Genomic DNA, 72,089 nt, shown 5'->3' with positions numbered 1-72,089 from the left:
GTTTTCTATGTGATTTTGATGTATTCAAGAGTTCATTTTATCATTATAATTTTTTAACGCCCTTAAGGTTGGGACTTGGAGTAATGTCGATAACACTGTTTCGGATCAAGGTAATTTTGTCCTACATCCGCAAATTCTCAATTGATTCGATTGATTAATTTTGTCCGAAACCATTCGATAAAACAGACTTATGATGTGATGGAGACAAAAGGATATGACAATTTCTATGAAAGTTTCAAGGTAATGAAGAGTTGAAACTTAACACAAGTACAAGAAAATATTGTCTAGGATGATGGAAGAATCGGCCTTTCATCGATATTCATTCAGCGACATATAGTAAAAAACTGTGTGATCAGTGCTCTTTTGTTTATAATTCATGCTCAAATGTGTATCCAAATGCTTGCACAAATTTAAATAAATATATATCTGTATGCTTTTATGATGATTGCAATTACTATTTACATTGTAGGAACTCATTTTCAACCTATGTAGAAACAATTCACATTCGGTCTCAGTCAAACCTACAACTGTAGTTGACTGAGAGAGACACAATCATGCAGCAACTCAAGTTGAACCTGTCCAAATCTACAGCCTTCGCGAAGAAATTTGCTGATAAGAGAAGGCAGTTATTAGAAATTGGTGAATGGTCCTTGTTAAGCTCCAACCTTACCGCCAACATTCAGTGTAACTCCGAAAGAATCATAAATTGGAAGTAATTTGGGCCTTTTTCTGTTGAGGTCAGGATTGGATGTGTGGCTTACTAGCTTCAAGGGTGATCATTTTACTTCCTATCTATCAGCAGAATGAGCATGGACGACTGTTTGTGCCTATATTCATTTTGCAGCAATGCACAGTCCCTAGCGACGGTCGGTTGATCAAGCAAGTCCTTCTGCAGTGTAATGGACTCACGAAGGCAGAGGCTACATGGGACAACTGGTTGACATTACAAGTTGATTCTCCATCTCTTAATTGGGAAGGTTATGTGAAGTATGCAAACGGTATCATACACAAAAAGCCAACTTTTATTATGTTTCAAAGACAGATGGCAGAAAATCTGAATGATCTGAAAAGGAGAGTATATGCCTATGAGATAGTTAGACATTGATTGGTTTATCTCACTTTCTCACCCTCTGCAACTCCTGCCGTCTAATTGTGTCTTCGCCTCTGATTGTGATCCTTCAATTCAACCAGCTTTATTCACTATCACTGCTTGTTTTCCAGTCCTCCTGTACACAAATTCTACTAACTTCTCAGTGTCAAGTATTCCCTTCACTGTCACTAGTGAGTTCTTCAAATCCGGCTCTACTAATGCAATGTTTCTTTTAAAATGAGAGTGATTAAAGTTACACATAAGTTGAATTCTTGCATGCAATTGCAACCATATTTTGTTTTGAGTAAATAAGAGCCAGTTCATGAAAATTCGTCATGAAAATCACTTAAGCAAGACTGACGAACCAGTCACTGAACTATAATTATTTGATCTTATTCATTTGAGACAAAAAATGTGCCATCAATACAATTGCAGCCATATATGTGACTCTTTTTTACTGTGAATTAATGAATTAAATATCCAATGTGAGACTATTAGTATATCTCAATGTTTTCAATACCTCTGTATTCCATTAACATCTCCATGATTTAAATCCCTCTCATATTGCTTATAATCACCATGGCCAGGTTCTACAAATTCATACCTCTTTTTTTCTCGTGTACAAAAGGCAAATGGCATCATTCATTCTTCTTGCAAGCATTGATTTGTTGAAGAGATCACAAAATATGTTTGTTAACCTTGGGCTTGAGGGTAATAGAGTTATGAATTAAACCAACCCTCACAACCCGAGTTTTGGTTAAAAAGGACAATCATTAACCCTCATAGCGTACCTATGTATAACCTCACACATACCGAATTCTTCAAGAGTTGCAAACCGCGTCCCCAAATTTGTACCACGTACCGAAGCGAAATACGAACCGTTGCCTAATTGTATAAGAAAATTTACAAATTTTAACCAATGAATTGAAAGAAACTACAAAAACTCCAGAATTTTATCATCTAGTTGTATCCAAAATTATTGAGAAAATATGCGGAGGAGAAGAATAGTGGCAGCTACACACTTTATTCAAAGTGAAAGATTAATTTGCACTTAACAGCAAATGTATTGATTTGTGCTCGACACACTTCAATCTTTACACAAACATTAATGGCATTCATTCATAAGATATATACATAAGTTGATGAAGGAAAAAAAGTTGCTGGTTTTCCCAGCCTCCATCACATGTAAAGTTGCTGATTCTGTACAAAATCATGATACCTTCCAAATATATTTGAGACATCAACATCACAACAATCATACTTGACAAAAATAAAAATGGAGAATTTTTAATTAAGCCTGGTCTAAAATTTGATAACTAAATAATGAAGGAGAATGGTATTGTAAAGCTGGAAAATGACCATTGTTGAAAAGGGTTTAAGCTCAAAATTAGTTTTCTTACTTTATAAAATAAATAAACCGATACGAAACTTATGATTTCTCATTCAAACTATTTCTTCTATCATCATTTAATAAAAACTTAACGTTAATATCATATGACTGGAATAGTCATGATTAAAGAGGAAGGAAGAGGTATAAGTATAGTTCAACAAAAGTCCCACATCGAAAGTGTGTAGACAATATAGACATGGATGTACGTATAAAAGAGTATTGTGCATACCATTGTTTACCTTACCGCACATTCGGGGACCCAGCTTTATAGCTGAGTTGTCCCATGAATATTTGTAGTATATACTGGTCATTGTTCGGACGATAGTCTTGGAGATTTTAAGTGGATGCATTTCTTGAATGCCTTAATTGCATCATCACATAAAATCTTCTTCAACTATTGTTGCCGAATAATGATGGTGTATATTAAAATCATTTATAAATCATTATAAATAAAAACTTCATAGTGTCCCTGTGAGTTTAGTTGGTAGGGATATTGTATAATTTATGCAGGGGCTGGGAGGTACTCCCTCTGGTCCTTATTATAAGAAAAAGTTGAATTTTTAGGTTCATAGAATAATTAATGTATCTTATTGTAAATATAGACTAGATACATCACTTATACAATGAATCCAAAAAGTCAATTGTTTCTTATAATGACCTGAGAGAGTATATCTTATGAATGAATGCCATTAATGGTTTGTGTAAAGATTGAAGTGTGTCGAGCACAAATCAATCTATTACTCCTCCATCATCAATTAAAAAGAGAGTGTTCTATTATTCCTCCATCATCAGAGACACAAATGGATAGGACCTAAACAATTGTAGCAATTGAAGATAATTTTTTTTTTTAATTTTACATATTTATCCATCTATTTAAGTATTTTTTTTCAACAATTTTTTCTGTAGAAAGAAAATGCATTTGCATTTTAAATTTAAACAGTCTTGCTAACAAGTGTCCTGTTAAGGATTCAAATATATAAATAATTGATAAGTTTTATGTAGAAAAAAATTACTTTTTAAAGTTTCAATACATTGAATGTATCATTCTCAAGACAAAGTTTCTTTTTAAACTTCTAAACAAATGTCTTCAGTACACTTGTTAGCATTTCTCAAATTTAAATATGGGTTTTTATAAACAAAGAGTTAATGTTTTTGAAATTTTATAGAGGGTTATTTATTTAGGGACAAAGTATTGATTGTAAAGAATTTTAAAGTAAATCGTGAATGCAGTAATATCTTTACAACCCAATTAGAGGTAACGCTTTTATTTAATATAATTCTTTGTATTGATAAAAAAAATGACATGATTTAAATGAAGACGGTTACACGAAAAGTACTACACTACCTGCGTTTTTAAATATAAAACCCCCTTAGTAAATCACAAATTAAACTAGTTGGCTGTGGTATTAAATTGTTAACAAACATCATACAAATTATAGTCACGATCTGTGATTTATTATACGCATACATATAATATCAATGATTAAATTATATGTTAATCAGTGGCGGAGCTATACATATGCTGGGGACGGGTTTCAAACCTTGGACAACCCACTTTTTCACGTTTAAAATGTGAGCTTCAGTTATCAGGCTACTTGACAAAAAAAATCATAATATATTTCTTGTGTTACAAGTGATTCATTTGTAATAAAATTTTGTTTCAAAATAAATTATAATTTCAATTTTTAATGCAATCTTAATTACTTTTTCTTATTGTACATTAATAGTTGCACTATTCTCAAGTATAGGTGGAAATAGGTCAGACCGGCCTACAACTTAACCTACATCAGGTCAGGCCAGACTTTTTTGTTTAACAGAGAAGGCCAAAACTTTTTTAGAACCCTTTTACCAAAAAAAGGTCAAGCTACGGTCAGAGAAAATGTCTCTTAGGCCTACATGACCAACCTACTAAGTACATACAAATAACCTGTAAAGTCGAGCTCATACCTGCCTATTCCACTTTGTATTTATATAACTGTAAATATGTTAATATTTGATAAGAGTAATTTGACAACATTACTTCTGAAAAAAATGGTTTGAAACAATTAACATGGTTAAAACCAATGGCCAAAAATTGGAATCAAGTGCTCAAGTATTCATAAACTTCTTTAGTAATAAGTTACAGACATAGAATGCACATATTCTAGAGTAATTACAATTTTTACCTTTTAAACAAAAAAAAAATGAATTATACTTCCAATGTTGATTTGGAAAGATGTGGCTATGGACGTCATCGCAAGCATGCCACTTTCACATCGCTTTATTGTCAATTTTGTAGTTATTGACCGTTTGTTGAAATATGCACATTTCACGGATTTGAAGTCTTATTATACTAGCTCTCAGGTTGCGGTTGTTGAATCCTTCATGCATTCTGCGGAGAAATTTCATGGTATTCCTCAAAGTATCATTGTCAATCACGACACGGTGTTTGCAAGTTGTTTTTTGTAACAACTTTTTTAGTTAAGCGGCACAACTTTGGCAATGGGCACCTCTTATCATCCTCAAACGAATGCTTAGTCAAAAACGCTTGAAAAATATTTAGAATTATACTTATGTTGCTTCACATGGTCTGACACCAAGTCCTTGTCTCGGCTGTTGTCTTGGGCCTAATATTGGTATAATATGTCGTTCTAGAGTAGTATTTCTATGACACCGTTCAACGATGCCTACGGAAGGTACCCACTGGTCTTACCAGTTATGTACCAATGCCTTGAACGCCCCCAAACCTGCAACTGTTGTTGACTAAGAGAGACAAAATCCTGCAGCAACTCAAGTTGAACCTGTCTAAAGCTCAAGCCTTCGGATAAGAGAAGGCAAACTACGTAGTGTAACTTCTAGAAAACAAGTGGAATTATTGTATTTGGTTTTGTCTCGACAAAAATTAATTTTAAATTAAGGTGAAATGATTTAGATATATTTATGTAAACGTGAATTAATAATAAATTTGTGCGTTACAATCAATTTTAGAATCAAAAGTTTCATTAGGGTTTAGGGTTTCAGCCCAGAAATCATGGAGAAGCTGAATAGTCTTCTTTTTCACTTCCGCTGTTGTAATTTTAGATTGGTGAATGGTCCTTGTTAAGCTCCAACCTATTGTCAACATTCGGTCATATCAGTTGCAAGAAGGAATTGAGCAAATGCGATAGTTACTGTTATATGAAAACATAAGTTGAATTCTTGTATGCAATTGCAGCCATATTTTGTTTTAAGAAAATATGCACTAAGTTAAAATGTATATGAAAATTTACAAATTTCAATCTATGAATTGAAAGAAACTACGAGAACTCCAGAATTTCATCATCTAGTTGCCTAAGAGTAATTTATACTTTACAACTTTATGGTTCCTTTTCTCACTATAAGATACTTGTATGGCATGTGATGGCTACATTAATATAAGGTGAGGATAATTTGGTCACATAAGGAGAAGAATAGTGTCAACTACACTCTTTATTCAAAGTGAAAGATTAATTAGCATATGGATATTTCTTAAGCCTGGTCTAATACTTAGATAACTAGTTAATGAAAATGGCCATCGTAAAAATGGAGAAAAATTCAAAATCAGTTTTCCGTATTGTAAAAAAACTAGATTAAAATTAAAAAATTCCGATATTAATTCTAGTGGTATATAACTAGTCATTGTTGGGCGATATTGTTGGAGATTCTACGTGGATGCATTTATTAATGTCTTGATTTTCTTGTTACCTTGAATCTCCATCAAGAGCAATGCTATATATCTAGAAAAACAACATCAAGAATTCTTCAAGAATAAAGAGCAGTCAATCACAATGCATTATTTGCCACAATTCAAGGAGGTGTGGCTGAAAAATAGGAAGTGAACAAATAAATCATGCAATTAAAACTTGCCAACTGTGTCTTGAAAAATTCTTGATGCTATTTTTCTAGAGAAATAGCATTTTCCCTCCATCAATATCTTGTTTAATAATGAAAGAATATATTAAAACCATTTTAAGTCATTGCAACAAAAAAATAAATGGTCTTATTATTTGTAAGTTTTTGTATCGTTAGCAAATTGCCCTTGAATTGAGAGTAAAGTGAGGAATATCAACTAAAGGTTTATTTGTTTTTAACTTGCTTAATTTTTTTTAATTGTTTAAGGGGTCTTATTTGTATTTTTCCTCTATCATATGGTCTTTTTATTCACTCATATAATATTTTCCTCTATCAAGGTTGTTTTAATTCATTTGCCCTTATTTTAATTTCCTGGACATGTGTGTTTGAACTTTAGTAGAGTCATATTTCATTTGTCTTGATGCTTCTTTTGTTTTGTGTCCTTGACTTTTGGGGTGGATTAATTTCTCCTTGCTGTTTTATTCTTCTATTCTTCTGTCCTTTTTTTCCAATCAATTTGATGACAAATATTTTCCTAATGCATGTTTTAGTTGAGAATAAGAAAATAACAAATACTATTATGATAAGAATATGACAGAGGTTAACGAGATCCCTCTTCAAATATCCATTTCAATGAGGTGAAAACTCATATGAGGGTGTCCTTCATGGTCAAGAAAAGTTTATGTTTCGTCCTCAATATGAGGTTGGGACTTGGAGTAATGCCGGGACTTGGAGTAAATTTCGATAACACTGTTTCCGAACTTCTGAGCCCACATCCGCATACAAACTCTGCCTTGCATATTGAGCAAATCTTTGTCCCAAAACATTCAATAAAACAGACTTGCATAGTGATGTGAAAAAGATGTGACCATCTGGGACGATATGGCCACCCATCTATCTTTAACCATTTTGTCCACCACTACGACCACCGTCAATCACTACTTTGACCACCGTTGATCTCCATTCTCCACTTAGATAGCCGTCTATAGCCACATCCGACCATATCTTTCAACCACTACCATTAATATTTAATTAACTTAAATTTCTTTTTTATTGTGTTTAATCAGAGGTAGTGTGATTCACAGGTCAGAGAAACCATGAGTATTGTCAAAATAGCCTTCTTCTTAATAGTTGCCCGACTATAGTTCACGCGACGTGCTTGCAAGTTTATGGTGTCGATTTGTTCCTTTCTCGAATAAACATCACTTCACTGTAATTTGTCCACAAAAACACCTCTATTTAATCTTTAAAACATTCTCATAATTACAAAAATCCATTTAAACTAAACACAAACAAAATAGCTGAAAGGCCAAATTGGCCTCCATTGACTTGTGCTAATGCACACATCCACGAACTTTCAAAGTAAAAAAAAAGGGGAGGAACAAAAAATCTGAATGCTGAGAATGAATACTACAATTTTAAAGCCTCCTTGAAACGAATGCTGAAGTTATTTTCTAGACCTTTCTTACCAACCATGGGAATATTTCCTTTCTGCATCATAGCTGCAAACTCGTTATAATCTATGCGCCCGTCCTGCACAAAATAATGTGTGGTTGATATTAATCATAAATGTGAAGAACAATATCATATTTTTGTTTTAAGGTGTTTAAATTTTTGCAGAAACATTGAATATTAAACACTCCGTTCTTTTACTGTTCTTTTACTTTATCTGGATAAACCCTTAATTAATTGTTTATAGCATAAGCGCTTCTCATATAAGTGCTTGTGTATTACCTATTTCTAAAACAAAAGATAAAGTCAAATTGTTCTCATATAATCTATATGCTATTTTCATAAACATATTATAAATTGTTCTGGAGAGCTTACAGAAATAAGTTGGGAACAGTTCATTAACATGTAATAAATTGTTTCCATAAGTCCTCTCATGCACTTTATGTTAGTAGATAAGCTCAAATAAGTCAATTTAAGTTTACTCCTAGTTCTAGGCCCAAATTTTAAGACTTGTCACGTTAGCAGAACCAATTTAAGAAAAGGCTGCAAATAGATGATCTTCTCTTTCAATCTTGTTAAGATGCAATGTTGCCGCAATGAACTCACCACTGTTATCTACATCAGCCTACAATTTCAAGGTATAATGATATGTTAGAGATTTGAGTTAGCCTGTTAAATAGAACACATTAACTTATCATTTGTTCCTTTCTACTTTATAACGAGTCCTTTATAAGATACTTACCGCTTGCATTCAATCATAAATTTCAGATTAGCACCAACTTTTTTCAAACCATTTTAAGTTCTTCAAAAGTGATTTGGCCACTGTTATCTGTATCTATCATCTTGAACATTTCTTTTAATCTTGGTCAACGTTAATGTCCTCTGTCTGCAATAGTTATGATTTGTTATCCAATGACTATTTGGAGCGATTAAAGAGGAAGGAAGAGGCATGTATACTCCATTACAGTAGTTCAGAAGTCCCACATCGAAGGTTTGTAAACAACATAGACAACCATGTACCTATAAAAGAAGGGTGTGTGCCATACTTCAAAACACATTCGGTGACCCATGTTTTATACTTGAGTTGTCCCATGAGTTCTATTAGTATATAATTTGTCAATGTTGGGCGATGTTGTTGGAGATTCTATATGGATACATTTTTTAATGTCTTGATTTCTTGTCATTTAGAATCCCTGCAAACATCGTTGACAACAATGATAAAATATATTAAAATCAATTTAAATCATTACAAAAACTATAATAACTCATTTTTATAAATTTATCCAATAAAAGAGTGAATGTTGAATTAAAAAAAAAAAAGTAAGAAAAGGCTATGGTTCGGTTCGGTTCGGTTTGGATAACTGTGGTTATCAATGGTTCTGTTCGGTTAATTAACTGTTATCAAAATAATGGTTCAGTTCAAAAATTTGTGAAATGGTTCAGTTAATTTTGATATGGTTCGGTTCGGTTCGGTTTTTGGTTATTTTTGCCCACCCCTAGTCCTTAGGGTACTTGTTAAGGATTCAAAAATACAAAATAACTGATAAGTTTTATGTAGAAAAAATTACTTTTTAAAGTTTGAATACATTGAATATATCATTCTCAAGACAAAGTTTCTTTTTTAAACTTCTAAACAAATGCCTTCAGGACACTTGTTAGCATATCCCAAATTTAAATATGGGTGTTTTTGTAAACAAATAGTTAATGTTTTTGAAATTCTATAGAGGGTTATTTATTTAGGGACAAAGTATTGATTGTAAAAAATCTTATAGTAAATCGCGGATGAACTAATTTTTTTACAACCCAATTAAAGGTAACGCTTTTATTTAATATAATTCTTTGTTTTGTTAAAAAAAATGACATGATTTAAATGAAGACGGTTGCACAAAAAGTGTTACACTACCTCCGTTTTATAAATATAAAACCCTCTTGAGTAAATCACAAAAATTAAATTAGTTGGTTGTGGTATTAAATTGTTAATAAACAACATCATACAAATTATAGTCACGACATGTGATTTATTATTCACATACATATAATATCAATGATTGATTTATGTGTTAATAATACTGATCACTTTACTCTCTTACTTTATGAGATGATTTAAGCACTTTAGAAGAACCAGATAACTGGTCCATAGTATTAACTTTTTTTTTTTTGAGAGAGGTCCATGGTATGTATTTCAATTAATTTGGACCAATCACATTTTAAGATTTATTTTGTTCACTTCCAGCATTGCTACTTTCACCAAAAAATTAGTTGAATACCAAAACCAAAAATTGTGCATTGAAAACTGGCTATGTTTTCAAACACTATGCAGAGGAAGAATAAGAGAATGGAAAACCTCAAAGGTTAATGGCAAGAAAACATAACTTAAACCACCATTACATTAAAACAAACCAATTACATGATGCATGTGAGATTAGAAATTTGTGTAAAATTTGTACACGTGGGACCCATTTAAGTATCTTAAAATGGGTTCTCCAATGTGGTTGCTCTAATGCTTCATTTGTCTTGCGTCCTTGAATTTTGGGTAGGTTAATTTCTCCTTGCAGTTTTATTCTTCTGTCCTTTTTTTGCCAATCAATTTGATGACAAGTATTTTCCTAATACACGTTTTTGTTGCGGGAATAAGAAAATAACAAATACTATTATGATAAGATAACAATATGACGAAGATTAACGAGATAAGAATATGATAAGAATAAGAAAATTACAATTATTTAACTTTTAAACAAAAAATAGAAAGAAAGAAAGAAAAAGAATTATACGCCTGCTCATCGCGCGGGTTTGAGACTAGTTCCAATGTAGATTTGGGAAGATGTGGCTATGGACATCATCACAAGCATGCCACTTTCACATGGTTTTATTGTCAATTTTGTAGTTATTGACCTTTTGTTGAAATATGCACATTTCACGGATTTGAAGTCTTATTATACTAGCTCTCTGGTTGCGGTTGTTAAATCCTTCATGCATTCTACGTTGAAATTTCATGGTATTCCTCAAAGCATCGTTGTCGATAGTGACAATGACAAGGTGTTTGCAAGTCGTTTTTTGCAACAACTTTTTTAGTTAAGCGGCACAACTTTGGCCATGGGCACCTCTTATCATCCTCAAACGGATGGTTAGTCAAAAGCGTGTGGAAAATATTTAGAATTATACATATATTGCTTCACATGGTTGGACACCAAGTCCTTGTCTCGGCTGTTGTCTTGGGCCTAATATTGGTATAATTTGTCGTTCTAGAGTAGTATTTCTATGACACTGTTCAACGATGCCTACGGAAGGGACCCCACTGGTCTTACCCGTTATGTACCAATGCCTTGAACGCCCCCAAACTTGCAACTTGGATAAACCCTTAATCAATTGTTTATAGCATAAGCGCTTGTCATATAAGTGCTTGTGTATTACTATTTTTAAAACAAAAGATAAAATAAAGTCAAATTGTTCTCATATAAGTTATATGCTATTTTCATAAGTTATCCTAGAGAGCTTACAAAAATAAGTTGAGAACAGTTTATAAACATGTCATAAATTGTTTCCATAAGTTCCCCCAAACAGTTTATGTTAGTAGATAAGCTCAAATAAGTCAATCCGTACACACTACTAGTTCTAAGCCCACTTGATGCCTCACTTGGTAATTATTTTAACTCAAACCATATATTTGAATGAATATCAGAACCACTGTCAACCACGACGAATTTCTATTAATGAAGAAATCAGATGTAAGGAGAAAAAATTTGTATCAAGAAATGTAAATACAATTCTATTGAACTATATAGGCCTAACTAGGGATGGGAATAGGCTAGACCGAGCTAGGCTTTGCAAGGCCTGCCATATTTTTTTTAAAGCCTAAGTCTGGCCTGCGGCCTGTCATATGCCTACTTTTTAGGCCTGAGCCTGGCCTTTTGAAAGCCTGATACGGCCTACAAGCCTGTTTAAAAGCCTATATCTTATGAACATATTTAAATAAGCAATGTGATCCAAGTTTAAATGGACTAGCGAACTAATAGTTCAATTATATTAAACTCTCTCTTGATAATCAACACGAGGTTTTAGGGAATTCGACTATATATTGTATCATATTTCTATTCTAGTTTATAATAATACATTTATACATGCAAAAAATTAATGTATGCTGATAAAGCTTAAATTATTAAAAAAGTTTACAAATTTATATTTTAATTCAAAGCACAAAATATAATATAACAATAAATAATATTATTCATATTACTTAAATAGGCCAGCCTAATATGCTTAAGAGGCTTTTTGAGAGACCTGTGGTCTGGCCTTTTAAGCTAAATAGGCTTAAAAAAAAGCCTACGCCTTCTCCATTTAATAAAAAAGATTGGCCTGGCCTGGCCTATTCCTATCCCCTGGCCTAACACTTGAATTTGAAAGTGTGGCCGGCGTCCGACAAATGTCTTTGTCTGACACAGACACAACACCGATACATGTGGTTAGGTTCAATCACTTCCACTTTCTCAAATAATTATGGTGTCTATGTGTCAGTGTTAGTGTCGTAATGTGTCAGTGTTAGTGTCGTAAACTACAAATATTGAAGAGAAGGATGACAAAGTCAACAAGTTAAGACCACTTACATTATCTTCATCGATTTCTTTGATTATCTCTTCCAAACGAACATCTTTAATGCCAAACTCATCGCAAGCATGTTGAAGTTCTTCTTGAGTAATATAGCCACTTCCATCTTTATCAAAGTAAGAAAAGGCTGCAAATAGATGATCTTCTCTTTCAATCTTGTTAAGATGCAATGTTGCCGCAATGAACTCACCACTGTTATCTACATCAGCCTACAATTTCAAGGTATAATGATATGTTAGAGATTTGAGTTAGCCTGTTAAATAGAACACATTAACTTATCATTTGTTCCTTTCTACTTTATAACGAGTCCTTTATAAGATACTTACCGCTTGCATTCAATCATAAATTTCAGATTAGCACCAACTTTTTTCAAACCAACTTTAAGTTCTTCAAAAGTGATTTGGCCACTGTTATCTGTATCTATCATCTTGAACATTTCTTTTAATCTTGGCCAACGTTAATGTCCTCTGTCTGCAATAGTTATGATTTGTTATCCAATGACTATTTGGAGCGATTAAAGAGGAAGGAAGAGGCATGTATATTCCATTACAGTATTTTAGAAGTCCCACATCGAAGCTTTGTAAACAATGTAGACAACCATGTACCTATAAAAGAAGGGTGTGTGCCATACTTCAAAACACATTCGGTGACCCATGTTTTATACTTGAGTTGTCCCATGAGTTCTATTAGTATATAATTTGTCAATGTTGGACGATGATGTTGGAGATTCTATATGGATACATTTTTTAATGTCTTGATTTCTTGTCATCTAGAATCCCCATCAACATTTTGTCCAACAATGACAAAATATATTAAAATCAATTTAAATCATTACAAAAAAAGTATGTGTACAATGTAATACTTTCATGAACTATAATAACTCATTTTTATAAGTTTATCCAATAAAAGAGTGAATGCTGAATTAAAAAAAAAAAAAAAAGTGTTCCAATATCATAGGTTTATTATCTGTATTTTTTGTTTTGTTAGCAAAGTGTCCTTGGATTGAAGATCAATTTTCGTTAGTTTAAAATATTTATCCATCTATATAATTATTTCTCAAACAATTTTTCTTAAGACAGAAGATTCATTTAGTTTATCTTGATACTTCTTTAACATACAATATACAACTTGTATATTTTAAACTAATCAATTTAAACAGACAACATTCATTAACATACAATATACAGCTTGATACTTCATTAACAACTCAAATAATTTGGGACGAGGAAGACGAGGCATTGGTGTTTGGTCTAATAGCTGGCCGGTCGTTGATGGGGACAGACTAGGAGTGTTCGTATATAGAGAAGTAAAATCAAAACCAGAATTTAAACCTTAATATTCTACAGGTTATAATATCAAAACCTAAAACTGCAAAAATCCACGGTTGCAGTTCCTAGAATTAGGGGTGTTCAAATTCAAACCAATCCAAATTAAAACCGCAAACCGATCCAAAAAACCGAAAACCGCACAAAACTCAATAAAATTGAATGTGTTTGGATAATATTTTATGAAAACAGCTCGGATTGGATCAGATTTTAGATTGATTTTTCAAAACCGAACCAAACCAAACTGAACCGCATAGATACATTTTAATATATATTTCCATTTTTATAAGTATAGTATTAGGGGTGTAAGCGGTTCGGACTAAACCAACGAAACCGATAGTCCAAACCGAAAAAATATCCGACCTTGTTTGGTTCGGTTTAAAACCGATCCGAACCAATTGAAACTGATCTAGTTTGGTTTGGTTCATGGCTTTTCATTTTGAGATCCGTGAAACCGGTGAACCAATCCAATGATAACCACACTCCTTATTTTACTAATATTATCCTACCTCAAACAAACTTATGGTTAGGCTCAAAATTAAAGTCCAACATAAAATACTTTTTAATACATTCACTTACTCCCATCTTGGATTTAGTTTGGATGTTATTATTTAATTTCATGGAGACCATAATTTCATGATGTTTAAATTTCAGGATGTTTTAATTTCAGTTTGCATTAATTTGTTATTTTGACTATGTTTTAATTTTGGGATGTTCTTTTTGGAATTTTTGTGTTTGTTGATGAATGACGCATGTATGGATCATGGATGATTGAAATATTTGAGTTTGATGAAGTTGTTTTTAAAGAATGATTGATGAATGAATCTTGGATCATATGTATGAAACATTGAGTAAGGTTATTTATAAAAAGTTGTTTGAAAAATAGAGAATGAAAAAACAAAATATGAAATACATTTGTACAAAGTTGTATGAAATATTTTCTAATAATATGAATTTTTTTTAATTGTATTTTTTAACAAACCGATCAACCGTACCAATCCAAACCGAACCAAATAGATTAGTTTGGTTCGGTTTCTTTTTTGAAAAACGGTGGAAAACGAACCAAACCAAACCGATGAAGGTTTCATCGGTTCAGACATTTTTTTGACTGAAAACCAATCCAAACCGAACCGTTACACCCCTTTATAGTATATTATATTCTTTTTTTTTTTTGAAGGAATAGTATATTATATTCTATTAAGCTATTATTATTTTTCTTTATAATTTTTTTAATACTACATATGATTTGAATTTAATCAATTTTGTTTCTATTTCATATGCTGCAAAGATAATCAATCATCTTTATTTCGTACTATTAATATTTTTGATAAATCATATGTTATATTTTCTTTCAAACCAATTATTTTATCATATTTTTATAAAATTGTTACTAATAAAAAAGTTACAATTTATAATTTGCATATCCAAAAACCGATCTAAATTAAACCACATTAAACTGGATCGGTTCGGATCAGTTTTATAGTTGAGTTGTCCCATGTATTTTTTGTGGTATATCATTAGTCTTGCGTCACCTTTATTTGTAATCCTTCAATTCAACCACCTTGGTTCACTATCACAGCTTATTTTCCATTCCTCTGCACACCCATTCCACTAACTTCTCAGTATCAATAGTTCTTAAGATATGAGACCAAGATATGCCAAACTTTTGTGTCACACTTCATGCTAATAATCATTTAACTAAGTAATGGTTCTTAAGATTTTGTTAAGTTGGATGACTTTATAATATCCAAGTTAAATAAATATTTAGTATAACCAATCTTTGATCAAAGAAATGTTGGTACTTGGTAAGGGTTAACCATTTTTTCAATAGTGATAATGATGTTTAGCTAACTGAGTCACACATTTCAATAGTTAACCATATTTTTTAATACTATGGCTTGTTTCTTTTAAAATGAGAGGTGATTAAAGTCACACATTAAAGAAAATATTTAACTAGAATCATATTTTAATGCTAACAAGGTATGTTTTTTTGGGATAACAAACTTGTCTTTATAAGAGTCATAAACTTATATCTTTATAATATGTTGAATTCTTCAAACAGAAAAAAATAACATAAGGTCATGAACTAAGTTTGTGTATTTCAGTTGCAATAGTTTACTGTTATATGAAAAACACAAGTTGAATTCTTGTATGCAATTGGAGCCATATTTTGTTTTAAGAACATAAAAGAGTCGCACAATTCAGTGAAAACGCAAATAGGTTCGCAAGTACCAGTTCATGAAAATTCGTCATGAAAATCACTTAAGCAAGAACTTACAAACCAATCACTGAACTAAAATTAAAACGACAATTCGCATAAACAAGAATTCAACAAACATCATATATTTCAATTGATCGGCTCACCTTATATTATTAACATGTTTAATTCAAATGTTAAAAATGAAAAATATAATAATAATCAACTAGATATAACATCAAATGGATAGTAAAAAGATTCATCTATCTTGTCAATGATAGCCACAGCAAACCAGTAGCTGAAACTGTACTGCATAGTGCATTCATGGTATAATTTCAACGTGCAAAATCTTAGGCATATCTGCGCTGTGTTCTTAGGAACTTATCACAATTATCAAAGTTATGATTGTGAAATACCTCCTCCCAAAATTCCAAAACCTTTCATGAGAGCGACTAGCAATGAAGGCACCTCGAATCTTATTATAATACTCTGACATTATGGTAGCCGAAAGCGGGTAGTTTCCACCAATACCGAACCAATTGCCATGAAAGATTTTGCATTGTGCCAAAAAGAAATGACATAACCAATTGAGCAGATTATGATCTTTGTTTAAAATGAATGCAAATTTAAGCATAACACATCAAAATCAGGATGGTATCTAATGAAATCAAACCCATCATATAGATCATATTAATTACATTATGCATGATCCATTACCTAGAAAATTCACAATAACTTGAAACTTTATGAAATGATCGATCATCACTTCAATGATCCGACGGAGTGGGACTATCACAACACTGCAACACCTTCATTGTTTTTTAGTTCAATTCAAGCCTTCCTTGAATACAAGTTAGCATTAATAAATCATGGTTCTGCCACTAAACACTAACTTTTTTTACTTAATGATACACTGACTTTAATTGAAGTTGATTCCATCACATATAATCAGCCATACAAATACAGACCAAATGTTCAAACCACAAAAACAGAACCAAAAAAAAATATTATATGGGAAAAATAATGTTCTGATCAGCAACAAGGACAACATTCAGCTCTAGCCTCATGTCAAAATGTTCCTGCGAGTACGGTTTAAGACAATGGCAGGCGGTAGTACTTGGATGATGCAAGTACAGGCGTTAGTAATTTTGTATCCATATTAACATTCATTACACTACTCAGAGTGCAATGATTCAAGTATTTTTTTCAATCTCAAACTGCTAATAAGGGATAGCTTTTGCGAAAAAATAACTAATCAACTGTTCAACTGCTAAAATTATTCATAATGCCTGACAAAATGGTTTGAAACAATTCACAATGCCTTGGACACTCTAAAGCTACAAATGTTCAAAACTCATGAAGAAATTTGCTGATGAGAGAAGGCGGATGGAATCAAAATGGTCAGGATTAGATGCGTGGCTGACTAGCTTCAATTGCCCTCGGGTGCTAAGATAATAATTCTATTCCCTATTCTTCACCTTGTAAAGGTCATCATTCTATTAATTCTTTCCTATTTTGATATAATTTAATTGTAAATCATAAAAACTTAACGTTAATATCATATGGCTGCAATAGTTATGATTTGGTATCCTGATTTGTTATCCAATGGCTGTTTGGAGCAATTAAAGAGGAAGGAAAAGGTATGTATGTATTCCATTACTGTAGTCCCACATCAAAAGTTTGTAAACAACATAGACAAACATGTACTTATAAAAGAGTATTGTGCATACCATTGTTTACCACACAATCAGGGACCCATGCTTTATAGTTGTGTTGTCTCATGAATTTTTGTAATATATACTAGTCATTGCACGGATGACAATGTTGGGGATTTTAAGTGAATGTCTTAATTGCATCATCACGTAGAATCTCCGTCTTTGTCTGATGGAGTAATGATGGTGTATATTAAAACCAAAATCATGATAAATAAAAACTTTTATGTTAATTTTTCATGAAAAATGTTAACCATACTCTCTTTCTCACAATTAATTAATTTTCATTTTTGTCAGAAGTGAAGTGTTGTTAAGTGTTAGAAAGAGAACGTTCTATTATTCCTCCATCTTCGGAGACACACGAATGGATAGGACCTAAACAATTGTAACTTTTTTTTTTTTGTTAGCAAAGAGTTGTATTGAAGATAATTTTGTTAGTTTTACATCCATCTATATAAGTTTTTTTTTTTTCAACAAATTTTCTGTAGAAAGAAAATGCATTTGCGTTTTAAATTTAAAGGGTCTTGATAACAAGTGTCCTTAGTAGGGGTGGGCATGATTCGATTAACCATATTAACCGAACCGAAGCGTTGAAATGGTACGGAATAACTGAACCGAATCATTTAAGGTTTGGAACTAACCGAACTGAACCAAAGTTATTGTTTGGTTAACCGTTTGTTTGCCTATTAACCGAACCGAACCGAACCGAAACCAAAATTTTGAATCGAAATGTATTTTTTTTATCTTGCTATAAAAATAGCCTACATATAATCAGTTGTTGTTTATCTTGCTTTAAAAATAGCTTACATATAAGCACTTGTATGATCACATGAATATTATGTATAGTAAAAAATGTGAGGATGGCAACTTGGGACTATATATAGCCAAGAGAAAAACAAATACAAGTCAACCAGCAAGTTTTTACTGCCTATATTTTATAGCTTAAGGGAAACATTTGATTATTCAAGTAAACTAATAACACTTCCTGTTAATCAATTTCCAAACACTATTGTGCAAGCTAAAGCTCCACGCACAATCAAAGCAATGGACATTAGTTTTATCCCTCTTCTGGTGTATAGTGCAATTCATTAAAACTGGTTAGAAAAGTGGCGAATCATGACAGAGGAGGTGCATGATGCTTTAGATTCTCCAATAGTGAATCCTCATTCTATTATTCGAACACTATCGAGTTCATACACTGTCAAGAAAGCTAAACATCAAGAACCAACTACCAAAGCAATAATTATAAAATCTATCATCTAACTACTACACCTCAACTTTAATATTCCTACATAGTAGTGTTAAAATGTTAAATTAAACCTACACTAAAAAAAACACTTAAAATATTAAATTGATGCTTTAGGGTTCATCAATTTGGGAATATGTTCATCGATTTAGGGTTTGCAAGGTTTTTTCATTTGGTTTCATTTGGTTCTCTGAAAAATAAGAGGTGTTGTGTAATTGTGTTATATGGCTATGGTTCGGTTCGGTTCGGTTTGGATAACTGTGGTTATCAATGGTTCTGTTCGGTTAATTAACTGTTATCAAAATAATGGTTCAGTTCAAAAATTTGTGAAATGGTTCAGTTAATTTTGATATGGTTCGGTTCGGTTCGGTTTTTGGTTATTTTTGCCCACCCCTAGTCCTTAGGGTACTTGTTAAGGATTCAAAAATACAAAATAACTGATAAGTTTTATGTAGAAAAAATTACTTTTTAAAGTTTGAATACATTGAATATATCATTCTCAAGACAAAGTTTCTTTTTTAAACTTCTAAACAAATGCCTTCAGGACACTTGTTAGCATATCCCAAATTTAAATATGGGTGTTTTTGTAAACAAATAGTTAATGTTTTTGAAATTCTATAGAGGGTTATTTATTTAGGGACAAAGTATTGATTGTAAAAAATCTTATAGTAAATCGCGGATGAACTAATTTTTTTACAACCCAATTAAAGGTAACGCTTTTATTTAATATAATTCTTTGTTTTGTTAAAAAAAATGACATGATTTAAATGAAGACGGTTGCACAAAAAGTGTTACACTACCTCCGTTTTATAAATATAAAACCCTCTTGAGTAAATCACAAAAATTAAATTAGTTGGTTGTGGTATTAAATTGTTAATAAACAACATCATACAAATTATAGTCACGACATGTGATTTATTATTCACATACATATAATATCAATGATTGATTTATGTGTTAATAATACTGATCACTTTACTCTCTTACTTTATGAGATGATTTAAGCACTTTAGAAGAACCAGATAACTGGTCCATAGTATTAACTTTTTTTTTTTGAGAGAGGTCCATGGTATGTATTTCAATTAATTTGGACCAATCACATTTTAAGATTTATTTTGTTCACTTCCAGCATTGCTACTTTCACCAAAAAATTAGTTGAATACCAAAACCAAAAATTGTGCATTGAAAACTGGCTATGTTTTCAAACACTATGCAGAGGAAGAATAAGAGAATGGAAAACCTCAAAGGTTAATGGCAAGAAAACATAACTTAAACCACCATTACATTAAAACAAACCAATTACATGATGCATGTGAGATTAGAAATTTGTGTAAAATTTGTACACGTGGGACCCATTTAAGTATCTTAAAATGGGTTCTCCAATGTGGTTGCTCTAATGCTTCATTTGTCTTGCGTCCTTGAATTTTGGGTAGGTTAATTTCTCCTTGCAGTTTTATTCTTCTGTCCTTTTTTTGCCAATCAATTTGATGACAAGTATTTTCCTAATACACGTTTTTGTTGCGGGAATAAGAAAATAACAAATACTATTATGATAAGATAACAATATGACGAAGATTAACGAGATAAGAATATGATAAGAATAAGAAAATTACAATTATTTAACTTTTAAACAAAAAATAGAAAGAAAGAAAGAAAAAGAATTATACGCCTGCTCATCGCGCGGGTTTGAGACTAGTTCCAATGTAGATTTGGGAAGATGTGGCTATGGACATCATCACAAGCATGCCACTTTCACATGGTTTTATTGTCAATTTTGTAGTTATTGACCTTTTGTTGAAATATGCACATTTCACGGATTTGAAGTCTTATTATACTAGCTCTCTGGTTGCGGTTGTTAAATCCTTCATGCATTCTACGTTGAAATTTCATGGTATTCCTCAAAGCATCGTTGTCGATAGTGACAATGACAAGGTGTTTGCAAGTCGTTTTTTGCAACAACTTTTTTAGTTAAGCGGCACAACTTTGGCCATGGGCACCTCTTATCATCCTCAAACGGATGGTTAGTCAAAAGCGTGTGGAAAATATTTAGAATTATACATATATTGCTTCACATGGTTGGACACCAAGTCCTTGTCTCGGCTGTTGTCTTGGGCCTAATATTGGTATAATTTGTCGTTCTAGAGTAGTATTTCTATGACACTGTTCAACGATGCCTACGGAAGGGACCCCACTGGTCTTACCCGTTATGTACCAATGCCTTGAACGCCCCCAAACTTGCAACTTGGATAAACCCTTAATCAATTGTTTATAGCATAAGCGCTTGTCATATAAGTGCTTGTGTATTACTATTTTTAAAACAAAAGATAAAATAAAGTCAAATTGTTCTCATATAAGTTATATGCTATTTTCATAAGTTATCCTAGAGAGCTTACAAAAATAAGTTGAGAACAGTTTATAAACATGTCATAAATTGTTTCCATAAGTTCCCCCAAACAGTTTATGTTAGTAGATAAGCTCAAATAAGTCAATCCGTACACACTACTAGTTCTAAGCCCACTTGATGCCTCACTTGGTAATTATTTTAACTCAAACCATATATTTGAATGAATATCAGAACCACTGTCAACCACGACGAATTTCTATTAATGAAGAAATCAGATGTAAGGAGAAAAAATTTGTATCAAGAAATGTAAATACAATTCTATTGAACTATATAGGCCTAACTAGGGATGGGAATAGGCTAGACCGAGCTAGGCTTTGCAAGGCCTGCCATATTTTTTTTAAAGCCTAAGTCTGGCCTGCGGCCTGTCATATGCCTACTTTTTAGGCCTGAGCCTGGCCTTTTGAAAGCCTGATACGGCCTACAAGCCTGTTTAAAAGCCTATATCTTATGAACATATTTAAATAAGCAATGTGATCCAAGTTTAAATGGACTAGCGAACTAATAGTTCAATTATATTAAACTCTCTCTTGATAATCAACACGAGGTTTTAGGGAATTCGACTATATATTGTATCATATTTCTATTCTAGTTTATAATAATACATTTATACATGCAAAAAATTAATGTATGCTGATAAAGCTTAAATTATTAAAAAAGTTTACAAATTTATATTTTAATTCAAAGCACAAAATATAATATAACAATAAATAATATTATTCATATTACTTAAATAGGCCAGCCTAATATGCTTAAGAGGCTTTTTGAGAGACCTGTGGTCTGGCCTTTTAAGCTAAATAGGCTTAAAAAAAAGCCTACGCCTTCTCCATTTAATAAAAAAGGTTGGCCTGGCCTGGCCTATTCCTATCCCCTGGCCTAACACTTGAATTTGAAAGTGTGGCCGGCGTCCGACAAATGTCTTTGTCTGACACAGACACAACACCGATACATGTGGTTAGGTTCAATCACTTCCACTTTCTCAAATAATTATGGTGTCTATGTGTCAGTGTTAGTGTCGTAATGTGTCAGTGTTAGTGTCGTAAACTACAAATATTGAAGAGAAGGATGACAAAGTCAACAAGTTAAGACCACTTACATTATCTTCATCGATTTCTTTGATTATCTCTTCCAAACGAACATCTTTAATGCCAAACTCATCGCAAGCTTGTTGAAGTTCTTCTTGAGTAATATAGCCACTTCCATCTTTATCAAAGTAAGAAAAGGCTGCAAATAGATGATCTTCTCTTTCAATCTTGTTAAGATGCAATGTTGCCGCAATGAACTCACCACTGTTATCTACATCAGCCTACAATTTCAAGGTATAATGATATGTTAGAGATTTGAGTTAGCCTGTTAAATAGAACACATTAACTTATCATTTGTTCCTTTCTACTTTATAACGAGTCCTTTATAAGATACTTACCGCTTGCATTCAATCATAAATTTCAGATTAGCACCAACTTTTTTCAAACCAACTTTAAGTTCTTCAAAAGTGATTTGGCCACTGTTATCTGTATCTATCATCTTGAACATTTCTTTTAATCTTGGCCAACGTTAATGTCCTCTGTCTGCAATAGTTATGATTTGTTATCCAATGACTATTTGGAGCGATTAAAGAGGAAGGAAGAGGCATGTATACTCCATTACAGTAGTTCAGAAGTCCCACATCGAAGGTTTGTAAACAACATAGACAACCATGTACCTATAAAAGAAGGGTGTGTGCCATACTTCAAAACACATTCGGTGACCTGTGTTTTATACTTGAGGTGTCCCATGAGTTCTATTAGTATATAATTTGTCAATGTTGGGCGATGTTGTTGGAGATTCTATATGGATACATTTTTTAATGTCTTGATTTCTTGTCATTTAGAATCCCCTGCAACATCGTTGTCAACAATGATAAAATATATTAAAATCAATTTAAATCATTACAAAAAACTATAATAATTCATTTTTATAAATTTATCCAATAAAAGAGTGAATGAATTTAAAAAAAAAAAAAGTGTTCCAATATCATAGGCTCTTATTATGTGTATTTTTTGTTTTGTTAGCAAAGTCTCCTTGGATTGAAGAAAAATTTTCGTTAGTTTAAAATATTTATCCATCTATATAATTATTTCTCAAACAATTTTTCTTAAGACAGAAGATTCATTTAGTTTATCAATAAATTAATGTATATGAAATTTTGTAAAGGATCGAAAATATTCAAGAGACAGAACAAAACAAGAAGATGGAACACATGACAAAAAAATTTAAACTTTGTTATTCAATAACTCAAGGATAAGTTTTTGTCTCACATGCATTATATATCTATTTTTTGGGTACTCGGTATCCAACCAAATGAACAGTTAATCCGGAGAACCGATCCCACCATCCATCAATGGATGGTTCAATTGAAGTAATAGCAAAGTCATGTATGAACTAGTACATAAATTGTTGACATTTGGAGAGGATTCAAATCTAAGACTTAGAGACACATCATCATGAAAAAATTAAAGTAAATGATTCCAATATGTGTTCTGATACTTGGAGATCTTTATTTCTCTTGACTTTAATTTCCCAAATTGTGAATCATTTACCAAATTAAGCTCTCATGTCATCAAGCAGTTTGACTAAAAAGAGTGAATCTTGATACTTCATTAACATACAATATACAACTTGTGGTGTATATTTTAAACTAATCAATTTAAACATGACAACATTCATTAACATACAATATACAGCTTGATACTTCATTAACAACTGAAATAATTTGGAACGAGGAAGACGAGGCATTGGTGTTTGGTCTAATAGCTGGCCGGTCGTTGATGGGGACAGACTAGGAATGTTCGTATATAGAGAAGTAAAATCTCAAAACCAGAATTAAAACCTTAATATTCTACAGGTTATAATATCAAAACCTAAAACTGCATAAATCCACGGTTGCAGTTCCTAGAAGGGGTGTTCAAATTCAAACCGATCCAAATTAAAACTGCAAACCGATCCAAAAAACCGAAAACCGCACAAAATTGAATAAAATTGAATGTGTTTGCATAATATTTTATGAAAACAGCTCGGAATGGATTGGATTTTGGATTGATTTTTCAAAACCGAACCAAACCAAACTGAACCGCATAGATACATTTTAATATATGTTTCCATTTTTATAAGTATAGTATATTATATTATATTAAGCTATTATTATTTTTCTTTATAATTTTTTTAATGCCACATATGATTTTAATTTAATCAATTTTGTTTCTATTTCATATGCTTCAAAGATAATCAATCATTTTTATTTCGTACTATTAATATTTTTGATAAATCGTATGTTATATTTTCTTTCAAACCAATTATTTTATCATATTTTTATAAGATTATTACTAATAAAAAAGTTACAATTTATAATTTGGATATCCAAAAACCGATCTAAATTAAACCACATTAAATTGGATCGGTTCGGATCAGTTTTATAGTTGAGTTGTCCCATGTATTTTTTGTAGTATATCATTAGTCTTGCGTCACCTTTATTTGTAATCCTTCAATTCAACCACCTTGGTTCACTATCACAGCTTATTTTCCATTCCTCTATACACCCATTCCACTAACTTCTCAGTATCAATAGTTCTTAAGATTTGAGACCAAAGATATGCCAAACTTTTGTGTCACACTTCATGCTAATAATCATTTAACTATGTAATGGTTCTTAAGATTTTGTTAAGTTGGATGACTTGATAGTATCCAAGTTAAATAAATATTTAGTATAACCAATCTTTGATCAAAGAAATGTTGGTATTTGGTAAGGGTTAACCATATTTTTCAATAGTGATAATGATGTTTAGCTAACTGAGTCACACATTTCAATAGTTAACCATATATTTTAATACTCTAGCTTGTCTCTTTTAAAATGAGAGTGATTAAAGTCATACATTAAAGAAAATATTTAACTAGAATCATATTTTAATGCCAACAAGGTATGTTTTTTTGGATAACAAACTTGTCTTTATAAGAGTCATAAACTTATATCTTTATAATATGATGAATTCTTCAAACAAAAACAATAGCATAAGATCATGAACTAAGTTTGTGTATTTCAGTTGCAATAGTTTACTGTTATATGAAAAACACAAGTTGAATTCTTGTATGCAATTGGAGCCATATTTTGTTTTAAGAACATAAAAGAGTCGCACAATTCAGTGAAAACGCAAATAGGTTCGCAAGTACCAGTTCATGAAAATTCGTCATGAAAATCACTTAAGCAAGAACTGACAAACCAATCACTGAACTAAAATTAAAACGACAATTCGCATAAACAAGAATTCAACAAACATCATATATTTCAATTGATCGGCTCACCTTATATTATTAACATGTTTAATTCAAATGTTAAAAATGAAAAATATAATAATAATCAACTAGATATAACATCAAATGGATAGTAAAAAGATTCATCTATCTTGTCAATGATAGCCACAGTAAACTAGCAGCTTGAAACTGTACTGCATAGAGCCGAACCAATTGCGCATTCATGGAATTCTCCTTAAGTGCATTCATGGTTTGTGCAGGATGTACCCAACCAATTGCGCTCTAAATATTGTCCAACATCACAATTATCAAAGTTATGATTGTGAAATACCTCCTCCCAAAATTCCAAAACCTTTCATGAGAGCGACTAGCAATGAAGGCACCTTGAATCTTATTATAATACTCTGACATTATGGTAGCCGAAAGCGGGTAGTTTCCACCAATACCGAACCAATTGCCATGAAAGATTTTGCATTGTGCCAAAAAGAAATGACATAACCAATTAAGCAGATTATGATCTTTGTTTACAATGAATGCAAATTTAAGCATAACACATCAAAATCAGGATGTTAACTAATGAAATCAAACCCATCATATAGATCATATTAATTACATTATGCATGATCCATTACCTAGAAAATTCACAATAACTTGAAACTTTATGAAATGATTGATCATCACTTCAATGATCCGACGGATGGGACTATCATGTCAACCAACGCTGCAACACCTTCATTATTTTTTAGTTCAATTCAAGCCTTCCTTGAATACAAGTTAGCATTAATAAATCATGGTTCTGCCACTAAACACTAACTTTTTTTACTTAATGATACACTGACTTTAATTGAAGTTGATTCCATCACATATAATCAGAACAAAAAAATTTTATTTAGGAAAAATAATGTTCTGATCAGCAACAAGGACAACATTCAGTTCTAGCCACATATCAAAATGTTCCCGCGAGTACGGTTTAAGAGAATGACAGGCGGTAGTAATTTTGTATCCATATTAACATTCATTATACTACTCAGAGTGCAATGATTCAAGTATTTTTTTCAATCTCAAACTGCTAATAAGTGATAGCTTTTGCGAAAAAATAACTAATCAACTGTTCAAAACTGCTAAAATTATTCACAATGCCTGACAAAATGGTTTGAAACAATTCACAATGCCTTGGACACTCTAAAGCTACAAATGTTAAAAACTCATGAAGAAATTTGCTGATCAGAGAAGGCGGATGGAATCAAAATGGTCAGGATTAGATGCGTGGCTGACTAGCTTCAATTGCCCTCGGGTGCTAAGATAATAATTTAATTGTAAATCATAAAAACTTAACGTTAATATCATATGGCTGCAATAGTTATGATTTGGTATCCTGATTTGTTATCCAATGGCTGTTTGGAGCAATTAAAGAGGAAGGAAAAGGTATGTATGTATGTATTCCATTACTGTAGTTCACAAGTCCCACATCAAAAGTTTGTAAACAACATAGACAAACATGTACCTATAAAACAGTATTGTGCATAACATTGTTTACCACACAATCAGGGACCCATGCTTTATATTTGTGTTGTCCCATGAATTTTTGTAATATATACTAGTCATTGCACGGATGACAATGTTGGGGATTTTAAGTGAATGTCTTAATTGCATCATCACGTAGAATCTCCTTCTTTGTCTGATCGAGTAATGATGGTGTATATTAAAACCAAAATCATTATAAATAAAAACTTTTAAGTTAATTTTTCATGAAAAATGTTAAACATACTCTCTTTCTCACAATTACTTAATTTTCATTTTTGTGAGAAGTGAAGTGTTGTTAAGTGTTAGAAAGAGAACGTTCTATTATTCCTCCATCTTCGGAGACACATGAATGGATAGGACCTAAACAATTGTAACTTTTTTTTTTGTTAGCAAAGAGTTGGATTGAAGATAATTTGTTAGTTTTACATCCATCTATATAAGGTTTTTTTTTTTCAACAAATTTTCTGTAGAAAGAAAATGCATTTGCGTTTAAAATTTAAAGGGTCTTGATAACAAGTGTCCTTAGTACGGGTGGGCATGGATCGGTTAACCATATTAACCGAACCGAAGCGTTGAAATGGTTCGGAATAACCGAACCGAACCGTTTAAGGTTTGGAACTAACCGAACTGAACCAAAGTTATGGTTCGGTTAACTGTTTGCTTGCCTATTAACCGAACCAAAACCAAAATTTTGAATCGAAATGTATTTTTTTTATCTTGCTATAAAAATAGCCTACATATAATCAGTTGTATGTTTATCTTGCTTTAAAAATAGCTTACATATAAGCACTTGTATGATCACATGAATAATATGTATAGTAAAAAATGTGAGGATGGCAACTTGGGATTATATAGCTTCGGCCAAGTTTTTACTGCCTATATTTTATAGCTTAAGGGAAACATTTGATTATTCAAGTAATCTAATAACACTTCATGTTAATCAATTTCCAAACACTATTGTGGAAGCTAAAGCTCCACGCACAATCAAAGCAATGGACATTAGTTTTATCCCTCTTCTGGTGTCTAGTGCAATTCATTAAAACTGGTTAGAAAAGTGGCGAATCATGACAGTGGAGGTGCATGATGCTTTAGATTCTCCAATAGTGAATCCTCATTCTATTATTCGAACACTATCGAGTTCATACACTGTCAAGGAAGCTAAACATCAAGAACCAACTATCAAAGCAATAATTATAAAATCTATCGTTTAACTACTACACCTCAACTTTAATATTCCTACATAGTAGTGTTAAAATGTTAAATTAAACCTACACTAAAAAAACACTTAAAATGTTAAATTGATGCTTTAGGGTTCATCAATTTGGGAATATGTTCATCGAATTAGGGTTTGCAAGGTTTTTTCATTTGGTTCATTTGGTTCTCTGAAAAATAAGAGGTGTTGAGTAATTGTGTTATGTGGTTATGGTTCGGATCGGTTCGATTTGGATAACTGTGGTTATTAATGGTTCGGTTCGGTTAATTAAGTGTTATCAAAATAATGGTTCAGTTAAAAAATTTGTGAAATGATTCAGTTAATTTTGATATGGTTCAGTTCGGTTAACTGGTTCGGTTCGGTTTTTGGTTATTTTTGCCCACCCCTGGTCCTTAGGGTACTTTTTAAGGATTCAAAAATACAAAATAACTGATAAGTTTTATGTAGAAAAAATTACTTTTTAAAGTTTGAATACATTGAATATATCATTATCAAGACAAAGTTTCTTCTTTAAACTTCTAAACAAATGCCTTGAGGACACTTGTTAGCATATCCCAAATTTAAATATGGGTGTTTTTGTAAACAAATAGTTAATGTTTTTGAAATTCTATAGAGGGTTATTTATTTAGGGACAAAGTATTGATTGTAAAGAATCTTATAGTAAATCGCGGATGAACTAATATCTTTACAACCCAATTAGAGGTAACTCTTTTATTTAATATAATTCTTTGTTTTGTTAAAAAAATGACATGATTTAAATGAAGACGGTTGCACAAAAAGTGTTACACTACCTCCGTTTTTAAATATAAAATCCCCTTGAGTAAATCACAAAAATTAAACTAGTTGGTTGTGGTATTAAATTGTTAATAAACAACATCATACAAATTATAGTCACGACCTGTGATTTATTATTCACATACATATAATATCAATGATTGATTTATATGTTAATAATACTGATCACTTTACTCTCTTACTTTATGAGATGATTTAAACACTTTAGAAGAACCAGATAACTGGTCCATAGTATGAACTTTTTTTTTTGAGAGAGGTCCATAGTATGTATTTCAATTAATTTGGACCAATCACATTTTAAGATTTATTTTGTTCACTTCCAGCATTGCTACTTTCACCAAATAATTAGTTGAATACCAAAACCAGAAATTGTGCATTGAAAACTAGCTATGTTTTCAAACACTATGCAGAGGAAGAATAAGAGAATGGAAAACCTCAAAGGCTAATGGCAAGAAAACATAACTTAAACCACTATAAGATTAAAACAAACCAGTTACATGATGCATCTGAGATTAGAAATTTGTGTAAAATTTGTACACATGGGACCCATTTAAGTATCTTAAAACGGGTTCTCCATTGTGTAAAATTTTGTCTTCTGTCCTTTTTTTGCCAACCAATTTGATGACAAGTATTTTCCTAATACACGTTTTTGTTGCCAGCCTAAGGATTTGACAACATTATTTCTTAAAAAATGGTTTGAAAAAATTGGAATCAAGTGCTCAAGTATTCATAAATTTTTTTTTTGGTTACACTATTCATAAACTTCTTTATTAATAAGTTACAGACATAAAATGCACATATTCTAGAGTAATTACAATTAGTTACCTTTTAAACAAAAAAAAAAAGAATTATACGCCCGCGCATCGCGCGGGTCCGAGACTAGTTCCAATGTAGATTTGGAAAGATGTGGCTATGGACGTCATCACAAGCATGCCACTTTCACATGGCTTTATTGTCAATTTTTTAGTTATTGACAATTTCTTGAAATATGCACATTTCACGGATTTGAAGTCTTATTATACTAGCTCTCAGGTTGCGGTTGCTGAACCCTTCATGCATTCTGCGATGAAATTTCATGGTATTCCTCAAAGCATCATTGTCGATCGTGACAAGGTGTTTGCGAGTAGTTTTTGTAACAACTTTTTTAGTTAAGCGCCACAACTTTGACCATGGGCACCTCTTATCATCCTCAAACGGATGGTTAGTCAAAAGCTCGTGAAAAATATTTAGAATTATACTTATGTTGCTTGACATGGTCGGACACCAAGTCCTTGTCTCGGCTGTTATCTTGAGCCTAATATTGGTATAATACAATGTTCTAGAGTAATATTTCTATGGCACTGTTCAAGGATGCCTGCGGAAGGGACCCCACTGGTCTTAGCCGTGATGTACCAATGCCTTGAATCCCCCAAACCTGCAAGTGCAACTGTTGTTGATTGAGAGAGACCCAATTCTGCAGCAACTCAAGTTGAACCTGTCCAAAGCTCACTTCTTCATGAATAAATTTACTGATAAGAATTTTACATTGGAGAATGAATCATAGATTGGGTCTCAAGTTATTTGGGCCTTATCCTGTTGTGGTCAGGATTGGATGTGTGGCTTACTAGCTTCAATTGCGTTCGAGTGCTATGATAAAACCTTGTAAGGGTGATCATTCTATTCCCTATCTATCATTACCCCGGCTGCAGCAGAATGAACATGGACCACTGTCCGTGCCTTTACGGATTTTGCAGCATCACACAGTCCCTAGAACCGGTCGATTGATCAAGCCAGTCCTTTTGCAGTGTGATGGACTCATGAAGGCAGAGGCTACATGGGACAACTGGTTGACATTACAGGCTGATTATCCATCTCTTAACTGGGAAGGTAATGTCACGTATGCAAACGTTAACATACACAAAAAGCCAAAATATGTTATGTTGCAAGGACAGATGGCAGCAGATCCGAATGATCCGGAAAGGAGAGCAAGTAGAAGGCCAAGAGTGTAGATGCATATGAGATAGCTTGTTAATGATTGGTTTATCTCGCTCTCCAGCCGTCTAATAATGGCTTCGCCTCTGATTGTGATGCTAACCTCTTCAACATTACAGACATTCCACTAACTTCTCATATGCTGACCTCTGCAAATCCGGCACTGCTGATGCTAACCTCTGCAACATTACAGACAGGAACAATTTATAGGACTGATATTAATAATTATTAATACTAAGTTGGATTCTTCAAACAAAAAATAAATAACATAAGAGGAACTAAGTTTGTGTATTTCAGTTGCAACAAGGAATTGAAGCAAATGTGATAGTTTACTGCTATATGAAAAACATAAGTTGAATTCTTGTATGCAATTGCAGCCATAGTTTGTTTTCAGAAGTCCCACATCGAAAGTGGGTAGACAACATAAACATACATGTACCTATAAAATAGGAGTGTATACCATTGTTTAACTCACATTCTTGGACACGTGAATTTTAGTGGTATATAGTCATTGTTCCCTGACATGGTTGGTGATTCTAAATCGATCCATTGTTTAATACCTTGATTTATTGTCATTTAGAATGACCTTCAATGTTATGGGAATAATGATGACATATATTAAAACCAACTTAAAAAAATAGAAATATTTGCATGATGTATTTTTTTTTATGCAATATTTGCATGATGTATATATTTATGAAAAATGTGAAATGTTAAGCATACTCTTTTTAATTGAGTACCATAGTAGTCAATCTTGGATAGTGGTACATAGCGGCTGACCTCAAAAGTGGGATAACGTATAGCAGTATGATAAATAGCAGTCACCGATATTTGATTATTTTATGAACAAATTACATGAATAATGGTATAAAGAATAAAAAAACTTATATATTTCTAAAAAAATAAAAACTATATTTAATATAAAATTAAATATAACATCCAAATCTCATGAGAAATTCATAAAATAAAACACCAAAAAACAAAAAGATATAGGAACAAATAAAGAAAGTCATAAAAACAAGAGAGACCATAAAACAAAATAAAACAGAGGAATTGAAAAAAAAACGGAGAAACCATACAACATAGTCAATTTGGTTTTAAGAATCCCCAAAATGTCCTAAGATCAATTTAGAAATTTGGAAACCAAACAAAATGTTTTAAAAATATGGTCAATTTGAAAATTTTCAACTAAGATCAAATAGCGGCTGAAGCGGCTACTATCCGCTCCACTCTGTCGCGCCGCTATAGCAGTTGTAGCAGCCACTATCTTATTCGGCACCCCTACGACGATTAGCATAGCGGTTCGTCGCCACTATTGATTACTATGTTAAGTGCTTTTTTTTTTGAAATGACAAATATTATTCACGATGGAAAATGCAAGATGCATCAAAACCGCGGATAGATCAATAGAGTTACAAAGACCTGAGTACTAATGGGTTATGTCTTCAAATTATTTATTTATGTTTTTTTTAATGAAAGTATCTCTATTAAGGATATAGATGTCAAATTGTCTGTCCGGTCTGGTGGGCCAGCTTATATAAATGGCTTAAATGCACTTTTCCTCCGATATTTTAAAACGTTACGATTTTGGTCGCCTGTTAAAAAAATGGATATTTAAACCTCCTAACTTTAGCCCCTCTTGCAAACATGGCCTCATCCCTCCTCCATCTTCGTCACCTCCCCCACCAAATGTCTAAGAATCCACCACAACCCTTTCCATCACTGCCACCTCCATATGTTTATCAATCTCCTCCTCCACCATCACCCTCACCACCTTCACCATATGTTTCTAAGTGTCTTCCACCTCCATCCCATTCACCTCCTCCTCCATATGACTACAAGTCAACACCACCACCATCCCCATCTCCACCACCTCCATATGTTTATAAGTCCCCCACACCACCACGTTCTTCTCCACCACCATATGTTCATAAGTTGCCAACACATTCCACTTTCTCAGTATCAAGTATTCCATTCACTGTAACTGGTGAGTTCTTCAAATCCGGCTCTGATGATGCTACTCCTGCATGACAACAATACAATGTTTCTTTTAAAATGAGAAACACATTACAGTAATAATTTAACTTGAATCTTATCTTATTACTTACTTTTAATATTTTATAAAATTGAATTGGAAGGACTGATATTAATTATTATTATTATTATTATTATTATTATTATTATTATTATTATTATTATTATTATTATTATTATTATTATTATCATTATTATTATTATCATCATCATCATCAAAGGTATTTTTGTTTTTAGATAACAAACTAACAAGGTCTTTACAAGAGTCGTAAACTTATATATTTATCGTAAGTTGAATTCTTCAAAACATAGAAACATAAGTTGAACTAAGTTTGTATATTTCAGTTGCACGAAGGAGAAGAATAGTGCCAGCTACACTCTTTGTTCAAAGTGAAAGATTAATTAGCATATGGATATTTCTTAAGCCAGGTCTAATACTTAGATAACTATTTAATGAAAATGGCCATCGTAAAAATGGGGGAAAAGTTCAAAATCTATTTTCTGTTTTATAAAAAAACTAGATTAAAATTAAAAACTCCGATATGAAACTTATGATTTCTCAATAAAAACTATTTCTTTTATCATTTAATAAAAACTTGAACGCTAATATCATATGACTGGCTGCAATAGTTATGATTTGTTATCCAATGACTGTTTGGAGTGATTAAAGAGGAAGGAAGAGGCATGTATGTATTCCATTATTATTATTGTGATAGTTCAGAAGTTGTCCCAAATTCTATAAAAGAGGGGTGTGTACCAAATTCCATAACACATTTGGGGACCCATGTTTTATAGGTGAGTTGTCCCATGAATTCTATTGTTAGAGATTCTATGTGAATACATTCATTAATGTCTTGATATTAATGTCTTGATATTCATTAGTAGAGTCATATTTCATTTATCTTAAATGCTTCTTTTGTTTTGTGCCCTTGACTTTTGGGTGGATTAATTTCTCCTTGCAATTTTAGTCTTCTATTCTTCTGTCCTTTTTTTTCCAATCAATTTGATGACAAATATTTTCCTAATACATGTTTTAGTTGTGAATAAGAAAATAACAATTACTTATGATAAGAATAGAATAGAGGTTAACGAGATCCCTCTTCAAATATCCATTTCAATGAGGTGAAAACTCATATGAGAGTGTCCTTCATGGTCGTTTCGTCTTCAATATGAGGTTGGGACTTGGAGTGATGTCGGGACTTGGAGTGATGTCGATAACACCGTTTCCGAACTTCTGAGGCCACATCCGCATACAAACTCTGCCTTGCATATTGAGCAAATCTTGGTCCCAAAACATTCAATAAAACAGACTTATGATCATTGTTGTTAAAATCCCGACTTAAATCCTACAATTCAGGATTTTGCGACTTTCTTCACCTTCAACGACTTAAATCCATAGTAGAATCCCAAAATAGACAAAATCCATCGATTGTGATTGCGAATTTACGATTTCTTATAAACTAAGTCATTTATGACTATATACCATTTATAACATATATTTAGTATTAAATTTTTTGGGTAAAATCCATCGATTTCAATTGCGATTTTACAATTTCCTATATATCGATTCTACAAAAGTCCTTGAGTAAAATCCTTCGATTTTGATTGCGATTTTACGAGTTCCGATTTTGCTATTCCCTTTCGACTTGAAGTAAAGTCCCGATTTTGACAATCTTGCTTATGATGTGAAAAAGATGTGACCATCTGGGACGATATGGCCACCTATCTGCCTTTCACCATTTTGTCCACCACTACGACCACCGTTGAACTCCATTCTCCACTTAGACAGCCGTCTATAGCCACATTCGACCATAGCTTTCAACCACTACCATTAATATTTAAATATTTTTTATAATATAACTTCTGAATAAAAAAAATAAAATAAAAACTTAAATTTCTTTGGATATTGTGTTTCATCAGAGGTAGTGTGATTCACAGGTCAGAGAAACCATGAGTATTGTCAAAATAGCCTTCTTAATAGTTGCCCGACTATAGTTCACGCGACGTGCTTGCAAGTTTATGGTGTCAATTTGTTCCTTTCTCGAATAAACATCACTCCACTATCATTTGTCCACAACAACACCTCTATTTAATCTTTAAAACATTCTCATAATTACAGAAATCCATTTAAACTAAAACACAAACAAAATAGCTGAAAGGCCAAATTGGCCTCCACTGACTTGTGCTAATGCACAACATGAACTTTCAAAGGAAAAAAAAAATCTGAATGCTGAGAATGAATACTACAATTTTAAAGCCTCCTTGAAACGAATGCTGAAGTTATTTTCTAGACCTTTCTTACCAACCATGGGAAGATTTCCTTTCTGCATCATTGCTGCAAACTCGTTATCATCTATGCGCCCGTCCTGCATAAGATAAAGCACGGTTGATACTAATCATACATGTAATTAAGAAAGCATCAGATTTTGACTATAAGGTGTTCAATATTTTAGCAGAAACATTGAATATTAAACATTACGTTCTTTTACTGTTCATTACAATGGAAACATCTATATCACTTACTTTATCTGATAGGCGATACGGCTAAAGTAGTGGTTATAAGTGCTTTTGGGGTTGAGTTAACCCTTATTTGGATAAACCCTTAATCAATTGTTTATAGCATAAGCACTTGTCATATAAGTGTTTGTGTATTAGTATTTCTAAAACAAAAGATAAAATAAAGTCAAACTGTTCTCATATAAATTATATGCTATTATCAAAAGTTATCCTAGAGAGCTTACAAAAATAAGTTGAGAACAGTTTATAAACATGTCATAAATTGTTTCCATAAGTTCCCCCAAACAGTTTATGTTAGTAGATAAGCTCAAATATAATAAGTCAATCCGTACACACTCCTAGTTCTAAGCCCACTTGATGCCTCACTTGGTAATTATTTTAACTCAAACCATATATTTGAATGAATATCAGAACCACCGTCAACCACGATGAATTTCTATTAATGAAGAACTTAGATGTAAGGAGAAAAAATTTGTATCAAGAAATGTAAATACAATTCTATTGAACTATATAGGCCTAACTAGGGATTGGAATAGGCTAGGCCGAGCTAGGCTTTGTAAGGCCTGCCATATTTTTTTAAAGCCTAAGTTTGGCCTGCGGCCTATCATAGGCCTACTTTTTAGGCCTGAGCCTGGCCTTTTGAAAGCCTGATACGGCCTACAAGCCTGTTTAAAAGTCTATATCTTATGAACATATTTAAATAAGCAATGTGATCCAAGTTTAAATGGACTAGCGAACTAATAGTTCAATTATATTAAACTCTCTCTTGATAATCAACACGAGGTTTTAGGGAATTCGACTATATATTGTATCAAATTTTTATTCTAGTTTATAATAATACATTTATATATGCAAAAAATTAATGTATACTGATAAAGCTTAAATTATTGAAAAAGTTTACAAATTTATATTTTAATTAAAAATACAAAATATAATATAACAATAAATAATATTATTCATATTACTTAAATAGGCCGGCCTAATATGCTTAAGAGGCTTTTTGAGAGGCTTGTGGCCTGGCCTTTTAAGCTAAATAGGCTTAAAAAAAAAGCTTACGCCTTCTCTATTTAATAAAAAAGATTGGTCTGGCTTGGCCTATTCCCATCCCTAGGCCTAACTCTTCAATTTGAAAGCGTGGTCGGCGTCCGACAAATGTCTTTGTCTGACACAGACACAACACCGATACATGTGGTTAGGTTCAATCACTTCCACTTTCTCAAATAATTATGGTGTTTATGTGTTAGTGTTAGTGTCGTAATGTGTCAGTGTTAGTGTCGTAAACTACAAATATTGAAGAGAAGGATGACAAAGTCAACAAGTTAAGACCACTTACATTATCTTCATCGATTTCTTTGATTATCTCTTCCAAACGAACATCTTTAATGCCAAACTCGTCGCTAGCTTGTTGAAGTTCTTCTTGAGTAATATAGCCACTTCCATCTTTATCAAAGTAAGAAAAGGCTGCAAATAGATGACCTTCTCTTTCAATCTTGTTAAGATGCAATGTTGCCGCAATGAACTCACCATAATCAATTGTCCCACTGTTATCTACATCAGCCTACAATTTAAAGGTATAGTGATATGTTAGAGATTTGAGTTAGCCTGTTAAATAGAACACATTAACTTATCATTTGTTCCTTTCTACTTTATAACGAGTCCTTTATAAGATACTTACCGCTTGCATTCAATCATAAATTTCAGATTAGCACCAACTTTTTTCAAACCATTTTAAGTTCTTCAAAAGTGATTTGGCCACTGTTATCTGTATCTATCATCTTGAACATTTCTTTTAATCTTGGTCAACGTTAATGTCCTCTGTCTGCAATAGTTATGATTTGTTATCCAATGACTATTTGGAGCGATTAAAGAGGAAGGAAGAGGCATGTATACTCCATTACAGTAGTTCAGAAGTCCCACATCGAAGGTTTGTAAACAACATAGACAACCATGTACCTATAAAAGAAGGGTGTGTGCCATACTTCAAAACACATTCGGTGACCCATGTTTTATACTTGAGTTGTCCCATGAGTTCTATTAGTATATAATTTGTCAATGTTGGGCGATGTTGTTGGAGATTCTATATGGATACATTTTTTAATGTCTTGATTTCTTGTCATTTAGAATCCCTGCAAACATCGTTGACAACAATGATAAAATATATTAAAATCAATTTAAATCATTACAAAAACTATAATAACTCATTTTTATAAATTTATCCAATAAAAGAGTGAATGTTGAATTAAAAAAAAAAAAAGTGTTCCAATATCATAGGCTCTTATTATGTGTATTTTTTGTTTTGTTAGCAAAGTGTCCTTGGATTGATGATAAATTTTCGTTAGTTTAAGATATTTATCCATCTATATAATTATTTCTCAAACAATTTTTCTTAAGGCAGAAGATTCATTTAGTTTATCAATAAATTAATGTATATGAAATTTTGTAAAGGATCTAAAATATTCAAGAGACAGAACAAAACAAGAAGATGGAACACATGACAAAAAAATTTAAACTTTGTTATTCAATAACTCAAGGATAAGTTTTTTTCTCACATGCATTATATATCTATTTTTTGGGTACTCGGTATCCAACCAAATGAACAATTAATCCGGAGAACCGATCCCACCATCCATCAATGGATGGTTCAATTGAAGTAATAGCAAAGTCATGTATGAACTAGTACAAAAATTGTTGACATTTGGAGAGGATTCAAATCTAAGACTTAGAGACACATCATCATGAAAAAATTAAAGTAAATGATTCCAATATGTGTTCTGATACTTGGAGATCTTTATTTCTCTTGACTTTAATTTCCCAAATTGTGAATCATTTACTGTTAGGGATATCAGCGCAATGCGGAAGCACAGGATCGATGCAATTGGGAATTAAAGAGAAGTAAGTAAAATAACAAGAGAAATAACACACAAGATTTACGTGGAAAACTCCTCAATATGAGAAGTAAAAAACCACGGGCGATCACGAGCAAAGTTTCACTATGTAAAAGAAAAGAGTACAACAAGTCCTCTTATAGTGATGAGGACAAAGGACAATATTTTCTCTATGTAATTAAGAAAGCATCAGATTTTGAGTATAAGGTGTTCAATATTTTAGCTCAAAGCATATATTTGAATGAATATCGGAACCACTGTCAACCACAATGAATTTCTATTCATCAAGGCCTTAGATGTAAGGAGAAAAAATTTGTATAAATTAGAAACGTAAATACAACTCTGTTGAACTATATAGCACTAACACTTCAATTTGAAAGTGTGGCCGGCATCCGACAAATGTCATTGTCTGACACAGAACAAGTCACACAACACCGATACATGTGGTTAGGTTCAATCACTTCCACTTTCTCAAATAACTATGGTGTCTATGTGTCAGTAATAGTGTTGAAAACTACAGATATTGAAGACAAGGTAGCTAAAAAGGATAACAAAGTCAAACAATTAAGACCACTTACCTTATCTTCATCGATTTCTTTGATTATCTCTTCCAAACGAACATCTTTAATGCCAAACTCATCGCAAGCTTGTTGAAGTTCTTCTTGATGAGTAATATATCCACTTCCATCTTTATCAAAGTAAGAAAAGGCTGCAAATAGATGATCTTCTCTTTCAATCTTGTTAAGATGCAATGTTGCCGCAATGAACTCACCATAATCAGTTGTCCCACTGTTATCTACATCAGCCTACAATTTCAAGGTATAGTGATATGTTAGAGATTTGAGTTAGCATGTTAAATAGAACACATTAACTTATTGCTGTGAATCTATGATAAATTTTAAATCATAAATTTCCATTCCATTCCATTTGCAAATCTTAACTTTCCATTCCATTTGCAAATCATCCACCTTATACTTACCGCTTGCATTAAATCATAAATTTTAGACTCCTTAAGATTAGCAACAACTTTAAGTTCTTCAAAAGTTGTTATCTGTATCTATCATCTTGAACATTTATTTTAATCTTGGCCGACGTTAATGTCATATGTCTGCAGTAGTTATGATTTGTTATTCGGAGCGATTAAAGAGGAAGGAAGAGGTATGTAAGTATTCCATTACGGTAGTTCAGAAGTCTCACATCGAAAGTTTGTAAACAACATAGACAAACATGTACCTATAAAATAAGGGTGTGTGCCATACTTTATAAACATTTGGTGACCCATGTTTTATATTTGAGTTGTCCCATGAGTTCCATTAGTATATAATTTGCCAATGTTGGGTGACATTGTTGGAGATTCTATGTGGATACATTTTTTAATGTCTTGATTTTTTGGTCACGTAGAATCGCCTTCAACGTCGTCATCTCACAATGACAAAATATATCAAAACCAAATTAAATCTTTACAAAAAAAAAAAAAAACTATGTGCATAATGTAATATCTTCATGAATAGTGCTAACTCATTTTTGAGTTTATCCAATAAAAGAGTGAATGTTGAATTAAAAAAAAAATGTTCCAAAATCATAAGGTCTTATTATGTGTAATTTTTCATTTTGTTAGCAAAATATCCTTAAATTGAAGATAAATTTTCGTTAGTTTGAAATATTTATCCATCTATATAATTATTTCTTCAACAATTTTTCTTAAGAGACAAGATTCATTTAGTTTATAAATAAATTAATCCATTTGAAATTTTGTAAAAGACCTATTTAGGAACAAAGAATTGATTGTAAAGAGATAGTTAGTCACAGATGATGTAATATCTTTCCAATCCAATTACAGTTAAGGCATTTATCTAATATAATTTTTTACTTTGTTTAAAAGAAATGACATGATTGAAATGGAGCAGGTTGCACGAAAAATGTTACACTATCTTTGTCTTTAAATATTAGACGCCCTTTAGTAAATCATAAAAATTAAGCAAATTGGTTGTGGTATTAAATTGTTAACAAACATTATACAAATTAAAGTCACGAATTGTGATTTATTATACACATGCATATAATATTAACAGTTGATTTGTTCTTACATAGTTAATATTTATCACTTTATTCTCTTACCCTGAGACGAGTTAAACGCTTTAGAAGAACCTGGTCCCCGGCTCTCCAGTATAACCCGACATAGCCCAACATGTATTTCAATTGCTTTGGACCAATCACATTTCAAGGTTTTTTTATTCATTTGCCCTTGTGTTAATTTCCTGGATATGTGTGTTTGAACTTTGAAGCTCTACTTTAGTGAAGTCATATTTCATTTGTCTTAGATGCTTCTTTTGTCTTGTGTCCTTGACTTTTGGGTGGATTACTTTTTCCTTGCAATTTTAATTTATTCTTCTTTGTCCTTTTTCCCCAATCAATTTGATGACAAGTATTTTTCTAATACTGGTTTAAGTTGTGGGAATAAGAAAATAACAAATAATATTATGATAAAAATAGGACAGAAGTTAACCAGATCCCTTTTCAAGTGTACATTTCAATAAGGAGGTGAAACTCATACGAGGGTGTCTTTCATGGTCAAGAGATGCTTCTGTTTTGACGGTTAATAATTTTATTGTCTCATTAGGTATTATGACAATACCTTATATTTCTTGGTCAAGAGAAGTCTATTTCCTCTAACTCCTTATCCTCTTTAATTAAAGTTTTTTTTTATTTCATTTTTTGATATATATTTGGATTTTTTTTCTTCCTGAATTCATGTGTAGGGTGAAAATTAGAGTACAAAAGGTGTGTTTTCTATGTGATTTTGATACAGGATATGACAATTTATATGAAACTTTCATTGCCCAGGTTCAAGGTAATGAAGAGTAATTGAAACTTAACACAATCTGAGAGGTATATCTTTTAAGTCTACGAAAATATGGGTTAGCAGTGCTTTACGTTCCCTGTAATATAGGTCATTTCCGGTTTTCCCACTGTAATTTATTTTTATTTACCCCATGTAAAAAAATTGTTTTGGAATACTCCATAATAGGTCATTCAAAAACGAAAATTTCTGCAAAAAAAAAAAGTTGGTTTTTGAATGACCTATTAGGGGACATTCCAAAACAAAAAAAAATTATACACAAGAATGAGGAAGAGAGAAAGTGAGATGAGATTATGAAAGTATGAACAAGTGAATGCATTAGCTATTACTGAATGAGGAACCAAGGTATTTATACACAAGTTCGGCTATAGCTTGCTTCACAAGGCAAGTGCTAACTAACTAATCAAATTAGGTAAAAACAAGGAAATAGTTAGTTACTTAAGAAACAAGTAACTAACCCTGTTAGAGAATAAGGAAGATGATAGTAGTATAGCTAGAGACATAGCTTGCATTGCAAGTAATAACACTAAAGTTGATAATAGCTAGAACCATATTTTTAATTACAATTTAAAACAAACTAAAAAAATTAAAGATTTTTTAATTACAATTTAACATTTATCATTACCCTTGCTGCAGCAGAATGAACATGGACGACTGTTTGTGTTGTTACCCATTTTGCAGCATCGCACAGAAACGGTCGGTTGATCAAGCAAGTCCTTGTGCAGTGTGATGGACTCAAGATGGCCAAGGCTACTTGGGAAAACTGGTTGACATTACAAGCTGATTATCCATCTCCAAATTGAATTGGAAGGAGATCCGAATGATCTGGAAAGGAGAGCAAGTAGGAGGCATTAATTGAAGGAAACTAGGAGAACTCCAGAATTTTATCATATATTTGTATCCAATAATTATTGAGAAACTAGGAGAACTCCTGAATTGGAAGGACGAATATTAATAATTATTAATACTAACAAAGGTATTTTTGCTTTTGGATAACAAACTAACAAGGTCTTTATAAGAGTCAAAAACTTATAAGAGTCAATGTTGCCTGAGAGTAATTTTTATTTTACAACTTTCTGTTTCCTCTTCTATGATGACATGTGAAGGCTACATTAAACTAAGGAGAAGAATAGTGTCAGCTACACACTTTACTAAACAGCAAATCTGCAAATGTATTGATTTGTGCAGGCCACACTTCAATCTCTACAAAAATCATTGGCGTTGATTCGCAAGAATAGTAAGATATACATAAGTTGATGAAGGAAAAAAAGTTGGTGGTTTTCCACAATAACAAATTCAAAGTAAAAGGAAATATGAATTGTAGTCTACATGTGAAGGAAAGAAGAAAGAGACGAAAAACTCAGGAGAGTTGCAGCCTCTGATGATCATCATCCATAGGAGGAGTAGTGGTGGTTTCTCCATTTCTGCTAGGTCTTTGATAATTATTGAATGCTAGGTGTGCAAGTTTTGCAGCAGCCAAAGAACAACCAATTTACATGTGTTAAAGATTCAGCAAAGACATAACACAAGCCACATTAGTAAAAGGATTAAAGAAATCAAAACTCGGATCAGTGGCAATAACTTTTTTTGGTTCATTTATACACATCGATGATTGCATTTGATTTGTAAATAATGAAGACAGAGTAATATACATGTGCGATATTTGATTTCAAAAATATTCAAGAGACAGAACAAAACAAGAAGATGGAACACATGACAAAAAAAAAATTTAAACATTGTTATTCAATTATTCAGGGACAGGTTTTTGTCTCACACACTCAGTATATATCAATTTTTTGGGTACTCGTATCCGACCAAAAGAACAATTAATCCAGAGAACCGATTCCACCGTCCACCAATGAAGGGTTCAATTGAAGTAATAGCAAAGTCCTGTATGAACCGGCACAAAAATGGTTGACATTTGAAAAGGATTCAAATCTAAGACTTATCATAAATAATCATTATTTCAATAGCTAAGTCTCCTTCTCTGTTCTCTCCCCAAATCTTCTTCTATTCCTCCATCCTTTTTCTACCTTTTTCCCTCCTTGGAAGCAAACATGCTTTTGCATCAATCACCTAAGAAGGGAGAAGATTTGCACATCTTAGTAAGGAAAAGGCGTGTATACCATTTCAGTTGTTTAGCAGTCCCACATCAGAAGTATTTAAACAACACATAGGAATATCTACCTATAAAACTACAATGTAGACCACTTGATTTCATACATATTGAAATCATAGTTATTGTTCGGTTTTGTAAACTAAGAAAATTTTAACTTGATGCATTTTTTATGCCTCTTATTTTCTAGTTATTTAAAATTTTCTGGGTTTCCTATACCGACTAATAACATGGATGATTTTCTAGTTTAGCCAGATTTGGTTAGTCTAATATTTTCTATTTATTTATTTAATTTTTTTTTAAAGTATAATATTATTTTTTTGAAATAACTTAGTGGATAAAATTCGTTTTTTAAAGATGAATAAGTGGGATGTTCGGAGTTCGAACCTCGACCCTGCATATAATAATGCCTTGTCCATGCAACTTGTAAAGAAATTTAGTGGATATTGGATTATTTTATAATAAAAAAATTAGTGGATTTTAATTAAGGAACTTTTTTTTATCCATCCAAACTATTCATTTTGCCACCCCTAATTGAAATTGGTTTAAGTCATGTTGATAATTTGTTCTCAAATGTAACTTCGGAGATCTTTATTTCTCTGGAGTTTAATTGCACAAATTGTGAAATTATTTACCAAATTAAGCTCAGATGATCAACGACACTTTTAAGTATCAAAGGTTGAAATCTTTACCAAATTAAGCTCTCATGTCATCAAGCAATGTTTGAGTACCTCTTCAATTTCTTGACAATTGACATATTGGTGGACAGTTGAATGGGTTCTGATGCCTGATGTAAATCAGCTTTTGCTCATCAATCATACAATCTGAAATGTCATATAACAAGTAACTATAACAGTAAGATCAAAGAGCTCGACAAACACTATAACAGTAAGATCAAAGAGCTCGACAAACACATATGGCTATCATTTAATATAATCTTTAACGTTAGATCAAAGATAATATAACAAGTTATGATTTCTCAATGAAACTCGTCTATCATTTAATATAAACTTTAACATTAGTATCATATGGCTGGCTGCAATAGTTATGATTTGTTATCCAATGGCTGTTTGGAGTGATCAAAGAGGAAGGAAGAAACATGTATATATGTATTCCATTATTATGGTAGTTCAGAAGTTGTCCCACATCGAAAGTGTGTAAACAACATAGACAAACATGTACCTATAAAAAGGGGTGTGTACCAAATTCCATAACACATTTAGGGACCCATGACCATAGTTGAGTTGTCCCATGAATTCTAGTGGTATATCACTAGTCATTGTTGGGCGACATTGTTGGAGATTCTATATGGATACATTTATTAATGTCTTGATTATGTTTTCACATAGATTCCTCGACGGTGTCTTCCAATAATGACAGAATATATTAAACCATCTTAAATCATTAAAAAAATGGAAATGTTAACTTGTGTTCTTGGGACATAAGTTAAGAAGGTAAATGTAGAAAGTTTTTCTTGGAATTTGTGCATTCAATGTCTTAAAAGTTGCAAAAATTATACTTTCAATGTGGTGGAGGGGTAAAATTCCGAAAAACATTAAATTGGGGGGTAAAATTCCGAAAAACATTAAATTAGGGGGGTAAAATTCTGAGTTTTAAAATAGGGGGAGTAAAATTCCGAAAAACATTAAATTGAGGGGGTAAAATTCCAAGTTTTAAAATAGGGGGGGTAAAATTCCGATTCAGTCAAAATAGGGGGGCAAAATTGCACTTAAGCCTATTTTTAATTTCCTTTTTAAGCTCCTTAGGACACAAGTTAACATGACCCTTAAAAATAAAGTGCTCTGATACTCGTCTATCATATGGTCTTATTACTTGTAATTTTTTGTTTTCTTAGCAAAGTGCCCTTGAAGATAAATTTAATTTTTTTTTTTACAAAAATAAACGATATTCATTCATTCAAATTGATACAGTATATCGATTCAATACAAATTCAAATTCGCTAAAAATAAAAAGGATGAATCTGTGAACAAACTCACAGTATCCATGTTAATAGCATAAAACGGTAATATGCCTACAAATATAATTATATTCAAGTCTCCGGATCTGCAACGTTGACGACGTTAATAGGATCTGCACTTGCTCAAAGCTAAACTTTCAACCTGGATCAAATAAACACCGCACTAAGACGAAAATCAAAAACACGCCGCACAAAGACGGGAAATCAAAACAAACAGAGTCGTGCAGAGAAGACGAAATCACAAATACAAACGAAAGAAAACTGAAAATATGTGAAATCACTTATTCAATTAGGATAGAAGGAAAAACAACGACTAGGGTTTGAGAAGGAGAGAAAGAGAGAGAAGAGAGAGATATGAAATTGAAGATAAATTTTTGTTTCTTTAAAATATTTATTCATCAATATAAATTTGGGGAATTAGTCACTTTAGTCCCTGAATCGGAAGGGATTCGTCACTTTAGTCCCTGAGTGCAGATAAATTGCAAAATAGTCCCTGAATGTAGACTTTGTTAGTCAATTTAGTCCCTGAATGCAAACTTCGTTAGTCAATTTAGTCCCTGAATGTAGACTCCGTTAGTCACTTTAGTCCCTAAAATTGACCATGCAGGGACTGTTTTGCAATTTCTCTTCATTCAGGGACTAAAGTGACGAATCATCTCCCATTCAGGGACTAAAGTGACTAATTCCCCATATAAATTTGTAACGGATCCATTTAGGGACAAAGAATTGATTGTAAAGAGTGTTATAGTTAGTCATGGACGAAGTTATATATTTTCAATCCAATTAGAGTTAAGGCATTTATCTAATATAATTATTTACTTTATTTAAAAAAAAATTACATGATTTAAATGGAGGCAGGGTTGCACCAAAAATGTTACACAACGTGCGTCTTTAAATAAAAGATCCCTTGAGTAAATCGCAAAAATTAAACAAGTCGGTTGTTGTATTAAATTGTTAACAAACATTATACAAATACATATAATATCAACAGTTGATCTATTCAGAAATAGTTGATATTCCAGACATTACTCTCTTACTTTTCGAGACGAGTTAAACACTTCGGAAGAACCAGATACCTGCTCCACAACTCTCCAATGTGACCCTACATGTCCCAATATGTATTTCAATTAATTTGCACCTGTTACATTTCATGATTTTTTATTCATTTGCCCTTATTTTAATTTCCTGGACATGTGTTTAAACTTTGAACCTCTACTTTAGTGGAATCATATCGTGATTATGGCTCTAAATTACCTTTCTTTCCAAATATATGATCCACAATATATCCCAAACAAAAGTTTTAGAAAAAATTATTTCCTCTAACTTCTTATTCTTCGATATTTTTTCGGACTTTCCATTCGATATCGTAAAACAGACTTATGATGTGATGGAGGCAAATGGATATGACAATTTCTATGAATGTTTCATTGTCCAAAAACAAGAAATATATGCACAGTTAAGGGATAACGATAGAAGTAACAGTTCAATGAAGAGTTGAAAGGAGAATTATATATATATATATATATATATATATATATATATATATATATATATATATATATATATATATATATATATATATATATATATATATGGGTTTTGCTAGAAGTCACCCATGAAGGTGTCTTTTAGCAAGCCACACCTCAAGGTGTGATTTTCACTTTTTAGTTATAACTTTGCTAAAATACACCTTCATAAAAGGTGTCTTCTAGCAAAACCGTATATATATATATATATATATATATATATATATATATATATATATATATATTTGTATGCTTTTATCCTAACCTAAGGATATGACAACGTTACTTACACCTGACAAAATGGTTTGAAAAAATTCACAATGCCTTGGACCCTCCAAACCTACAACTGTGTGAGAGACACAATCATGCAACTTGAACTTGTCCAAAACTCAAGACTTCATGAAGAAATCAGCTGATAAGAGAAGGAGATTGTTGGAATTTAAGATTGTCTAATAGTCCTTGTTAATCTCCAACACAAATTGGGTCTTAAGTAATTTGAGCCTTTTCCTGTTGTGGTCAGGATCAGAATATCGGATGCGTTGCTTACTAGCTTCAACTGTGTTCGGGTGCTAAGATAAACACTGTTTTTTATGTGTCTCTTCTCGAACCTTGTAAGGGTGATCATTCTATTCCCTATTTATCATTACCCTTGCTGCAGCAGAATGAACATGACTACTGTCCGTGCCTTTACAGATTTTGCAGCATCTCATAGTCCCTAGCAACTGATTGTGATCCTTCAGGTCCACCACCTAGGTTCACTATCATACCGAGTACCTAAAAAATAGATACCTACCGCGTGTGTGAGACAAAAACTTGTCCTTGAATTTGACTAATATTTTTTAGGTACTCGGTATGATTCCAAATCCAAATCCAATATGTGTGAATCTATCTGACTCTGCATCATCTAGTCTAGGATATGGCAGCACTGTGTTTTCTTTTTTAGTAGACAATGTGAAGACATGAAGACAGAAGAAAAAACCAAAAAAAGAAGGGAGAAGATTAAAAATTCCAATAAGAAAATACAAATTGAAGCAGGGAGAAGATTTGCACATCTTAGTAAGGAAGAGGCGTGTATAACATTTATGTAGTTTAGCAGTCCCACATCAAAAGTGTGGAAACAACACATAGGAATATCTACCTATAAAACTACAATGTAGACCACTTGATATATTCATACATATTGGAATCATTAGTTATTGTTTGGTTTTGTAAACTAAGAAAATTTTAACTTGATTTAAGTTGATGCATTTTTTTATGCCTCTTATTTTCTAGTCATCTAAAATTTTCGTGGTCTGCAATAGCCGACTAATAACATGGATGATTTTCTAGTTTAGTCTGATTTGGTCGGTCTAATATATGGCCATTTATTTATTTTTAACTTTTATTGTCAATTATTTCCTTTTTTTAAAGTATAATATTTTTTTATTAAATAGTCTAGTGGATAGAATTCATTTTTTATATATGCCCAATCAACTTTATTTTTTTCCTCGTGTTCACATGAAATTCATCAATCCATTTTTTAGTTTGCTGTACAATACACTTGTGTATTCTCATGTTGGAGCAATAGCAACATCTCAAATAATTTGGGACCAGAACGACGAGCAACGTCACAATAATCATACTTTACAAAAATAAAAATGGAGATATCTTGAGCCTAGTCTAAAATTTGAGAACTAGTTAAAATAAACTTGGAAAATGGCCATTGTTGAAAAGGGGATGTAACGCCCACACTAAACGTATCTAGAAAGTTTAGCATGTGCATTATCTTTAGTATTGGATACATTAAAATCTTCGAATGAATATTATATACAACAAATCACGTTCGTACAACAACAATACAACACTGCTCATCTAAAATATAGCAATTGTATCCTTAAAATCCATGACGTCCTGCAGCGGGTACGAACGAGCACTTGCTGAAATATCCATCCGACTACAAGCTTGCAATACCATCCTGTTTATCTGAAACAAATAAGGATTGGGATGAGACATAATGTCTCAGTGAGTTCCACCTAATCCTAGGCTATAGGTAACCTCGGGGGAAACCTACGGTCACCACATGTCTACAATACAACCTGACGGTTGATTATATGTGTGTGGTCATGCTTGCCTAGACGGTCGTGCATACTAGATCCGTCGTAGGTTCATCTTAACTTGTCATAGGTCTTGCTTACTTCATATGTGTCATGGCGGTTAAAGGGAACCTAAGACCGCTAACTCAAGATACGCTAAACGCATCAAGACTTAACATAACATATTCATGACACGGTCCTAAACCGGAAGATTAGGGAAACCTAAGATCGTCGTCAGTATACTTCATAACTTGCTCTAATGCATAACCTGCACATGTCTAACATCATATCATGATCATTTTGTATCATATGTAGTCATATTCATTCATTCATGCATTCATTCATTAAGTTAGATGTTTGCATTGAACAAACATTCATTATCTTGATTCATTTTACGGAGAGCCCCGGGTGGAGTAACCCCGAGTACAATCCCATACATGACAGATGAAAACCTAGCTAAGGTACATCGGACTCCCTCAGTGTCGTGCGGGCCTACCTTGCGGAGCGTGTCCCGTCCCCCTGGCGTGAACCTCTTGTATCCCCCTAGCATGGATAGCAAGAGACACGACTCCTACATCTTGCTTAAAATTTTGTCATTCATGAAGGTTTAACTTAAAACTTGCTTGCTTGCTTACCACGGGTCCGTGACCTACCCGATTAACGATAAGGTACTTACATGCTTGTGCTAATTATACATGGATTATCATACTTAGTTTCATGATATCATACTAGTTCTCGACTTTCTATGTCGAGGCTCTATGCTTTCCCCCATACTCAATGTTATTTCCTACCCGTATCAAGGATCGTATTATAACATCTCATGTGCCATTCGTCAATGAAAATATTAAAGTCGTTCATGCATTTCATTATTAATATCTCTAGGTGTAATGTGCAATAACTACTTGACTTTGAGGGGTTTTTAAAGTTATAAGAGATTGCAAGGAAAAGCCTCGTCGAAACCACTGCAGCACATGAAATTTTAAGAAAAAGTGTTGTGCTGTGGAAAATCGTGCTACGATATGAAGCATCGTAGTACGATTTACTTACATCGTGCTACGATATGAAGCATCATAGTACGATTTGTGAGCAGTTTTGTGACATTTTGTCTCGTAAAATTTTGTAGTCCGATTTCCTTACATCGTGCTACGATTTTCATACACCAGACCTGCAAAAATTCGTGTTTTTGACTTCTAAACCTCAAAATCAAGTTTCCAATGCACACAAATCACCCAGAACATGTGGAAAACAGCTTAGAACAAATGCATGACAACAAACAACACAATTTTAATGATCAATTGCAAAAGGGGTACTAAAATCTTCTAACTCATACACCAACATAATTCATGTTTTCTCACTAGAAATCTCACAACCCAAGGTAGGATAAGCTATCTAGGAACTCACCTTAACATAATCTTGCAATTTCTTCAAGCTATAAACTTCTTAGCTTCAAACCCTAGCTCTTGATTCATCATACATCCATAGCCTTAGCTCATCAATCCAACTTCAATTCATCTTTCTCTTTGATTCTTGACCATGAAGCTACCAAGATGCTCACTTGATTGTTTGAAGAGAGAAGGAGGAGAGAATTTCCAAGCTCAAAACCTAGAGAGAGAAAGAGCAATTCCCAAATGAAATATTTTGGGCCAATTTCACTTAAATACTCCTTTTGTGTAAAAGTACCATTATACCCTTCATCTTAAACGTGTTTATACCGACACTGATACTTAACTCGTGCTTGACTGATGTCATAAATAAACATTTCCGTCATACTTACTTTCCTTGAACATGTGGATACATTTTTTAATGTCTTGATTTCTTGATCATGTAGAATCCCTTTCTATGTCGTTGTCCAACAATGACAGAATATATTAAAACCAATTTAAATCATTATAAAAAAAAATTATATGTATAATGTAATATCTTTATGAACAATGGTAACTCATTTTTATGAGTTTACCTAATAAAAGAGTGAATGTTGAATTAAAAAAATGTGTTCCAAATATCATAGTGTCTTACTATGTGTAATTTTTTGTTTTGTTAGCAAAGTGTCCTTGGATTGAAGATAAATTTGTTAGTTTAAAATATTTATCCATCTATATAATTATTTCTCAAACAATTTACATTGATGGACAGTTGAATGGGTTCCAATGTCTAATCTACATTCATTAACATACAAATAAGTGATAGCTTTTGCATAAATTGTTTCTTATACAAAGGAGAATCTTCTGAGTGCATTGATTCAAGTATTTTTTAAATCTTAAACTTCAAATAATTAATAGCTTTTGCTGAAAAAAATAATAATCAATTTAAGCATGACAACATTATTCATTAACATACAATATATACAATCTAAAATATCTAATAACAAGTAACTATAACAGTAAGATCAAAAAGCTCGACAAACACATTGTCTGCAGTATGCAATCAACTTTAGTTTTTCCTCTTGTGTTCACATCATCGCATGTCATTCATCAATCCAACTTTATGTATCGTCCTGTTGGAGCAATAGCTTAAACTTTGGTAAGGCTAAGAATGCAAATAAACTGAGATTAAATTCACGAGGATGCAAGTATCTGATATTTAAAATAGTACAAAAAAATCTTCTAGACATCGTGATATCCATTGAAACCATAATGCTATAATTTAAACTACATATAAGAATGATATATGTAGTTCATTAGATTAGAACCAAATAAATTAAAAATGGGTTAAATAAATTTTTGGTGTGATAAATTTAGACTAGACGAGAGGCAGGATGACAAGGCATTGATGTATGGTCTAATGGCTGGCCGGTGCTTACGAGGCAAGCATGTATTCCATTGCAGTAGTTCAGAAGTCCCACATCGAAAATGTGAAAACAACATAGACAAACATGTACCTATAAAAGAGGATTGTGCATATCATATATTGTTTACCACTCATTCGGGGACCCATGCTTTACAGTTGATGAGTTGTCCCATGAATTTTTGTAGTATATCACTAGTCATTGCTCGGGCGAGAATGTTGGGGATTCTAAGTGGATGCATTGCATGCCTTAATTGCTTTAGCACATAGAATCCCCTTCATCCCTGTCGAGTAATGATGGTATATATTAAAAACTTTTATAAATCATTATAGGAAAATGCTAAAATACACGACAATATTTGTCGTCAAATTTGCACGACAAGTTTATAATTACCATTTACTATTTTTTTTCCTAATTTTGATTAGATACAAAATGACAAATTTTGCCTCCACCATGTATTGCTTATGAGAAAACACTCATTCGGTGGTCCAAATCAACTTCTGTACGTATCTTACCTCACCATTGCTTGGGCAACATTTTTTAATATATACCCTTGCTTTAGTATATAGTTTAATATTGGAATATGGGTTAAGTATGGGAAAATTGTTGTTCACACATTCCATATGGCTGGGACACACATGTAAAATACCCTTTTACCCCCTCGGCAGTTAACTGCCGAGGAATTTGAATTCCGGCTGCAGTTAACTGCCGAGGAATTCCTCGGTAGTTAACTGCCGAGGAAAGCTGTTTCATCAGATGAAGCAGTCACCTGCTCCCCCTACACACTATTTTCATCAACTTCCATACCATTTCATCCATTCCTCCCCAAATTCAATAATTTTTTTCCATCAAATCTTTCCCCCAAATGATTCAAGCATCAAGAATAGGAGCTATCAACACACTCTAGACGTAAAAAAACAGGTATTGAGCATTTTAATCGATTTATTTTTTGGTTATTGTATGGGTATCTACGTCAGTTACGTAGAACTCTGGCATGGGGAATCTCGGTAGTTTACTGCCGAGGAAAACCTCGGTACCTTACTGCCGAGGAAAACCTCGGTAGTTAACTACCGAGGAACACTTAGGGAAAAAATTTGGTGCGAAAAAATGGCAGCTACTGCCATTTTTTCAAAAAAAAATTTTCTTTGTTTTTTTCTTTGTTTTTTTTGTTTTAGTTCATTATGGCATTGATGTTTATGCATTAGTTAGTTGTTAATTCATATTTATTTGTTGTTTAATTATAGTAATGACCGAGAACGCGGAAGATGTTTCGGAAGAGACAAAACGTAATTTTGTCCAAATTTCCGGAGATGTCAAGCCGCCTAAGGTTGAAGTCAAACCAAACATTGAACAAGCTTCTAAATATGTTAGCCCCGGTGTCGTCCCACTTCAAGCCCACGAAGTGGACACGGCTAGATTTTTTTCTGACGACATTAAGTTTCAAGATAGAGAAGAATTGCTTGGGTGGGTACGTTGTCAAGCAAATAAGGCGGGATTTACAATTGTTACACAAAGATCAAGCTTGATCCATCCAATATTGCGCCTAGTGTGTGAAAGGGTGGGTGCTTGTTCATGATTAGTGGATATCAAAGTACGCAAACAAAGGAATGGGGATTGAACATTCTTAATGGAGTTCACAACCATGCGATGGAGCCGGCTTTAGAAGGACACATTCTTGCCGGTAGATTAAAGGAGGATGACAAGAAGATTGTACATGACTTGACCAAGAGCAAGATGCTTCCAAGAAATATTTTGATACACTTGAAGAACAAAAGACCACATTGCATGACAAATGTGAAGCAAGTGTACAATGAACGTCAAAAAATATGGAAGGCAAATAGAGGTGACAAGAAGCCGTTGCAATATCTAATCTCGAAGTTGGAGGAGCACAACTATACTTATTACTCAAGAACACATGGTGAAAGTAATACAATCGAAGATATCTTTTGGGCTCATCCAACATCCGTTAAGTTGTTTAACAATTTTCCAACGGTTTTGGTTATGGACTCCACCTGCAAAACCAACTTGTATAAGATGCCAATGTTTGAGGTAGTTGGGGTAACTTCGACCGATTTGACATATTCGGTTGGGTTTGGATTCTTGATGCATGAGAAAGAGGAAAACTTTGTTTGGGTTTTAAAAATGTTGCATAAACTTCTTACTTCAAAGATGAATATGCCTAAGGTGATTGTTACCGACAGAGATGGGTCTTTGATGAAAGCGGTTGGAATTGTTTTCCCGGAAAGTTATGGTATGAATTGTTACTTTCATGTGCAAGCAAATGTTAAACAAAGGTGCGTCTTAGATTGTAAATATCCTATGGGAAAAAAGGATGGGAAAGAGGTGAGTAATCGCGATGTTGTCAAGAAGATCACGAGGGCATGGAAAGATATGGTTGAATCGTCCACTCAAGAGTTATATGCAAATGCATTAGTGGAGTTCCAAGATGCTTGTAGTGATTTCCCACCTTTCCTAGCCTATGCCATGACCACCTTGAATGAAGTGAAGGAGAAAATAGTGAGGGTATGGACAGACCGTGTGTTGCATCTTGGTTGTAGATCCACCAATAGGGTAGAATCGGCTCATGCTTTGGTGAAGAAATATTTGGACAATAGTGTGGGTGATTTGGGTACTTGTTGGGAGAAAATACATAACATGTTGTTGCTTCAACACACTGCGATACAAACAGGCTTTAGTCAGAGCGTTACCGTGTTGGAACATAGATTCAAAGATGTCACTTTGTACTCCGGCTTAGGTGGTCATGTGTCTAGATATGCTTTGGACAACATTGCTATGGAAGAGTCACGTTGTAGGGAAACGTTGTGCATGAACAAGGAAATTTGTGGTTGTGTTCAAAGGACATCTTACGGCTTACCATGTGCATGCGAAATTGCAACTAAACTCCTTGAAGAAAAGCCAATTTTATTGGATGAGATACACCACCATTGGCAAAGGTTACGCATGGGAGAAGAAAGTAATGAACTTGGTTTTTCGGTGGATGATGAGTTGAAGGGTATTGTAGAACGTCTCAAGAAACTCCCTTTCCAAATGAAGCTTGAAGTCAAGGAGGCTTTGCGGCAATTGGCATTTCCTGAAACCACCATGATGTCTCCACCACCACAAAAAGCAACAACCAAGGGAGCCAAGAAAAAAGTGGACATTGCGAGGTCTAAAGGAAGAATTACATCCACTAGCCGGATCCCTTCTTCTTGGGAGGTTGTTGATTCCCAAAATCCAGATAGTCAACCGTCACCATCACCAACAACATCATCATATAAAAGGAAAAAAGGTGCTCGTCTTGGTAAAGCACCAATTTCCCCACTTCCACCACCTTCTCGGTATCCAAAGCCTAAGGCTATCCCGGTTATGAGGCCTATTGATTATATGCCACGCTTCATGCTTCCATTTATTGAAAAAGTGGTGGATGTTATTGGCGATGGACATTGTGGATTCCGAGCTATAGCCGAGTTCATGGGCTTAACCGAACAAAATCATCTCATGATTCGTACACATCTTATTCAAGAATTAAAAGATCATAGAGATGATTATGTTGAAGTATTTGCGGGTGAGGATCGTTATAACTACATTTTAAATGGCTTACATCCTCCCACAAATACAAAAAGTTGTGCACATCTTGTTGATAAGTGGTTGACTTTTCCGGACATGGGGCACATTGTTGCCAATTATTACAAAAGGTGTGTGGTTGTGTTGACAAATCTTGAACTTGGTAACTCGGAATCTTTTTTTCCACTAAGAGGGCCACCACCGCCGGGTAAGCAAAAAACTCCCATCATGTGCCTTGGGGTAATTCCTAATCACTTTGTGCTTATTTACTTGAGGAATGGTTGTCCACTACCACCATCATCTACGGAGTGGCACAATCACAAGAAACAAGATGCAGTGACTTGGGAAGATGAGTATTTGGATCAACATGAGTTATTCCGAAAGCTCATGGCTATTGAAAGTGGAAACAAACCGCCAAAACCACAAAAGGAATCAAACAAAGCGGCGCCTATTTTGTTGGACACTCCCGAAAAACCAAAGCAACAATTTGAAGTTATTGCGGAAGATGAGGAAGATTTTATGTCACTTGATCTTCTCCAATGACTTGGCAATTAACTAGGGATTTTTTTTGTCGGTGTTAGTCCTTTTTTTTGGTAGAAATTACACCGACGTATATTTTGGGGTCAAAATTGTAATGCCAATTTTTTGTGGCCAATATATAAGTAACATTATGTAAATGATATTGATATATATGATAATATGACTTTTATTGACTTGAAACTAGTGCAATACTTATTTATAGCTTATTAATATTTACGCATTTGATTTATTCGTTATTACATTCCATTTAATTTTGTTCTAATCTATGATTATTTTGTTAAAGCTTTTGTCAAGTGAAACATGTCAGAGGTTGCAAGAATTGAAGGTCGTGTTAGGTATTGCGCGTTTAAAAAGACGGTTAAGGTTATGATAACACCGACGGACTCTATTGATGATTTGAAGACACAACTTAACACTTATTTTGAGCATCTTGGTGAAAATCAATATACACGTCACTTGTCTGCTCTAATGCCAATGATAGACCTAGGAGAAGATAGAGATGAATTCGCATGGAAAACGGCAAGCTATATGCCTTGGCTTATTAAAGACGATAGCGACGTCGGATTTATGTTTAGGAATATGGTGGAAAATAATGTATTATATATATATGTTCGTTCCATATGCAATTGTAATGAATGTAAGTAGGGATTTAATTTAATGATGTGTAATGATGTGTAATGACTTGTAATGTGTTGTTTGATTATGGACACTATGTTCCGTTTTGATGAATTTCAAACTTTTGTGTGGTTTGAACCAAATGTCGGTTTGATTTAATTATGGACATATGTAAAAGATATTGTATTTTTCTTGTTTATGACCGAGTTTCATTGTTGTATAATTTGAATTGCATATGGAAATGCTCTGGTAAAATTACAGGTAAAAACTGGCCGAAAAATGGCTTGGAAATGCTTAGCATTAATGCAGAACCTGCTGTCTGCATAAATGCTTTCCTCGGCAGTTAACTACCGAGGAATTCCTCGGCAGTTAACTGCAGCCGGATTTCAAATTCCTCGGCAGTTAACTGCCGAGGGGGCAAAAGCGTATTTTACATGTGTGTCCCAGCCATATGGAATGTGTGAACAACAATTTTCTAAGTATGGTATGTTATTGCTCTGGTAACACTGTTTTTTAATACTCCCTCCGTTTTAAAATGAGTGTCGTTTTAGTCAATTGCACACAGATTAATGAATGGAATGAAATAATCATTAGACATAACACTTTTACTAAACTACAATTATTTTATATGAAAAAGACAAACTTAAAGTTGCATTGAAAATTGTGTGAGAAAAAAGTTGGAGTATTTATTGAGGGTAAAGTTGGAAGAAAAAACTTAAAGTTGTATAATAATGTAAAGTGACATTCATTTTGAAATAATTTTTTTTTTTTACTAAAGCGACACTCGTTTTGAAACGGAGGGAGTATATACTATATACAAAAGCATCAAGAAACTGAAAGAAACCTATTAATAAAGCAAATTGGGTGTTCGTGCGGCTTTCGTGTGTTGACTTTGTTGTGCTGTATAACAGCACTCATCATTATAAATAAAAACTTTTACATTCATGCTATAACTTTTCCATGAGAAATGTTAAACATACTCTCTTTCTAACAATTAACTAGCATTAAGAAAATAATTTAGTTTTAGAGATTAATCTTCTTCATACATTGACGGTGTCAATTCTTTTCATCCAATTAAATCAAGTCAAATATTTTTTTTGCGATATTCTAGGAACCATTTTAAAGAGTAGTGTTATGGTATAATTTGATCAGACATATATGTAAAAGACATTTCTAGTATCGATGGACATAAATTAAATCTTTGGTTTTATGTTGTAGATTGACAAAACTTACTGTCAATAATGGGATTAAAATTCATTGACAAAATTAATATAATTTGATACTATGATGAGTGGCTCTATATTTTATACAAAAATAAAAAATTACTGAAATTAATAAAAAGGTCACGATCCATTGTTAGGGTTATTCAACTCTTTCACAATTTCGAACCTTTCATTCTTCTGTAGTGTCCAATTGGTTAAATAGAGAGATTTTAATAGAGGGAATGGATGAGAGATATTTTAATTAGGGTTAAATATGTTTTTAGTTCCTATAAATATACCAACTTTTCGTTTTAGTCCCTCTAAACAATTTATCAACTTTTAGTTCTTATAAAATTTTCAATCACTACTTTTGTTCTCTATTTTTAAGTTAATTTTTGTATTTTTTAATGAAATTGTTCATAAATGTGTACAATATCGTAAAAATATTTCCTAAAAATTAGAATTTTTAAACAAAACATAAATTAAACATGAATTGTTAACCTTAAAAATATATAAATTGATACTTAATTTAGGTTTTGTTAAAAAATTCTTTTTTTTCTGTGAGAGGTTCTTACAATATTATAAAATTTTTTGCAAAATTTTATTCAATAGTATGAATTTCACATATGAGTTTATTTAAAATGAGGGACCAAAGTGAAAATGGGAAACTTTTGGAGGACTAAAAGTTTAAGAATTTTTTTTAATGGACTAAAACAAAAAGTTGACATATTATTAGGGACAAAAAACATATTTAACTCTTTTAATTAAATATATGTTTGGTTAAAAGAGGGGAGATGAGAGAGGGAAGGAGGTGAGAGAATATTATCTAAATGCATGTTTGATTGATAAGAGAAGATGATATTTTTAAAACTAAATTACTAAAGTTTTTAATTAATCTGACATCCTCTTCTCCAACATTTCTACTTTGCTCGTTACATCCCTCCTCTAACTATCCACTCTCACTCTCTCACTCTCTCTCTCTCTCTCTCTCTCTCTCTCTCTCTCTCTCTCTCTCTCTCTCTCTCTCTATATATATATATATATATATATATATATATATATATATATATATATACATGATCCCGCCTCTCTTCCTTCTCTCCCATCTATCCTACTTCTCACCCTCTCTTCCATCACACACCACCACCCTTTCAACTTCTTTAGATCATGGTATCCCCTTCTTAAGAAAATAGACTTTATGATGAAATTTAATATATAATTTATTTATTTCACATTTAAAATGGTTGATTGAACTCAAATATAACTTTTAACGTTATTACTATAATGATATAATTTTATGATTTGAACTTATTATTTTAAGTATAACTAAAAACTACCTCGGATTAATTTATACTCTCATAAACGTTCTCAAGAGTTTGATTTTGCCAGAACCAAAAGATTATGTATAGGTACGTGTCTTTATTTTGTTGGAATTGAAGTTTAATTCTTGTTAGTTTGCTGAAGATGTTGGTATTGAAGTATCTTATACTGAATATAGCGATTTGCAAGCCTGTTTGAAAAGTCAAAAGTTAAGAGAACACAACATGTATTATGCTAAATGAGCTATATAGGTTACCACATCAAATTCCTTCGTATAAGATGATTGTCTCAGAAGGGAATGCACCTCTAAGGGGTTTCTTTGAATTGGATTGTGCTCCTCTGTCAATTGAAACTTGTCAGTTGGTAGGGCAGTAAGATTCAGCTCAAAGCAACCTCTAGGAATGCATTCCTTTTTGTGATGACTCATTTTATACGAGGAAATTCGTTGTGATAACATATATAGTTGATTTTATAGAATACATGCGTTGTGTTCTCTTCATTCTTTTGACTTTTCAAAGGGCGTTGGACACTTCAATGCCAAGATTTTCAGTAAACTTTCAAAAATTAAACTTAAATCTAACATCATGATGATACCACATATATTTAGGGACAATTTAATGTAATGTAGATGAAATTAAAATTGTATAGTTTTTCAATTGATTTTGTGTACTTGTGCCAATTTATTCAAATTTATTCAGTACGCAATTTTATTCGAATTCACGATGGGTTTAATTAGCAATTTTATTCGAATTCATGCATGGTTTAATTAGTCTTCGAGGACATTATATTTTTTATATGACAAAATCATAAAATAAATGCAAATATAAACAAAAATAAAGAAGCAAAAATAATACACATAAAATCTCATTTTATTAAGAGAAATGATATTTGTACAACCATTTTGGTACAACTTTTGTACAACTTTATCTCTCATACTCACATCATGTTTTTATTCTCTCTCTTCCTTTTCTCTCTCAATTGTTTTTGACCAATGAGAAGAGAGAACAACAAAGTTGTCTCAAAGGTTGTACCAAAGTGGTTGTCAAAATATCACTACTCTTTTATTAATATGTTTGATACATTTACAGTAAGGTATGTTTCTTGTCTAGCGAAGGGGGATCGGCGTAAAACTAAATCTGCAATAGAAGAATATATGGAGGTGAAGCAAAACCCTTTTGGGGTAAAGCAAAACCCTTTTGAGGTAAAGCTAAACCTCTAATGGTGTAAGGTGATGGGGGAGAAAGGGAAGGGCAAGGAGAAATAGATGGTGGGGGAAAATGGCTTAGGGTAAAGTATGTTTTTTGTCTAATAAGAAAAAGACCTTCAATGTCAATCTTGAACCTAAACAAACCGCGCTTCTTTGCAGTGCATTGCCATCTCCATCGACCGTTCATACAATCCCTGAAATTTTCAAAGAGGCCTCTTTCTATGAAAGGTCAAGGATGGAAAAACATTGTTGTTGTAGAAGGAAGAGGATGAGAGAATGTGAGAAATGGTGAAGGTTGGAAGAGAATTTATAGGGGGAGAGAATTCCTAGGTTGTATCTAACCATTATGGTGAATCAAAAACGTTTAAAAAAACGTGTAAAATGTTTTTTAACATCTGACCATCGTCCAAACCATCCAAAAACGTGTTTTATGGTGTAGAAAGTTGCATGAGTTAAGTCACGCCACCGGCAAAAGGTGCGTGAGTTAACTCGCGTCACCGTCCAAAGGTGCGTGAGTTAACTCACGTAGGAGTAATTTGGTCATTTAAGTTTGGAAGAAGAACAGAATTCTAAAATTTGATAACGATAGAGAAGAAGATTTTATGTGATGGTGCAATTAAGCCTTAAGGCATTCAAAAAATGTTCGTTGTCGAGAAACGATGATATATATTAAAACCATTTACAAATCATTATAAATAAAATCTTTTACCTGCATGCTATAATTTTTTTCATGAGAAATGTTAAACATATTCTCTTTCTAACAATTAATTAATGTTCATTTTTGCGAGAAGTGAGTGCTGTGGGACTAGAAGCGTCCCTGGAATCTTAGCAATGTGGGACTAGAAACAAACTGCAAACAACTTCAACACTCATCCTCATACGATCCTCACGCGGGTATTGGTCAAATTACCACATTGCAATCTTTGACCCGGCTCTAATACGATGTTAAATAGGTTTGGATCTCTCCCAAAAGCTAGTTTGAAATATGAGGGTACTCGAGCATATTTATACACTCAACAGCTCAGGAACCTGAGCAATGTGGAACTAGAAACAAATTGCAAACAACTTCAAAACCAACTTCAACAATTTGTACATGTGGGACCAATTTAAGTACCCTAAAATAGGTGTCTCCATTGTGGTTGTTCTAATGCTTCTTCAGTCTTGCGTCCTTGAATTTTGGGTAGATTAATTTCTCCTAGCAATTTTATTCTTCTGTCCTTTTTTTACCATTCAATTTTATTCTTATGATAAGAATATGGCGGAGGTTAACTAGATCCCTTTCAAGTGTTGATTTCTAAAGGAGGTTAAAAGTTTAATAGCAAGCTAAGTAAATTATAATTTCAATTTAACTGTCACTGCAGTCATTACAACTGACAAAATGGTTTGAAAGAATTAACATGGTTAAAACCAATGGTCAAAAATTGGAAGCAAGCGTTCAAGTATTCATAAACTTCTTATTAATACGTTACAGACATAAAATTAACATTCTAGAGTAATTACAATTATTTACATTTAAACAAAAAAATAATTTATACGCCAGCTCATCGTGCGGTTCTGAGTCCATTTCCTATGCAGATTTGAGAAGATGTATGTAGCTATGGACTTCATCACAGGCATGCCACTTTCACACGCCTTTATTATTAATTTTGTAGTTATTGACTGTTTGTTGAAATATGCACATTTCATGGATTTGAAGTCTGATTATACTAGCTCTCAGGTTGTGGTTGCTGAATCCTTCATGCATTATGCGGTGGAATTGCATGGATATCCTGAGAGCATCGCTGTCGTTCGTGACAAGGTGTTCAATAGTCGATTTTGGCAACAACTGTTTAAGTTAAACGGCAGACTTTGGCCATGAGCAACTCTTATCATCCTCAAACGGACGGATGGTTAGTCAGAAGCACTTAAAAAATATTTCGAATTGTACTTATGTTGCTTCACATGGTCGGACACCAAGTCCTTGTCTCGGCTGTTGTCTTGGGCCGAATATTGGTATAATAAGTCGTTCCAGAGTAGTATATTGCTATGAACTCATTCAAGGATGCCTGTGGAAGGGACCCCACTGGTCTTACCGGTTACGTACCAATGCCTTAAACCCCAAATGTGCAACTGTTGTTGACTTATGACTTAGAGAGACACAATCCTGCACCAACACAAATTGAACATGACCAAAGCTCAAGCCTTCATGAAGAAATTTGCTGAAAAGAGAAGGCGGTTGTTAGAATTTTACATTGGCGAATGGTCTTGTTAAACTCCTACGTTCAGTCTCACTGCGAAAGAATCATATATTGGGTCTAAGTAATTTGGGCCTTTTCCTATTGTGGTCAGGATTGGATGTGTGGCTTACTAGCTTCAATTGCGTTCGAGTGCTAAGATAAAACCTGTTTTTCAGCAGCAGAATGAGAGGGTGATCATTCTATTCCCTATTTATCATTACCCCTGCTGTAGCAGAATGAACATGGACTGTTCGTGCCTTTACGCATTTTGCACCATTGCGCAGTCTGTAGCAACAGTGGGTTGATCAAGCAAGTCCTTTTGCAGTGTGATGGACTCACGAAGGCCAAGGCTACATGGGAAGACTAGTTGACATTACAAGCTGATTATCTCTCTCTTAAAGGGGAAGGTAATGTGACGTATGCAAACGGCAACATATGCAAAAATCCAAATTATGTTATGATCCGGAAACGATAGCAAATAGAAGTCATAATGCATATCAAAATTTAAAAATTTTAATCAATGAATTGAAAGAAACTACGAGAACTCCAAAATATTATCATCTAGTTGAATCAAAAATTATCAAGAAATTAAATTAGTCTATGTTGCCTAAGAGTAATTTTATTTTACAATTTTATGTATTGATTTGTGCTCGCCACACTTCCATCTTTACACAGACCATTTGCATTCATTCAAAAGAATTGTAAGATAGATATACCTAAGTTGATGAAGGAAAAAAAGTTGCTGGTTTTCCACAATAACAAATTCAAAGTAAAAAGAAACACGAGAATCGCAGCCTTTGATGTTGTTGTCCATTATCTTTTTAGCCTCTTCAACAGGATCATCGTCCATTTCTGTTAGTTCTTTGATTATTATTGAATGCTAGGTATGCAAGTCCTGCAGTAGCCAAAGAACATCCAATTTATATGTGTTAAAGATTCAGAAAAGGCATAACACAAGCCATGCACCGTAAAGAATTTGCATAAAAGATTCATCAAGACATATATGTGCCCTGTTATGGTCCAATGTAGTCAAACAAGCAATGAATCATATAATATTATAAATTCTCCAAATTTGAACAGAAAAATGGATTAATGTTCTAATCATAAATAAAAAACCACATTAGTATAAGGATCAAATAAATCAAAACTTGGATCAGTGGCAGTAACTTTTTCTGGTTCATTTATACACATCGATTGATTGCATTAAGAGAACGTTAGGATGCATTTGATTTCTAAATGACAAAACTAGAAGATCCAACACATCAAAATGACAAAAACTAGAAGAAAGTTCAAGAGACAGAACAAAACTAGAAGATGCAACACATCAAAATGACAAAAAAAATATTAAACTGTTATTCAATTATTCAAGGACAAGTTTTTGTTTCACACACGCAGTAGGTATCTAGTTTTTAGGTACTCGGAATGATTCCAATCCAAATCCAACATGTGTGAATCTATCTGACTCTGCATCATCTAGTCTAGGATATGGCAACACACCAGTTTTCTTATTTAGAAGACAATCTGAAGACAGAAAAAAAGGCTATTCTACTTACGAATCGAATCAGATGACACTTTCAAATTGTCCCTTTGTTCTAGATAGAAAATATAAATTGAAGTTGGTAGAAGATTTGCACATCCTGGTAAGGAGAACTGAGAAGGCATGTATACCATTTAAGTAGTTTAACAGTCCCACATCGAAAGTGTGGAAACAACACATAGGAGTACCTAGCTATAAAACTACAATGTAGACCAATCGATTCAAACACGTTGGAATCGTTAGTTATTGTTCGGTTTTGTAAACTTTGAAATTTTAACTTGATTTAAGTTGATGCATTTTTTTATTCCTCTAGTCTTTTAAAATTTTCCGATTTGCATAATCCGACTAATAACATGGATGATTTTCTAGTTTAGCCTGATTTAGTCGGTCTAATATTAGACATGCCCATTTAATTTATTTTTTACTTTTATTGTTAATTATTTCATTTTTTGGTTCAGTATAATATTTTATTTTTACAGTTTTTTTTATTAGTTTGATCGGATTGGATTATTTTTTGAAAAAATGTAGTAGATATTTGAGTATTTTAAAGTAATTTAGTGGATTGTTGAGGCAGAATGGGAGGGTATTCCTGTAAGCCAAATCGTGACATGATTTGTGGATAAGATTTGTGTACCTTGGGTCGTACTCAAGGAATCGTGACACAATCTTGGCAATAGTGACACGATTTTGAAAGTATATTCAAGGCACTATAAGCATTTCAGTTCATTTTTGAGAGAAAGCTTCAAGAGAGAAAAACTTGGGAAATCAAAGGAGGTAACCTTAGGGTTGATGGTATTTGATTATGGTTCTCTTGGGTTAGGAAACATTTGTAAACATCTTGGGTGAGTGAAAATCATTGAGAGTCTTGTTCTTTGGTGAGATTGGGAAAATGTTAGAAATTAGGGTTTGTTCTTTGTGAGCTTGTTGAAGCTAATTTCTTGTAACCCTTTTGTATCTCTTTGTAAGTACTCATTAATAGTGGATTGGAGAGATCAATCTTTCCCCCAGAGTAGGTCAAGTTGAACCGAACTGGGTAAACATTTCTTGGTGTGTTTGTTTCTCTTCTCTCTTTATCTTTTGCTTGTGGTTTTGAGGTTTTCACTTTGATTCCTAAATTAGATCTAGGTGGTGTTATTATTGTTGTGGCTTGTGTTTACTTTGATATTGGTTACTACTTTATTTGCTCTATACATCATAGTTTATTGGTGTGATTTTGAGTCCGAATTCACAACAATTCTTGTGAATAAATGCCAATGGTTTGTGTAAGGATTGAAGTGTGGCCAGCACAAATCAATACATTTGCTGCTAAGTGCTAATTAATCTTTCACTTTGAATAAGGTGTGTAGCTGACACTATTCTTCTCCTTATGTGACCAAATTATCCTCACCTTATTTTAATGTAGCCTTCACATGTCATACAAGTATCTTTTAGTGAAAAGGAGGGGAAACAGAAAGTTTAAAAAAAAAAAAATTACTCTCAGGCAACATTGACTATTTTCTCAATAATTTTGGATACAAATAGATGATAAAATTCTGGAGAATTCATCATATAATAAAGATATAAGTTTATGACTCTTAAAGACCTTGTTAGTTTGTTATCCAAAAACAAAAATACCTTTGTTAGTATTAATAATTATTAATATCAGTCCTTCCAATGAATTTTATAAAATATTAAAAGTAATAAGATATGATTCTAGTTAAATTGTTTGAGGATAATACTTACTGATTAAATATTGATTGAGGATAGAACAATTGCTTGGGAATGTTGCTAGAAAATAGATTAAGTCTAAAGATTGTATAATTTTAGTATCTTTCATTTCTCATATTAATGAATAATGATGAAGCTTGGTTTGATACTCAAAGTAGTGACATTCATACCATGGCTTAAGAATATAGACGTTTCTGATGCCACTAAAATTCCAAATCCTCGTCACTTTTAGTAGTTTCTAATTTGTTTGGCAGCCCGTAGTGTTGCTAGCTAGATTCCATAGTACTTACAAGTTATTTGAAGCAACGTACAATTCAATATTCATTGTCATATTCACTGTGAATCACATGTTACTGCTGCCACTAGTACAAGAAGTGTCTTACCCAGACTTGAACTTGATCATTAGTCTTGTTTTGTTTCTATCTTTACTTGATCATTAAAAATTGAAAGAAAAAAAGTTAGTACATTAACAGTAAGGTGTCTTTGTTTCAAATTATGCATAAACAGTATGTCAAGTTGACCACGAGTTGGATCGCGATTTTGACTACCATGATGTCAACCCTAGGAAGACTCCTATTGTCTGACCTCCATTTCATTTCTCTTAGTTTATTTATTTTTTGTTCAAAATCTTTATATTAGTTTACATTAAAGGGTATACTTGATTGTTGTTTCCAAATTTCTGATTGAATGTCATTCTTTACCAATGTAGGGATGTTTGATGGTTGTTTTGAAACTGTGAATAATTTTATGTAATGTTAGATAAATTGGAGCAAGAAGATAGCTATGCGGTTGTAGCTTAATGTTGGAGAATAGAAGAAGAGTTATTTATGATCAAGTAAAACCTTAGAAAAGAACTTTGAGTTTGACAACTAGCTAGAGGAAGAGCCATAGGAGAGATCATGGTTTAGTATTCGGAGCTGTCCGTGCCTTGCTGTCAGTTTATTTTCTGTTGTTCTGTTTTTTACTGGTTTTTTGGTGCTGCTGGTGTAGCAGATCAGCGCTGCTTGCAGCTGTTTTTCTGTCTTTGGTGGTTGCTGTTCGATGATGTTTTTTGGGTGGGGCGCATTCAGCTATTGGTGTGTTTTGGGGGTGCTTTAGTTTGGCCCTTGTGGTGTTGGTGCACTGCACTTGGGTGTTTGCAGTCTGGCTGTGTTTTTGGCTAGTTCGGGAGTGAGGCAGGGGTATGCTTGCTCTATGCTAGTATACTTCGGCCTCATTGTTTCATGTCATCGTTGGTTTTGGGTTTTCTCGGTGTATTGATGTTACGTAAATAGGCGGCACCTCTTTGTACCCGTTTTTTCCGCGAGTTTTTTTTTATGGCGGCCACCCCAAACTTTTTTGTCTGGATCTGCCACTAATTGATTGATTGCATTTGATTTGTAAATAATGAACACAAAAAGTAACTATACTGTTTGTACTTCAATGATTGGGTAAATAACAATCGTTTCAAAAGAAAACTTTTTTTTTTTTTTGAGGGAATTTCAAAACAAAACATTGAATGATAGCTAATAATGAATTTGATAGTTTTGTCAAAAAAAAAAATAAAGTAAAAATGATTCAAGTATGTGTGAATGTATCTGACTCTGCATCATCTAGTCTAGGATATGGCAGCACCCCAGTTTTCTTTTTTAGAAGACAATCTGAAGACAGAAGAAAAAACCAAAAAAAAGAAGGCTATTCTACTTAAGAATAGAATCAGATGACACTATCAAACCGTTGCTTTGTTCTAAAAAGAAAATACAAATTGAAGCAGGGAGAAGATTTGCACATCTTAGTAAGGAAGAGGCGTGTATAACATTTATGTAGTTTAGCAGTCCCACATCAAAAGTGTGGAAACAACACATAGGAATATTTACCGATGGAACCATACATATTGGAATCATTAGTTATGAAAATTGTTGTTGACACATTGCATAAGGCTGTGTCACACATGTAAAATACGCTTTTGCCTCCTCGGTAGTTAACTACCGAAGAAAATTGAAACCGACGGTAGTTAACTGCCGAGGAAAATTGAAACCGACGACAGTTAACTACCGAGAAAAACCTCGGCAGTTAACTGCCGAAGCGTGCTGAACATAGGCAGAAACAGAAACATCAGTTTTCCAGTTTCTTCATTGTTCAAAAATCTTCCAAACTTCTCTCAAATTCCTCCAATTTCCATTTTCACGATTTGCAAGCAATCATCTCCACATTATCACAAGTAAGTAGCATTAATCAATGTAATCTTAATGTTAGTTTGTTTAGGTTAAGTTTTTTTTTAAAAAAATTGAGTAGTTTGCATGTGGTTAGGGTTGATGTAGGAATTGAAATTTTGATTATTGCATGTAGTTTATAATTGAATGTAGTTGTTGTGAATGTTGTTTGAATGAGTTTTAAGTACAATGTGGTTTTGAATGATGTCAAATTAACACAATTTGAATATGTTTGAAACTTTGCACACAAAGTGTTTGAAAAAATGCCCAAATGAGAATTGTATTTATTTTTTAGTTAGTTATGTACTTAGAGATAAATGTAGTTGATGGAAATGATGTTTAGATTATGTTTAAGTTGAATGTGATATGAATGGTTATAGAGACAAAAGTGTTATGAATATTGTTTAGAATGTGACGTGAATGGTGTTTGCATTTTATGGTAATTTTCTTTGTTTAATGATGTTTATTTGTTAAATTTTTGTGTAGATATGTCTAATCAAGAGCCACCGATTGATCCATCTAAGATGATTGGTGGTAGGCGTGCGATGACTCAAAGTCACCGGAAGGAGAGGCAAAGGGGGCACATCCCAAAAAGGGGAAGAGGTCGGAGGGCGGATGGTTCAGGGACTTCTCAGCCTTCTGAGGCTTCTCAGGCACAGCCTGAAGAGTCGCAGGTGGTTGACCCGACCCAGAAGGTGGAGTACCTGAATTATAAGGATCGTCATGATGTGACTGATGGTGGGTACGACGAGCAGTATATGCCAGAGCAACAACATACACCAGACGATGATGACATTGCAGCAGCGGCTGCCCCGGAGGTGTTACCTACGGACCCTCCCTTTCCCGGAGGACCGCAAAACCTATCTCTGCTGCACTCTTATGCCAACCATGTGGCATTGCCGCTTTGGTATAATTCAGAGAACGTAAGTGTAATTTTTTTTAAATGTTCTTTCTTTATGTTTAATTATATGTGTGTTTGTTTAATTATTATATCAACGTTTATATGTGTTTTTTTTAAATTTTTTCTTTATGTTTAATTATTTTCTTTATATTTTCTTTCTTGATTTAAATTGTTTTTGTTATATGTTTTTTTTAAGTTTTACATATGCTATGTCTTAAATTAAAAATATGTGTGGCAAATTAAATTTGTGATTTTCTTTATATGTTTTCTTTATTTTTATTTTTGCATTTGTTAAGTTTTATATTTATTAGTTAAATGTTTACATTGTTTAAACTATGTTTATTTTTCTATTATTTCAGTGTCGTAAGTTCCGTACTGTAAAACTGATTAATCATGGCGCTAAGATTTTGACTCTCAGACGTCCAAACGACAATCAAAGATGGTTTTGGGATCCGCTTAGGGAGAGCGGGTTACATGATTTGGTTTTCTTGGGCTACGCCACTGTGCCTCTTTGCTGATGACTCTATGCGAGAGGTGGCATCCCGAGACCAACACTTTTCACATGCCCATGGGGGAGATGACCGTGACTTTGGAGGATGTCGCATGTCTTATGCATGTTCCGATTGAAGGGCGGATGTTGGGCCACCGAAAGAAGATGTTGAGACAGGAGGGAGAGGCACTACTGGTGAATCACTTGGGTGTGTCGAAGAGGGAGGCAGAGAAAATTTGCAATAAAGAGTATGGTGGATACATTAGTTATCCAAAGCTGAGGGAATTATATATGACGCACCTTGGTAGGGCTAACATATTGGCAGATACTGAGGATCCAGAGGAGATGGAGGAGTTGGAGAGGGTTAGGAAATATTGTGTGAGGTGTTATCTTCTCTATCTTGTAGGATGCTTGTTGTTTGGTGATAGAAGCAACAAACACATCGAGTTGGTCTATCTGACGACCATGGAGGACGGCTACGCGGGGATGCGTAATTATTCGTAGGGAGGGATGACACTTGCATACCTATACAGCGAGTTAGATGAGGCCTGTTTTCCCGGAGATAGGCAACTTGGGGGAAGCGTGACACTGCTCACTGTAAGAAAATTTATATTTTATTTTTTTGTTAACTTTTATTTTTTTTGATAACTATTATTTTTTATGTTGTATTTTCCGTGCGCAATAATTTATAAATGTGATTTGTATGGTTTGTGCAGGCATGGTTTTTGGCGCACTTTCCTAAGTTTTATGTTGTTGATCCAAACCCCGACTATGTTGAAAACTTACCGGTTGCGGCGAGGTGGAAGCTTCAGAAGGGTCATGGAGAGGGGGGTCACGTATCGGTCATTGCTTGATCGTATTACGTTTGATGACGTATGTTGGAGGCCGTACGAAGAGCACAGGAACTTCCAGGCTTTCGAGGAGGTATTCTGGTATTCAGCCTGGATTATGTGCGGTGATCGTAGGGTGTACCGTCACTTGCCCGAGAGGGTTTTGAGGCAGTACGGATACGTCCAGACCATCCCTAGACATCCGTCTGAGATTGTAGAGTTTTCACTGGCTGAGATTGTGCAGGCCTTCGTCGACTTCCGCACTCGCACGCTTAAGGCGGCCGATTGGGATGAGCATGCAGGAAAGCATACATGGCGTATGGCAAATGGCTATGTACGATGGTACACCGTTGTGTCTCACCCTCATATTTTGCCACTTCTTCCGGGAGATATTCCGAGGCCTCCAAATGAGGAGCAGATCATTGCAGAGCAGTGGGAGCGGTACGAGGCGAGAAGCTCGCCTGATACATATGACATGGTTAGCAGCGTTGTTGCCCATGCTGATGTGTTTTTGGGTCAGGAGGTGATGAGCACGACCCCTCAGCAGTTGTATGCGGCCTTGCATGATGTTAGGCAGCAGATCGCGCCGATCATTACCAAGAGGCGAGGCCAGAGGCCGAGGAGGAGGCACCAGCAGGACCCAGACCAGCAGTAGGATATTACTAGGAATTGTTGTTTAGGGATTGTTGGTTTTATGCTTTGTTAGTTTCATTTTCAAACTTTGCTGACTTTTGTTCGTATTTGGTTGACATTATGTATTTTAAATGATGTTGGTACATTTTGATTTCATCTTGGTAATTTGCTATCGTGGTGCATTTTTACTTGAATCAAATGTTGATAATTTATTATTGTTGTTGATGTAAAAATATTGGAATAGGTTTGTGTTATGTGTTTTAAAACACATTACAGGTCCAGAAGCAAGTGCTTCTGCCATTTCTGGACTTCAGGACGCCTCGGTAGTTAAAGAAACTGACTTCAGCCATGTTGATAATTTTTTCTCAAATGTTACTTCGGTGATTTTTATTTCCCTTGAACTTAATTTCCCAAATTGTGAAATTATTTAAGTATCAAAGGTTGAAATCTTGAACTATGCCAACATAAAATCCAAATTGATAGTTGATAGTTGATACTTCCAAAATTTAATTCAAGCAAAGAATCTAATGATGGGTTGGACCATTTAGATAAGCCCAATGAGAGGTCTATGCCCTCAGCCGTTTAGCTATTTAAACGTCATCCCATTAGACGGTTAATTATTCATAACAGTGTTGTGAAAACCTAAAGCTAGACGGAATGAGGGTAGTTATCCCTCTCATAGTTGTCGGGGTTGTCTACGTTTATTCTTCATCAACCTAATTCAAAGGTACACAATTTCTTGTTCCTTCTTTTGTTACTGATGATATGCTATAATTTGTATCTATTGATCCATGGCTAAACACTAAAACTTTTATCAATTGGTACCAGAGCCAAGTAGATACAGTTATGGCTATTTCTCTGGAAATAAGAAATCTATGTTTATTATGCCTTTATGGCTATTCGTGGTTTTTTTTTTTTTTTTTTTAAATCGTATGCTATATTTGTTATTTTCCAATCGTGTATGAGACAACCCTTGAATCACATGAATTTCATAAGATCTTGTTGCATATATTCTCTCACCCATGTACGGCATCGCATTGATAGTTATGTACATGATTTAGTATATTATTAGAATACATTTGAGAGAATATCGTACCTATATGTTAAAGCAAATCATGTGAATTTTCTCTTCGCTATGATTATTGAACGATTCATGGGAAACATAATCAGATCACTTTTTGGATTTTCCAAAACCCCAGTTGATTCGATCTATGATTTCTCTCAACGAAATTGATAACTTTTGGAAATAAATATGGGGCTACTCTTACTCGAAGCATCCCCATCAAAACGCCATTAAAATCGTTTTGCGAC

General features: G+C 33.2%; 3 protein-coding genes and 1 long non-coding RNA gene across 4 annotated transcripts; 2 read left to right on the top strand and 2 right to left on the bottom strand.

Moving 5' to 3' along the window:
• Positions 1-7,563: 7,563 nt before the first annotated feature.
• LOC146954572 (calcium-dependent protein kinase 17-like) lies at positions 7,564-22,788 on the bottom strand. Its single transcript, XM_085741419.1, has 4 exons — positions 22,726-22,788; positions 22,361-22,570; positions 12,383-12,592; positions 7,564-7,862 (listed from the first exon to the last, which is right to left on the bottom strand). Exons 1-4 carry the CDS (start codon positions 22,786-22,788, stop codon positions 7,740-7,742), a joined length of 606 nt encoding a protein of 201 aa, XP_085597545.1. The 3' UTR covers positions 7,564-7,739.
• A 12,349-nt stretch (positions 22,789-35,137) lies between these two features.
• LOC146954571 (calcium-dependent protein kinase 17-like) lies at positions 35,138-40,677 on the bottom strand. The gene is made up of 4 exons (XM_085745103.1): positions 40,606-40,677; positions 39,066-39,293; positions 36,936-37,160; positions 35,138-35,451 (listed from the first exon to the last, which is right to left on the bottom strand). The coding sequence occupies exons 1-4, from the start codon at positions 40,675-40,677 to the stop codon at positions 35,329-35,331; spliced, it is 648 nt and encodes a 215-aa protein (XP_085601229.1). The 3' UTR covers positions 35,138-35,328.
• Positions 40,678-52,601: 11,924 nt separating this feature from the next.
• On the top strand, positions 52,602-56,743 carry LOC146954570 (uncharacterized). The gene is made up of 2 exons (XR_015034066.1): positions 52,602-52,745; positions 56,212-56,743. It is a non-coding gene; the product is annotated as an uncharacterized LOC146954570 (long non-coding RNA).
• Positions 56,744-70,086: 13,343 nt separating this feature from the next.
• Positions 70,087-70,800, top strand: LOC146954569 (uncharacterized). The gene has a single exon (XM_085745089.1). It carries the CDS (start codon positions 70,087-70,089, stop codon positions 70,798-70,800), a length of 714 nt encoding a protein of 237 aa, XP_085601215.1.
• Positions 70,801-72,089: the final 1,289 nt, after the last annotated feature.

This window comes from Medicago sativa, chromosome 1 (genome assembly GCF_051527215.1).
Source record: "Medicago sativa cultivar Bolivia chromosome 1, Bolivia_mono, whole genome shotgun sequence".
NCBI lineage: Eukaryota > Viridiplantae > Streptophyta > Magnoliopsida > Fabales > Fabaceae > Medicago > Medicago sativa.
The sequence above is the reverse complement of the archived record's forward strand: the minus strand, read 5'-3'. Positions and strand labels throughout refer to the sequence as shown.

Excerpts from the sequence above, each read along its gene's own strand:
- LOC146954572 (XM_085741419.1), bottom strand. The coding sequence starts at position 22,788 with ATGATAGATACAGATAACAGTGGCCAAATCACTTTTGAAGAACTTAAA. Across the intron at positions 22,571-22,725 it reads TTAAAGTTGGTTTGAAAAAA|GCTGATGTAGATAACAGTGG; the intron begins GTTGGTGCTAAT and ends TTGAAATTGTAG. Across the intron at positions 7,863-12,382 it reads AAGAAATCGATGAAGATAAT|GACGGGCGCATAGATTATAA; the intron begins GTAAGTGGTCTT and ends TATTTTGTGCAG.
- LOC146954571 (XM_085745103.1), bottom strand. The coding sequence starts at position 40,677 with ATGTTGGGCTATGTCGGGTTATACTGGAGAGCCGGGGACCAGGTTCTT. Across the intron at positions 37,161-39,065 it reads AAGAAATCGATGAAGATAAG|GCTGATGTAGATAACAGTGG; the intron begins GTAAGTGGTCTT and ends TTTAAATTGTAG. Across the intron at positions 35,452-36,935 it reads AAGAAATCGATGAAGATAAT|GACGGGCGCATAGATGATAA; the intron begins GTAAGTGGTCTT and ends TATCTTATGCAG.
- LOC146954569 (XM_085745089.1), top strand. The coding sequence starts at position 70,087 with ATGTTGAAAACTTACCGGTTGCGGCGAGGTGGAAGCTTCAGAAGGGTC.